Genomic DNA, 72,089 nt, shown 5'->3' on the forward strand with positions numbered 1-72,089 from the left:
TATACAACAAAACTGCATAGAATAGTGCATAAGTGCATGAATTGACTCACCTCTTTGGAATGGTAAAAATACAAGATATTTACAATGTAGAATGTGCAATAAAACAAAATTATAATAATAATAAGATGGAAGAGAAACTAATTTTATGAGTTGTAGAGCAAGAAAACAAGGTAACATTTTACAATAAGGATTGAATTTGTTAACAATATTAGTACATTAACTAACATTAACTAACAATGAGCAAGACATTATTAAAGTATTTATTAATCTTTGTTAACCATTCATTGTTCAGGTAGCTCTGGTCCATGAATAGATAACTTTTGTTAATGTTAATAATGTATTAGTAAATATAAGACTAATAAATACTTTAGAAGAATTTTTCCATGTTCGTTTATGTTAACTAATATAATATTAACAATTGTAACCTTATTGTAAAGTGATGCTCACAAAACGGTCCAAAAACAAATCTTCTTTCGTTTACTGATTATGACCACTGTATTTCACATTGTTCATTTCTGCATGTGCTTTTAGGATGACCTAACAAGTCAAAAAACATGCCATGTATCAAGCGATTCAGCTTCACTCCAAATCCTTTAATAATAATAATGTGTGAGCAAAATTGATGTGAATTGCATATAAAGTTAATAGAGTGTCATATTAAAAGCTCAATTATTAGTTTATGTTAAAATTGCGTATTCCAAATGGATGGAAATTATATATGCAATTCAGAAACACAAATCCTAAATTTAGGTCTAAATATTTTTGGAGTGTAGAACTGAAAGGTCTCTGAATCAGGAGCCTCAGCTGCAGAAGCGCTTTCTCTCAGTAGTAGCTTGTGACCGTGTTCACAGAGCTGTGGATGTTCTCCAGGTTCTGCTGCCTTTGTCTCTTTCTGGCCTGACTCTGAGCTGAGAGAGAGAGAGATGGATGCCATGAAATACAGGACAACATGCATCTGTTTAATTGCAGAAGGTTGTAAATGTACCTTGTCCTCTCTTGAGTGCGATCTTCATGACTATTGCAAACAGCATGAGGAGAGCAGCTGCTGCTCCGACACAAATCAGTAAAACCACCAAAACATTACCAGCTGACAGCAGAAAAGAAACAAGAGGGACATGAGAAATACTATCTATCCATCCATGCATTATATTTTAATGGTTGCATGCAAAATTATGCACAGGTGCATCTAAATTATATAAAGGGAAAAGGTCTTTATTTTTTTTATTTAATTTAAAAAGCAAACTTTCTTATATTCTAGATGCATGGCACACAAACTGAAATATTAGAAGATTTATTTTATTTTTTTTGATGGTTATGACTTACAAATTCAGTATGTAAAAAGAATTTGAATATTATATAATGATTAATTTTGAGTATAAGTACTGATTACTTGTTGGGCGAGTTTAGACCATGCAACGACAATTATAGGAAAGACTACTGACTTCACAGGGAAGATTGTCATGAAGAGCAGATTCAAGAACTTGGGAGAGCTTCACAAGGAGTGGACTGAACCCGGAGTCAGCACATCAAGAGTCACCACACTGCATTTCACCTGGGGTAAGGAGAAACTCTTGCTCAGTGGTCCACGGTCCTCTTTTCAGATGAAAGTAAATTTAGCATTTGATTTAGAAATCAAGGTCTGGAGTCTGGAGGAAGACTGGAGAGGCTCAGAATCCAAAGTCCAGTGTGAAGTTTCTGAAGTCAGTGATGATTTGGGTGCTTTGACGTCTACTGGTGTTGGTTCATCGTGTTTTATCAAGTCCAAAGTCAATGCAGCCATCTTCCAGGAGATTTTGGAGCACTTTATGCTTCCATCTGCTGACAAACTTTATGGAGATGCTAATTTACTTTTCCAGCAGAACTGAGCTGAGCTGAAGGCCACTATCAGAGCAACCTGGGCTTCAATAACGACTCAGCAGTGCCACAAGCTGAATCCCTCCACACTGAAGCAGTAATTCATACAAAAGGAACTCCAACAAAGTATTGAGTTCATTATTAAACCTGCTTTGGAGATCTTGAACATTTACGTTTTGTAAATTTTTTTTTTGATTGATCTTTGAGAAAATATTCAAATTTTATGAGATACCGATTTTTTTATTTTCCTAAGCTGTAAGTCATAACCATCAGAATTAAAACAAAAAACTCTTGAAATATTTCAGTCTGTGTCCAATGAATATAGAATATAAGAACGTTTGCTTTTTTAAATTAGATTACAAAAATAAAGAACTTTTCCACGATATTCTAATTCTTTCACCGAAAGAATCAGTCAGGAATAATGAGCAGTACAGTCACCTTGTACTTCAATTGTTATAGTAGAGTTGTAGTTCCCACAAATGCTTTTAACCTGGCAGCTGATCACTGAGGTTTTTGGAATGTACTTGATTTGGAATATTTCATTATCTTCATTTTCCTGTAATTCATTGTTCTTTAGCCAGCTGATGGAGCCATGGGGAACATCATGAGTGCAGTTAACAGTCACGATGTCACCCTCTTTGACTTTGGTGGAAGAGGTGTTTACGTTCACATTAAAATCTGGGAAGGAGAGCAAAGGGTCAAAGGTCATCATACTACACATTTCATGTGTTTACAAATGATATCTAACAGATGAAGTCATTTTCCTCTTGTGGGTTAATCACTACAACAGGGGCGTAGAGAAGCAGGGGACATGGGGGAAGAAATTCGTCCCCCGCACTTTTTCAGTCAAATGTGTTTGCATAGAGCTTTTCAAGAGGTGGTGTGAATAAATATAGATTTAAATTCAAAGGGACAGGATAGTTGGCGCGTGACCTGATATTTTATTCAGACCCAGAATAAGGCGAGATGGGGGGGGGGGGGGGGGTCGCTCTCGCACATTAAGTCATACCAGGAAACTCCTAATATGGACAAAAAAGTCCAGCTATTGCTGTATGATAACAGTTGCTTACACAGAAAAACTGAAACTTTTGGAAACACAAAGACATTAAACATAAGATTGTGACAATATATGTTTTTTCAAGTCATCTTCAGCAGGTGATAAATAAAGTATGAACAATGCAGTGCTAATTGGCATAGATTTATTACAGTATAGAAACTATTCTGCCTTATTATGTGATAAAAAAAGTGTTTCTAGTATATAAACAAGTCAATATTAGTTGTTATTGTCCAGCAGTTATAGATTTTTAAGCAAATTAAAAGCTAGAAATTAGAGAAAAATTTAAGTTTGTTTTAAATATTGATAATCAGGAAATCAGCATATTAGACTGATTTGATTTCTTAAGGATGTGACACTCAAGACTGGAGTAATAATGCAGAAAATACACCTGTGATAACAGGAATAAATTACATTTTAAAATATATTCAAATAGAAAATAGTTATTTCAAATAGTAAAAATATTTCACAATATTACTGCTTTTGCTGTACTTTGGATCAAATAAATGCAGGCTTGGTGAGCAGAAGAGACTTCTTTAAAAACATAAAAAGTTGACTGGTAGGCTATATACAGAAATGTTATATTATAATGTCTTTTATTATATTATAATGTAATGTTATTTATATATATATATATATATATATATATATTTCTGTCCCTGGGCTACGCCCCTGCACTGCAGTATCTCTGGTAGCATTGATTTGATCAGTGTTTCAGGCAATAATGCACAGTACTTATACCTTTTATCGTGCAATTTGACAGAAAATCTGGGGAAAAGGAGAATGAAAACAGATTTAATACATTCTCAAAAACAATTATTTCAGTCATTATAGATTTTGTATTTTTTATACTATCAGACATTTCTGATTAGTATGGAAGCTTTTTTTCACCACAGGATAAAAATATATAAACACAAATAAAGTGATTACTACTCTTTATCTCACAATTCAGACTTTCCCCCCTTCAATTCTGAGTTTTCACAATATGTTGCTATTCTTTTTTTCTGTGTTTACATCTCAGAAGTGTGAGTAAAAAGTCATAATTTATTTTTGTATTTCATATTATTTGCCATTGATTACACAACTTTTCTTTCTCCTAAACTAGTGAATTTTTCCACTAATGTTTGTACAACAACGATGAAATGAAATGAGCATTTTAATACAGTTTAAATACAGAATCAAAAACCAAAATGTAACTGACCGTCGTTGCAGTTTTTTGATGTGTTCTGGCACAGTGGACATGCTTGAGATAGAACAAAAACATATAATCAGGTTATTTCGAATGTAAAAAGTCAAATGTAAAATAAATTTTTCTCTGCCTAGACTCTACCTTGTGATGTATTTATTCCTATAGGTTGAGAACAGTTAAAACATTCAACTAGTTCACACGGTTTATCTTGTCCAATGCCTGCACCTACTGAGAGAGAAAAAGACAATACAATATATTACTGCAGATAAAATATTAACCTCACACTGTAAAAATGGCAATCACGTTTTCTTTTATTGCATGTAAACATAGGGTTGAACTTCCATTTCTGACCTGAGGAACTGAACATTTATTTCCAGATGTTTCTTGATTATCTTTCCCTGCTTGTATTTTATTCTAAACTAAAAAAAATAACAGTTTCTGACAATATCCTGATTATCCCAAGCCACTTTCATTTGTGATATCATCCTCTAGGTATAGTGACATTATAAAACAAGTGAGTGATTTCTGTGAATGTGCATTACAATTAATCAATTTGTTTCATATTTATTTAATAATGTTCATGGTTCAAACATGGTTAAAAATATTTTAAAAAATAATTTAAACTGACATCCTTTTGTAAGCGAACTGTTAACCCCTCGCAATTGTCATTATTGTTAACCATAACCGAAATTAAAACCATTAAATTCATATTCATTGCTTGAAATAAAATAAACATTAACTGAAATAAAATATTATACAAATAATATACAAAACTGAAGCTTGTTTTAGTACAGTTAGTTGCCAAGGCACTTCTATTTTTTTTTTTTTTTTTTTTTTTTTCAAAACACAACAAAATTACTAAAACTTTCACAAAAATAAAATGAAAACGGTCAATAAATAAATAAATTCATATAAACTCACAGAGACGAAGACAGACGATGATAAACAGCGCTCTGCTAAACATTCTCGTGATCGCGCGTCCTGACGTCAGCGGAAGATGATTCAAAAACACAACATAAAGACACAGAGTTTTATTTTACTTGACATTTGCTCTTAGTTTTTCCCCACTTAAATTATAACATATTTTAACAATTTTAACTCAGGAATTGCTACTAATTTTACAATCAATCAAGGCAAGTACTGAATCAAATGTGATTTTTTTTTTTTTTATAGTAGTATTTAGTATATTAGAATATAGTATTTTCCTGCAAAACATACTCAAATAGTCTTTATTTACTTTTCTTTAAATTGTTTTTAAAACGAAGAATAATTTTATGAATTGAAAGATGATTAATAGGCAGATCAAATATATTTAGAAAGCCTTTTACCTGCTTTTTAAGGCTGTATGTTTCAGATGTGATAGTGTAAGGCGTCAGGAGTGAGTGTCTCTGACAAGAGAGCTCTGTTCATAGACATATTCACACACAGATATATACACTGATAATCATGCAAATCTTCTCTGGAACCTGCGGGCACAGGAATATATTTCTATATACAGCTGACTGCTTTGCTTACAGTGATGCACAGAGGAAACGTGGAAAACTGTTGAATACATGAATTGTATGGATATCTGTGTTTCATTTGACATGTAAATTTAGTTTGTTTCAATACCGTTTGTAATAAAATTAAAGCTATAATAGAATTTATATATGTATATTTACTCCATGGATGAAATGTATGTTGTGTATTCTAATAATAATAATAAAAAAGATATGCTATGCATTTATATTCAGTGTCAACATATTTTCTGGAAATAATACATAAAACATTTTGCTTAAACTTTTTATTATTTTTTTTACTTCTTTTTTAAGAAAACAAACCTGATTCAAAGGGTATAATCAGATGGCATAAGTAAACCATCAAACCACACTTAAGACATTAAACATTGCCATACTATTAACTGCACTGAATAATTTGTTTGTTTGTTTTTATGTAAATCGTTTTATGTTTGTTTTTATGTGCATAATGTAATGAACACATTTTAATCACCACAATATACCCTTAATATGTTAAGCACAAAATAACACCTCATAGAGGAACTTTGTTTTACCAAGTTAAAAACCAAGTTGCATATAAATACCATGATCTGAGCAACTAATTTTAAAAAGAAAAAGCTTTTACAACAAGATTTTTTTTTTAGCAAGCACTGGAAAAATATGCCTATGTAAAGATCCTACATAAAAAAAAAATAATTAAAAAGAAAAAGAAGATAATTAAATCACATTTATTCTGATTTAGCGAGTAACCCCAGAGTGCAGTCTGGACGATGGGGCGGGGCGACACTTCGAGGCGGAGCGACACGTGTCGCCCCGCCCATATTTGTTTTCCCCGCCTTTGACATTTTCCTCCGAGCCAGCAGGGGGCAGTTTGCGTTGAAACAAACAGAACGGTGGCAACTACAGCAGCAGAGTAATAACGCTATTCCGTTGATTGCTTGAGGTGAGTAAAAGTGGTTGTGTAAATATCTTATAATATGAAATGCGATGTTCGATCATTTATTTATCTATGGTACGTTCAATTTGAATAATTATTGTTAATAATTGTTATAAATTGCTCATTTTATTGTTCTTTGTGGATTGTAACAGTACACTCTGTACATAGCTTTAGTTCATAGGTTCGATTTTACAGAGGTATGGCATCACATTTGTCAAGTTATTTGAACAGACATGCATGATTTTTGTGTGTATATTATTATTATTACTATTTTTCAGGATGACATGATCAGGAGGTGGTGGTGTTCTGTTCTCCTGGACAGCTTTACTCCGCAAATGTATGTAGCTGTTTGAATGTTGCTTCATGAAACATTACTCTGTACTATATCTAGCAATATACCTACCTCTTGACATTTGTTCTTTTAGAGCTCAACCACTGAGGGGAGGAACTTCACCATTCACCATGTCTTCAGGCAGAGTCCAGCAAAGCAGGTTATTTGTGCACATACATTCATTAAGAACTAATAATTACATATGTGTGTACATGCAGAGGTATTTTAGTTATTACAGCTACATAGTTGTTCAGATGTGAAATTGGTATTATGTACAAGTACTATATTGGTCAGCACTGTGGATTATTTAATATATAGCTATCAGTTAACATCAGCATCAAAGACATTTAAAAACATTTCAGCTTAATTCATTTTCAGCGAGTTTTTTAAATAACCTGTTTGCGATCTAATGTGGATTTAGTTCACCATATAAGACAGAAATATTTATATTCAATGTAAAAGATCTTCATGTGGATCATGCATACAAATATATACAAATATCTCACTGGATTATTACAATTAATGGCAAAAATGAATGTGTGGAAATGTAAACTAATATATCCTACTGACACACAACAGCAAAAGATATAAATAATTGTCTTAAAACAGACATTTTTTTTTCAATGTGAAAATACTAACATGCCAAATACTTCTGCACAGTACTGTATATATTAACATTTTATTAGTGTTATTATAAAAGAATGAGTATGCAGTTGTGACAACAATCTATAGTTTTTAATGAGAGTTTTAAAGCAAGGTTGTCTGTATTCAGTGTTTATATAATGTTTAATAACTTTTATATACATGTATAAATAAATCTATGTATGTTTTTGATTCAACAGCTTCCACTGGAAATCCTCAGGGAAGTTATTTTGTCGGCGGGTGACTCTGCATATCTGACACTTTCTCTGGTTTGCAGATGGTTTAGGGATGTGCTCCGAAGTTTTTCGGAAAGCGGCACAGTTTGCCTGGCTAGAGAGTAAGATTTCCCCGTTTAATGCTCATTCTCCAATTGAATTTTGTAGTAGAAGGCTGTTAAACTTTTTTTGTATTATTATTATTATCTTTCATGTATTTTGTCTTTACACTATAAGTTGTGGCCAACTGGAAGAATTGTCCTCCTGTCTCCTGACCGGAACGAGTTCAGACGGATATACAGCATCAGGGACTGCTTGCAGTGCAGAGCCCTTTTCAAGTTTAACCCACCAGGGTACAGGGAAGAGCGTGGTGATCTTCTGGGCTTTTGTTTACACAGGATTTTGTTCCAAGGACTGTTTTTTTTTTTTTTTTCGGCATGAAACACATTTGTGTGTTAAATTCATTGAGGGGAAATAGAGAATGAACTGAGATCAACTGGTTTTGATTATTAATTGATGTCATTTAAAGTTAAACTTTGCAGTGTATAATGTTTTAATAAAAAAGCTATGAAAAACACGTGCATGACAACAGGTTTCAGTCATTTACATCAGTCTATCATTCTTTAAGGTTTCTCATATTTGATGATAACATCATTTGCTATGCATTGCTCATAATGGATTCTTAATTTAGTTGTGACAGGATTGTGAGGATTAATGAGGTTTTCAGTAGTGCAGTTCAGAAAACAAATAACAGAAAGTAACAAGTGTTTTTTCCTTGCAAAAAGTAACCATGGATTTATTGTAGTAAAAATATTTGTTGGCATATTAATTACTGTGAGCTGTAATTATAAAAACACCATAGTTTTACTATAGTTACTGTAGCAGAACCATGGTAAATTTTCGTAGGGGCCAAGGGAATGTTCACAATATTATTGGTGACGTTCAGAGACTGGTGACAATTTGTTACACACACACACACACACACACACATATATATGTATATATAATTTGAATATATAAATCAAGGTACTCCATGACTATCTACATAACCATACTTCGCATAATATTGCCGTGTCATTTTCAAACCAGCGAGTAATGCCGAGGTAGCGTCTACACTACAGCCATTGAGGGAGTAGACCATTTATTTCTATTCAGTTCGTCGTAATCCAAAACTCTTTATATTTATACGGGATGTTGTGGAAATGCAACAATAAATGCAAAAACACAACATTTATATTCACTTTTTAATTTATATTAAAAGTTTATTCATCTGAGTGTCTACTTCCGCATTACAATCCTGCTAATAGCGTCATAATTCTCTATACCAATAAGCTGTAAAATCGTCACTCACCAATAAGCTCATCTTAATCATAAATCAATAACCGCTGAGGTGGGCGGGGCGACACGTGTCACTCCGCCCCAACGTGTCGCCCCGCCCCATCGTCCAGACTGCACTCTGGGATACTTGGATTTAGCAACCGAAAGAGCTTTCTGAAGCCAGTAGGGGGAGATGTGAACTTTATAGTTTTGATCCAAAATTTAATTTAATTTAATTTAATTTAATTTAATTTAATTTAATTTAATTTAATTTAATTTAATTTAATTTAATTTAATTTAATTTAATTATGTAGTGCAATTTAATAATAATAATAAAAATGTCCTTAAAGCGGTGCGCGCATGCGCGTCAGCTGATTCTAAGTTCACCTGTTTGAAAATGAAGCGCTTAAACGCACACGAGCGCGTGTCGCGCAGGTTAAACGCACGCGGTCTCTAGTGTTCTTGACTTCAGGCATTATGGTGGCGATTAGAGGTCTAAGCCAAAGCTTCTCTCGGCTGACCAGAGGAGCATCCTTACATATAAAACTCAGCAAGAGTCGCGTGTTCAAGATGCGCTCGAGCCCGTACCAGGTGAGCGGATATGTGGATGAAAATTATTTTATTTTATAGAATGATGAACATCTATATGAATACACATTTGGTTACATGTATCGTTAATATAAAATAATAAAAATAAATCTCTCTCTCTCTATATATATATTATATAATATATTTAGAATTTTTACATTTGTTGTTTCGTCTTTAATTTGTTTTTATTTATTGTCCATGTATATTTTAGCCGCACATTTCTCTAATGTTTTTTTTTTTTTGCTTTTTGTTTCTTATTAGTTGATACGGTTACATTTTTTTAAATTAAGACTGTTAATCCACTGATGAGGGACACAATATAAGCACGTTGGCACAATACATTTAACAAGCTGTTACATAAGTGAAGCAAGATTGTTACAGTTCATATAAAACTTCAGTTTTCTGACAACTTCTGATCTGATCATTTGTACTCCATTATGTTTATAATTGATGATTATTTTTCACAGTAATCTCTGTGCTCTGATTCACTGCACGTGTGACACCACAGTATGACAAATGCTGTGAAAAATGTTGCTTAATTTCTCTCCACATGAACAGACGTGGACGTTTGTTGTGCAAGTCCATTGTGCAAGAAACTGGTTACTTTACTGCCTGTTTGAGTACATTTGTGGCCCCTAATGGTTTTGAGGTCATCCACTGTGGTTGGTTATTTAATAATTTAATTCGTCAGGTTTGTTTGAGTGCATAAGCGCAGGGGCAGGTGGGCCTTCGCACAGGTCTCATACCACACAAAGGGTTGCTTACAGTCGAAAGAGAGGTTTTGTCAGAGTAACCGCAGTTCCTCTTGCGGTGTGTTGCTATGGTAAGACTTCCCTTTGAAACAGGAAGTGACAAGAGCTGTAAGAAAGAGGGCTGGCAGGCAGCGTAGCTGTATAGGGGAACAGTTTGGAGCGACGTCCTCGGTGTCGTACCCTGATGTGGCCATGTCCAAGAAAATGAACACTCTGTCAGTGCCAGCGGGTCAGATGGTAAGTCTGGTTCAGGCCTGCTGGGGGGTTTTCTCCAGCTCAAGGATGAGGCTTCACTGATCGGTTCGGTTTAATGGGTGTGTGGTTGTGTGCATATGTTCAGAGTTGTTTCATGATCATTTAATATTTCATCTCAGCAATCAAAAATTTTTATGAACTTTTACATGAACATCCGATGAACATTTATAATCCAGAAGGTGATGGATTTTGGTTTATGGTGTTTAGTTGAGCATTTCAGCTGTTAGAAATTCCGACTGTGGCACAGGGAGATAATTGAGCGGTTTTCTTTGAGGAGTCGTAAATTTGTTGCTACTGTTTCATGACCGGTGTTTTCTTCTGGCTGGCTTGTTTAACTAGTCTTGGTGCATTTTTCCATCCACAGTCAGTCAGTCAGAGAGGATTTTTCGTCGTGTGTGTTTGATTTGAGGACAAAATTGTCCCCCGAAGTTGAGGTGAATCTGACAAAGCAGCTTTGGAGAAGTCTAGGGATGTCTTCAGGGGCAAAGATGATTCATAATTGGAACTAAGTCACTGGTTCAGTTCCGGGGGAATCTATGAATCAATAAGATGCATAGCTTGAATGCAATGTAAACGGCAACATGTCTGTGTGATGCGTACAAGTAAATATATTGCTAAAAATTCAGCAGTGTTTATTTTTAGGTAAAATTAATAGTTCATCCAAACATTAAAATATGCTGATAATGTACTCATCCTCAGGCCATCCAAGATGTAGATGAGTTTGTTTCTTCAGGGGAACAGATTTGGAGAAATGTAGCATTACGGACTTGCTCACCAATGGATCCTCTGCAGTGAATGGGTGCCGTCAGAATGAGAGTCCAAATAGCTGATAAACACATCACAATGATGCACAAGAAATCCACATCACTCCAGTATATCAATGAACATGTTGTAAAGCAAAAAGCTGTGTGTTTGCAAGAAACAAATCCATCAAGATGTTTAACTTACAAAACAAACAAAAAATAAAAACAATTTTAACCAGTCCATAATCCAAGCTTTCTCCAATCAAAAAAAAAAATGCATTTCTGAGTGAACCATTCCTTTAAATCTGTAGGGTAATAATTAGAATTATATAATATAAAATTATATTTTTATATAACATTCTCCTGAAAATTCTCTGTAAGTCTTACAAAAATCCATTTTGGCAAAAGCTTTCAATTCCTTTTTTGTGATTTTAAAAACAACAACAACAACAACAAAAAAAGTCAATGTTATTGTTTGCAGTTATTGCAATTAGCTTGTATAAAAAAGCAATCCATGGTGTGTCTTCATTTAGATGTCTTGTCAAATTGTGTTTAAGAAGAAATGCGAAAGCATGATGAGCCGCTGAGAAAATAAGCATTTTGCAATCAGGTTTTCACTTTGTTTCCATGGCAGTGCAACTTTCTATCACACAAACATGTTTTTGCCCAGTGGGTCAGTTGAAAGCTAACCTCACTAAATGTGACTGCTGCTTGAGTCGTGTGATGTCTCCTAATGAACTTTTTACTAACATCAAACACACCCATTTCCTGTTTGAGTGTACAGCTCAGGAAAAAAAAACCATGCAGCTGTTAGAATGTGATTTCCTGTGATACATTAATTCATGACTGTGATACAGGCCTCCATTGATTTCATGGTAGACTGATTGTGTTTGTTTGGTGTTGCAGACCCAGGCGGTTTCTGATGGGGGTGAGTGTTGTCTCTACTCTTCTTGTCAGTCTTGTGATCCGATCACAAGTGGGTCACCCACTGCATCATGTCAATCACGTAAACCACTTTTTATGCATGTCTTACTCATCTCTAACTGTCATCTCCGTGCAGAGCTCAACTCCAAGTTACCCAGTCGTGGCAGCAGCTCCAGCCTATCAGAGAGCTCGAGCAGGACCGGTGGTCCTCAAGGGGCTGATGGTCCAGCCAGTCGGGTGGTCAGCTGGGCGGTGTGTTTCGAACACCTGCTTGAAGACCGTGTCGGTGTGCGATACTTCACCGTAAGATTCAGTGCTGCTTTTTATGAAGCCAATGTTGGTTTGATTATCCATCATTATTTTTTTTCTCTGAAAAATCATTGAATATCAAATTTGACTTTGAGGAACGTTTATTTGTTTATCTCTCATTCATCTGTGTATGACATTGCATTTTGTTTTTGATCATCAAACTAAACATTTAAATATCTTCTTACGAAGACACATTATTGGAGATCCAGAGTGACCACTGATATTTCTATCATTTTATGTTTATACTGTTAATAAAGATCTCATTGATTTACTTTACAAGCTATCAGAATTTATCTTACTTTTGCGACCTTTAAATATCAGCATCTGTTCCAAACTGCATAAATTTGATCAGTTTGGGCCTCTGTGGTTATTTTATTTTTTGAGTGGGAGCATTTAGAGATATACCACACCATATGCAAGATTCATATCAGTGTTAGGGATTGTGAGTTAAACAAACCTCTTGTTTCTGCAAATTATATGAATGCTATTAGTTTTCAAGAGATATGGCTTTCGCATCTGATATAAAATTAAACCATTTGTTTTTTTCCCCCATGTTGTTGACAGTAGCATTAGATATAAGCATAATAAAATATGACCTCTTCACATCCAAGCAGTTGATCAGGATTTCAGGTTATTAAAACTAGTTTTATGTGTCAGCATGTAGCAAGCTGATGCACAAATGTCACTGCTCGTGATAAAAAGGAAGCACTCATTCATGGGTAAAAACACATAATTTACACCTAGGGCTTTTGTTAATTAAATGTGTGAATCATTGAAGTGTTGTGCTTTTCTTTCTTTCTTCCTGTCTCACAGGAGTTTCTCAAATCCGAGGTGAGTGCTGAGAATATTCTGTTCTACGAAGCCTGTGAAAAGTTCAAGAAAATCCCAGCCACTAGACTGGAAGAGGTATGCAAAGCACTTGTTTAACTTCTTGTAAACGAAAATCCAATGTAAAAATCTAATTAAAAAGAAGAAAATCTTATTTAAACCCATTTAAACTAAAAATCCCATTTAAATTAGAATTTTGGATTTCCGAAGATACATTATAACTTGAAATCAGCAGATTTTTCTGTATTATTTTTAAGTAAAACAGACGTTTTTTCTTAAAGCTACCGTGGGTTTAATGCCTTTCTCAAGGGCAGGATAGCAGCCCATGTGTCTCCATCAACATTGTAATCAATTGATGAAATGTAACAAAACTAGGATCTTGCACAATTAATGGGTTTTAACCTGAGCTGAGCTGAAAAACCCTTATAACAACATCCCAGTGATCTATTCACTAGAAATTCTAGTTTTGCTCATTGATTTGTGTTTGAGTGTTTGCCATGTGCATCTGCACTTTTTCTTCTCTGTATGATCTAAATCTATGGTCATAACTAGCAGTTATCACCCTAAAACTCTCAAATGTCCCCCATCAGCTGAAGAAAGAGGCGCGTTCCATCTACGACAGTTTTCTTTCTGAGAGCTCTCTGCATGCGGTTAATATCGACGATACGGCCCAGATTGAAGAGAGTGCATTAGAGACGCCTACGCCCGACATGTTCAATAAAGCACAGGGACAGGTATGAGATGTGGGTGGTAAGATAAACTGTCAACGCCAGTACTGTACAGTACTGTATAATACTCATCATGATATACATGTCATGAAATATCATAAATATATATATATATATATAATAATTTTACTTTAATGAGCAAAAGGGATTGGATAATTAAAGTATAATGTAAAGCATTTTTTGTATAATAGGATAAAATTAAAACCAAAAGATCAGGTTATTCATAACAAATGAAGGTTTCATTGCAACCTCAGCTTTATAAGAGTTCTGACTACAAGTACCCAGAGGAAGTCTCATTATTAAAATGATTATTTTCCGTAGATCTTCAAGCTGATGAAAATGGACAGCTACACGAGGTTTGTCCGCTCTCCGCTCTACCAGAACTGCATGCTGTCTTGTGTGGAGGGTCGTCCTCTTCCCAGTGTTGGAACCCCGGAGCCCAGAAGCAAAATGTCTAAAAAGAGTGCAACGCCACCTAATAACAGAAAGGTAACATTTAAAGTCAATTCAAGGCAAGTTTGGAATCAATGTTTTAGAGTCATTCCTGTGACACAAACAATAGTCCTCCTAACCCTATTCCTATCAAGTCAGGCTGTTTTTGCCACTTATTCTGACCAACCTCTGACCGGATGTTAACATCTGAAGTGACCATAAAAATTGAAACGAGGTCACTGTTATACACTAGTTCAGTCTGTCCAAACATAATAAATGATTATCTCAGACATGACTCTGAAATGTACAGTTCGGCTTTTAAAATTGATTTCCACACTTCCGTTCAAAAGTTTGAACCCTCCGCATTTTAAGTCTAAACTCTTTTGGCACTAATATCGCAATTATTTGATAAAAAAAAAAACTATTTAAAAATGTTCTATGTGAATGTATTGTAAAATGTCATTTATTTCTGTGCTTTTTAAAGCTGAATTTTCAGCATCATTACTCCAGTCTTCAGTGTCACATGATCCTTCAGAAATCAGCTTAATATGCTGATTTGCTGCTCAAGAAGGGTTTCTTATCAATGTTGAAAACATTGAATTAGAATTTTTTTGATTGGTACAGCCTGTTTTACGTACCTTGCCAGTAAACTAATAGTGATTAACAACATGAATCACACAAATTTGTAATGCTTAAAGTTACATTAGTTGGAAATAGTTAAAATGGTTAGCAATAAAATGCGATAAACTTGGTCATCAAGAAATCCAGTTAACAGGAGGTGTTAATCTCAATTTGCCAATTAATCTACATGGAGAAGAGACTAAACCCCAAACATGTTCTATAAAATGCTAAATTTGTCTAATTTAGACTGTACTGAATATAAAGTTTTTTTTATGCATTTATTTTTGTCACCTTTGAATAATAAGAGTAGTTTTGGTCCACTGGCTTGTTGCTTCATAATGTCTTTATTGCAAAATATCTGTAGTGCTTTTTAGATCTTCAGTTGAGTTTCAGTTGATCTATTCTGACACTACTTGCATGTGCAGCGTGAATGCTGTTAATATGGGCTCTGAAATGAATCTGTGTAGCATAAAGTGCAAGTGTAAACTGTTTAAAATGGAATAATTGTGTGAGAAAGTGTTACCACTCCACCGTGGGAATTTGATGCTGTGTCAGTGAGCTATCAGTCTATGAACCACAGTGAAAAAAGTGCTTATACGTGTATAATTGTGTTTTTGGAGCAGAGTGTTGAGTTGAAAGTGCCCTCATCCGACAGCAAGACCAACAGGAAGAAGAGGTTAGAGAAGAGAGGCTCATGGGGAGGTACCATCTGACTCAGTGCTTCTTTATCTGTGTGCGGCATCTTTGTGGACGTGTCTGCAGTGCATGCCATCATCTCAAGAGTCGCTCTCATGAACATGCATATTTCATGTGACTAATGGTTAAAAGTTGTCCATAGTTAAAAGGCTTATGCAATGCTTTGCAAACGGTCATAATTTATATACAAATGATAATTTTCTACTGATTTAAACGCTTCATTTTAAGGGGCGTGTCTGCTGTGAGACTTCAATGAAAACGCACACTGCTGTGATTGGCTGATATTTTTGCATACAAAATGAGCATTACTATACATGACGAACTCTCTCTGAAACTTTCACTCTAACAGCCACCTACTGTGACAGTTTTGATCATAGCATTATATTTTGATCTATTCGCATCGCATATGCAACGCTGCGTTGTAGCCGAACATGGTCATGTCCCTATGATGATTGATAATCTCCTTAATGCAACATAATTACTACATAAATACTTTAATCATAACTAGCATAACGTAAATAATGTAAATAAGAGCAGAGTGTGAATTTGATTATAACAGGCGAAAATACAGAAATCAAATCACTGACAGACTTGCGTGCTCCACAGACTATAAAGAGAACAATCTTTAATCGCTTTCTGTATATAAAAATGATTGCAATATAGATAACAGATGGTTTTCATGCAACTAACAGGTATAGCAACAAAGTTAATTGTGTAGTTGCTGGCTTGAATCACTATTGCGTGAATGGCAAAATGTCTGTAAATATACATATTACACCAATCACAGCTCTTGGTGCTCGTGAAATATAGTACCAGATTTTTATATTGTTTCTTGAGTTTAATTTATAGCAATGGTTTTTAGACCAAAAAGAAGGGTGCAATCCAGCTGTTTGTTTTGCACCAGAAAGAAGGGCGTAGGGGGAAACCAGGTGTTTCAGAAGGGTAGAAACTAATGTCTTAAACTAGTTTTTTTTTTGTTCTGAACATCCATGGAAACTTTCAAACTTTTTAATGTCTCTTTTGTTTGCATGCTTTTTCAGCCATAATTACGCTAACAGTGTTTGTTTCTCAGCTGACCAGTCGTATCAGCATGTGATGGTGTCTCGTAAAGAGTCTCAGATCTCAGTGAAGTCTAACAGCAGTCTGGAGTTGGTCTCTGGATTTGGGCGAGCTGAGGTATCTACATCAATCCAAATATTCCTCCAAATTAATGTTTTTGCTTTTCATGAAGGGAATGCAAATCCATGTAGGACCACAAAAATATAGCACCGTATTCAGTATTATGATGACATGTACTGCTGTTAAAATCATTGGGCTAGTAGTGTTAAAAAAAAAAAAAAAGCTTCACAGCCTAAACAAAAGCATGATTTGCTTTTGCTAGCTGTCCTTGTGGGGAAAACGTACGGTTTAACATACAAGAGTATTTAGTATGAAAATAATATACTTTTATCTCTTCTGGAAGCTGCTTCAAACTGGCAAAATAGCTAAGAGTGGATTCCTTTTGTTTTTTGGCCAAAAGCTTGAACACATCTCTGCAAACAAGATAATAGACATGAGCTAGAAGTCTCAGAAGTTAGTTTGATTTCATTTCAGCAGTTGCAAGATATGTTCGAATGAAAAATGGAAAAGCATTATGTTTTTAATAGTTTGTTCTGTCTCTGTCAGAACGGGCGCTGCAATGTGGCCATCTCTGATCCAGAAGCCTTGAGTTGTGGTTCTCCGACAGCCGATAAGTACTGCTGTGTCTACCTGCCGGACGGGACCGCCAGCCTGGCCCCTGCCAAACCCAGCGTGAGCCTCAGAGACATGCTGAGCAGCCTGTGTGAGAAGAGAGGCTTTCCTCTGAAAGATGTCATCATATACCTACAAGGCAAAGATAAGGTCAGTCTGGCAACCTAAATGAGGGCAATGAGGTCTTCACACATTTATCTTACCTGTGACTTCAGCTTTATGGCTCCACAAGATCTTTGACAACGGCAAGCATTGTCAAGTTGCATTTGATCTATACAATACAGATTGTTTTAAACTTTTAGCTTCCCAGTAAAAGCTCTTCAATTATGAATTTCAGCTTTAAATCAGCTGTGAAAAGCCAATAGTATCATTATTCAGCTCAAGTCAGATCAGTGTTTAGTTAGTTCAATAATAGTGCAAAATATTTTGACATTCAATCTCTGCATCATGTCTTTGTATACTATATCTATTATTTTAAATTCCATTACTGCAAAAGCAATGTTTAGTTTTGCAAGATTATTTTCTGCCCTCTCTCGATCTCTGAGAATTCAATTTAGAGTGGCATTAAAACATCCAGTTTATGACTTAATAATGTTCATGAACACCGCTCTGATTGGTTAAATGCTTTGCATGTGAAATTAGATATTTATACATGGGTTGTTTTAGTATCGAGATGCTATTACTGGTTTATTATTATTTCAAGTTAGTTTTTATTTTTAGATTCGGTTTTTAATTGTTTATGCATGTATTTGGCGAATGGCCACAACTGAAACGTAAATTTACACCCCTTTTTGGCTGAAATGGAAAATTTACAAGTTTATTCTATTAAATATTAAATGTTTTACATATATTTGTCTTCTGAGCTTTTTAATGCACCAGTTTTAAGACTATATTATTGGTCTAAGTTTATTTATTTATTTTTTTAACCATGATATTTGTGAGGATAATGAATGTTTGCTTCTCGACAGCCTCTTTCTCTGGATCAGGACAGCGCTCTGTTTGGAGATCAACAGCTCACTTTGGAGCTCAAAGTTACATTTGCGTGAGTCACACATATTGTACGCACACAGACCTTAGATAATCATAAACGCAATAGTTGAAAAAACCTTAAACATTAAAATAATACCCTTAACCTTTTAAGGATACACCAGCATCTTATCTAGCATCAGCTAACTGCAATACCCAAAATCTTCTTTAGACATTTATTTTATTTCTAGCATTTTGTTTTATGGTTCTAGTTTTAGTTACCTGTAACCGCCGTGGGGCTCAGATATGTTGACAGGTTTGTTTGTGTGCAGGCTGTACATTGCGTTTGCAGAAAGAACGATAGGAATCATTGCAAAGTCGAGCAAGAATTTGGGCGATACACTTTCCACTGTCCTACAGAAATACCAAGTGCGACCTCAGGATGTGCAGGTTACTCTGGTGTGTAAACGCTTTATCCCACATGTCAAAAACTGATGTGTGAGGCAGTGAACAATGGGAGTTTTGTGAACACACAGAGCATTTGAAATAAAACTTTTTTTTTTCTTTTCCCTTTCATTCCAGAGTGGCTCAAATGAACCTCTAAACATGAGTACAAACGTGTTTCGTCTTGCCAACAAAACACTGTGTTTGGACAAAGTTAAAGGTGCGTTAACAGTTTTCATTTTAAACTGATAAATTGTTGCACAATTTATATTGATCTACAAAATAAATGTGTTTGGTAATATACTTAAGTAGAAAAACTTATTTTATAAATAAAAATAATACATCTAATTTAAATATTTTATTTATTTTATTAAAAATTATTTAAATTTAAATGATTTATTTATTTTTTTACAAATTTTATTAAAATTCTATAATTCACTCATCTATCATTCTAGTTTGTATATTTGTGTATGTGCATTATTGGGCAAAAGTTTAGACCCAGTACATTTTATTACCTTAAATCTTTTGATCTGCTCAAATGGTTCAAAATACATTGTCTAATTTTACAAATCTCTACAAAACTAACATTGAAGTAAAAACAAATAAGTAGATAAGTTGGACAAGATAATGAAGAGAAAAAAAACTGTAGACTGTGTTAAAAACATAAACTTGAGGTCTGTATTTTTTAGGCTTTAAATTCTGTCAAGCTAACACAATGAACTCGATTTCTTTTCTTTTCCACTTCTAGTATCTTCTTGCAGGATTTAAATCAATGTCTCTGGGTTTAGTTATGCAAACCGCTTGTGATATTCTCTCTGTCTCTCTTGTGTCAGTTTGCGTTAGGCTTATTGTACTTTCCCGTCACAGTGTTTTTGCCCCACTCAAATGAAACCTCCACCTCAGGGGTCATTGCAGGCTTTAAAGCAGCGTTTGAAAGCTCATTTCCTCGCTGTAGCTCTTCAGATGGAGCGGAGAGGGCTGAAGGGACCACCACATTACACCAGACCTTAAAAATAGGATTATGTGGGAGGTGTTAACTGACAGTCTTTCTTGTGATCTCATTTCCTCACTCCTCAGACTGTTTAATGACGTGTATCTCTGTGTTTTAGTTGGTTTGGAGACTCAAGCCGCTTTACCAACAGCCAAAGCAAATCCCAGACCCAGAAGAAACCAGGAAATGGATGGTAATGCAGAAGTCTTACATTTATGGTGTATATTAACATGCTAGTTATGCAACCTTCAACTGAAAGCCAAAGCCAGGAAATGCACATTATGTGATCTCATGTGCAAACTACCCTGTGTTTTCGAAAGAAATGCAGTGCTCATAATTTGTCCATCCATTATGAGGACTGAATCTATTTATTTTTACATTTAATTTGTTTTGAAAACATTATATTCCACTTGCATTTAAGTTATTTAATTTGTTTTATTATTAATTACATATTATTGCATACTGGTCAGTGTACTAATAGTATGCACTAAGCCATAGCTTGTGTTCTATTGAATATGACCGTATTTGTCTGACATATCAAAACTGTTGGGCTGTTTTCTTTCAGGTCTTGTTGAGCTGCTGTCCCGTGCACAGTGCAGTCGTGTGGAGGACCAGCGTGGTTTACTCACCAAAGAGCAGCTGGAGTTACCGCAGTTCCTGCAGCTGCCAGCAGGGAACGAAGAGCAGACTTCCTGCGACCAGACACAGGATTGTGTCCTTTGACCTGAAAACCATTCAAGCACTATTCAAGCAACTTAAGACTCAAATCAGTTAGCTGTATGGGAGACTGGAGGAGAGAAACTCTGAAAAGGTTACGCAAGTGTGTGTGTGTGTGTGTGTGAGAGAGCGAGAGAGAGTGAGTTGAGGTTTCTTAACCTTGAGAGTGATTGAGTAAAGTGTATATTTTGTAAATTACAGACACTGCCATGTAGAGCTCTTAGAAACGCTGCCTGTCAAATAATGCAAAATTATAGAAAGTTGCCTTTAAAAAAAAATCCAACTACATTTGCTTACTAAAACAATTGTATTTATTTTCATATCAGATTGTATGTGCAATATCAAGTGTGCTCTTATTTATCAGAACATATTTGGTATGGGAACTCATCTAGTATGACTTTATATTGAGTGTGTTTTGTTTTTCTTTTGTTCACAGTGAGTTTTAGGGTCTGATTAAAAATGGTTTTGTGTGAGCTGTTGTGTGAAACTGCACTGTGTTGCGTGTGATTTTAGGCACTTTGTTTCATTTGGTGAGACAATCTGATATGAAATGAGATAAGCAAGGTCATATTTAGTTTTGAAATAATTTATTTCAAATGTCCTAAATTAAATGTAATTTCCACTCGATGTTGTTCCAAAACTGTATGACCATGATCATTCATTTAAATTGTTTGTGTATTATTTGTCTAGTACTACTCTTTTGTGTAAAATGAAAGCATATATTGGACATTTACTTTAAATTTATAATTTTTTTCTCCAAATTCTCAGACAAACATCAGAATTATGAAATATAAACTCTGAATTATTAAATTTACATCTTGCTATTCTGAGTTTTTCAACATATTTGCCTGAATTTATTTATTTATTTTATTTTTTTACAATCTCACAATTCAACTTGCAATTGCAAGTTTACATTTCACAGTTTTGCACAGAATTGCGAATGCGAATTGCAAATCTGACTTTATATCTCGCAGTTGTGAGAAAAGTAAATGTTAAGAGTCCAGTTGCCTAAATCGGGAGTAAACCAGTGCCAAACTACAGAATATTCCAGGGATTCTCAAGTCATGCAGGCTTTCATGGTACTGTATGAGCAAAGAGCAGTGTGAACTTTCAAAATGTCTCATTTCCTCCTACAAAACGTTATACAGGTTTAGAACGGTGTGAGGTTGAGTAAAAGATCACATTTCCTTTAAATGAATCTCTTCTCTGATATTGAGTCACGTACTGTCATTTAAACTAGAGCAATGAAGTCACTTATCAGTATTTTGCTGTTTTTCTCTAGTGTGTGTAGAATGTTTCACTTCCTCTCTGATATGGTTGTCTCAGATTCGTTTTGTCTGAAATGCAGGGGAGCATTACTGTGTTGTCATCAACTAAATGTAAAAAAAAAAAAAAAAAAAAAAAAAAAAAATGCCACGAAGTATTTTGTTTTGCTTTAGAACATTGATTTTTAAACCTGTGAATCCATTAGAATATATGAAGAGATTTTTAGGTGCACCTCTAGTTTTTCTCTTCCCCCTTTTCTGAAGCAACGCAGCATGGCCTCGTCCCCTTTGCTGCCTCTTCATGAGGGCGGGGTTTATCTGGGTTTGTGATGTCATGAACCCGGGAAGTAATTTTTGTAAACCACTAAAATGCGTTCAAAAGGTGCATACAATAATGTGTGTGTGTGTGTGTGTGTGTGTTTGTCACTCATTTGCTCCTGTTTATTCGGCAAATATTTGTAAATAATTTTTGCGTCATTACACATTGTTTTAAATATTCTGGAGACTTAATTGTAACGTTTTAATCAGACATTGATTTGATTATTAAAAAGGTTGTTTGATGTCATTAAATATTGCCAAACATGGTCACCTTTTGTATGCATTTGAGTGTTTCCAGCCCTTCATCTCTCTCTGTCTCACCTTCATCATTCTCTTACACTCATCCATAGTGTGTGTTCGTGACTGGACTGGTGGGTGTGTATGCTTGTCTGTGAAATTATGAATGGGATGCGCGCGCGTATGTGTGTGTGTGCATGTGTATGTGTGTGTGAGAGAGAAAGAGAGTGAGAGAAAGGGAGGGATGGAAAGACACTGCATCGTGAAAGGAAGATTCACTCCCTCGCTGCTCACCTTCACAGACAGACAGGAGAAGGGTAAGCCATCATCTATTTCCATTTGATCATCATCCATTATAATCAGACGATTAATAGTATGTTTTTATTGTATTTGTGTAAGTATTGTATGATGTGCCCCGTCTTGAACACCAGGGTGTGTGTGTTATACTGGTGTATTTGTATGCAGCAGTTGTTCCAGAATCACTGAAAGGCGAATGGACTCAAACTGCGTCCTATTCTGATGATTTGTGTTTAGTAACCTGGACTAAAATGGTGTTTGTTTCCGGACATTCAGAGCCTTGGTTCTGATTTCATGATGTTAGACAGCAAATCTTGCTCTTTAGTGTCTATGGAAGAGGATAATGGGTCTATTTCTGTCCTCCCCACTGAATGGTTTCTTTTAAGAATTTATTAGGAACAACAAATGAAGGTGTTGGTGTGGTATTAAATATGTACTGCAGGTCTGACTCACAGAAATATCATGACCGTATGAGAATATGACTGACATGACTGGAACTGATGTCCAAGAGATGCCTCACCCAAAAATGAAAATGTTCATTTACTCAGAGATATTTTGAAGAATGTAGCTAACCAAACATTTGACTGTAGCCATTGACCATCATTTTTTTATACTATGGAAGTCAATGGCTATCATCAGCTGTTCTTCAAAATATCTTATTTTGTGTTCAGTATAGAAAGTTATATCAGATGTTTGATAGTTATATACCATGCTACAGTAAGATGCTTTACTATGGTAATACTACGGTATCTTTTGGTGTTCAAGTTTTGATGAATTCTTTAGACCTTATCTAACATAATACCGAGTCTAATGTGTTTAGGTCTAAATATTAAGTACAGAGATCCAAATTTGCATTATGACATTTTAAAGTTTATAATATAATTTTATTGTAGTATAGAGTATATTGTGTATATATAGAGTTTGAGTAGACATTTAGAATAATTATGAGTTACTATTGCTATAAAATTTGTAATTTGATTTATTTTATTAAATAATTTGTAATGTGTATATAATTGCATACATTAACATATAATAACAATTATATAAATTATAAATCTATATTCTATAGTTTATGCAATATATATAACATGTCAAGTTATGGTTTAAGTATTTCAGATTATTATTAATACAAATTGTTATAGTGTGTGTGTGTATATATATATAGAGAGAGAGAGAGAGAGAGAGAGAGAGAGAGAGAGAGAATATGCAATACAATACAATTAGAGTGAAGACTTTAATCGTTGTTGTTATTATTAATGTTATAGAATTAGTTTATTAATTTAAATGCTTTTGAGGATCTCTTGTACAACCCCCAGCCTGAGAACCAATGCAATAACACTTAAAAATCTGTTGGTTGCTTTAATACAGGCATACACTGTATTTTCTTTGAGCACAAACATGTATAAACAATGCTTACATAGTATTGTTGCCCAGTTTGTGTGGAATACTGTGTAATCAGAATAAGAAACCGAAAAAACACAAAAGTCTGTGCAAGTCAAAACATCTCCAGGGCCCCAAAAAACCCCTCAGACCCCAAGAGGGTTAAAATAACACTTTGGCAACCACCTTGAACACACTACAAACCACAGCAGCCTCTTGAAAAGCTTTCCCACCACACTCTTCTGTCCTAGAGAGCTAAAAGGACAATGTTGTGTATGGCTCACAGAACAATAGAATCATGAAGATCATCGGATATCATTTAGAGATACGCTCATCAGAGCGTGTGTGTGTGTGTGTCACTATATCGTGGTCTCTCTGGCTCAGAAACGTCACCTTTAGTGTCGTTGACTCACTGGTGTGGATGAATCGATAGGAAGTGTGTCTTCCTCCTCTCGAGTCACAGAGCTCTTCACAGTGACACCAGAACATCGAGAGTTTAACCTCTCACACACACTCATTGCTTTCATTTGAACTTCTTGCATGCACACTGTCCTCAGAGGATGCCTGTTCATCACTGCTCAACAGGCGGTGGATTGTCAGGCCTTAATTGAACAGCTAACTCGAAAAAAATTCTATAATTTTAATCTGTATTATTTCAACCCAGGGCTTTCTGGTTACAAATTTCTGGCATGAATTGTAAAAAGTAGATATTTAATTGCATGTCAGAGCTGCTTTTGTACCATGCAGTATTTATACTGTCATGCAAAAGTAGCATAAAAGTAAATGCATATGACTTGTGTAGTAAGTATTTATACATCAACATAATATTCAAGACATGGCTGGTGTGACCAAAGCAATTTTGCTTCTTATTATCAAAACTTTTAAAGTGAACTCCTTCTAAATGCCCTGTTTGCATCCATTTGAATCAGATTACTTTTTTTTTTTTTTTAACAATTGAAGAACAAGTCAAAATTATTTTGTGCTATCACTGACATTTATACCCAAAAAACTGTACAGTATCATATTTGATATGTATAAGGCCTCTTAATTATGAATTTGATAAAAGCTTTGCTTAAAATCCTTCAATTCTCTTTACTGAAGTAAACATAAGAATAATTTGATTGTTGGTAAGATTTGACAACTGTTTTTACTTGATTATCCAGACATCATTTTTTGGAAAAATCATGCTCAAATGTATAATATTAACGTTCCTTTTGAGGAATGTTTATTTGTTCATCTCTCAATATTATAATATTATAATATTATAAAGTCACTGCATTACAAACGTCAGAATTTCCTGGTACTTGTATCAGCATCCGCACCAAAAATGCATATTTTTGCTCCGTTTGGGCCTCTGAATAAAATTGAGTTTTTCTTTTTTTTTCTCATGAGCTCTATATTCTCCGTGTCATACTTCGAGACATAAAAGCCTGATGTATTGTGAATACTCCACAAAAACACATGCACACTTTTCTATATATAAAGTTTTAAAAAACTGTTCTATAAAAAAAAAAAAAAAAATACACAAATTATTTCAGGTATTAGAGGGTTAACTTTTGAGCGTAGATTGTTTCTCTTTAGACACTGGTCAGTGTGCTGTAGTGCCCTCTAGTGTTAGTGAGACGCAACACACTTCCTCTCCACAGGCTGTGTATAACAACCGATGAATGCTTGAATCTGATTGGCTGACGAACGTTCTGAGGTGTGCAATTATTTTCAGGGAAACACACAGCGAACGTAGTTCCAGACATATGGAAGCATATGGGTAGCAATATTCAATTTGGACATTCAATTTACATTTTCCAATACAATTTTGCAACGTTTGGTGCAAAATGAAAATTAAGTTACATAATTTTCATTTGCCATTTCATACACTAGTTTTAATATGTAAAATTAATACCAATTTTAACGCTTTATAAGTTGCAAAATTAAAATAAAAATGTATTACAGAAATGATTAGATATGTATAACATGTTCAAGCAAAAACTGTGGCAAAATGATCATTCAAATGCTATTTTTCTTAATTGCATTAACACTCACAGTCAAGACACTTACGATTGCATTTTCATTCAATGTCCTGCAATGAATGTACGATCACGTATCTGCCCCCTCGCGCCATGTCACAAGGCGGGGCTTGCAGAAGGTCAAGAGACTCAAGACTCAAGAAGAGGATTCAAATGAAAGAACATGGACAGTTGGTCCTTGTACGTTTTGATCATTTTGGTTTATGGCTTCAATATTTAATTCGCACTTGTGGGCGGAGCTGAAACGCTGCTTTCTTCTGATTGGTCGAATCGCTCCAGCTTCAGCTCGGTCTTTTCATTCTTTCAGACAGAATAAGAGTCAGTGCGAGTGCGGTCTGAAGCCACCGTTCACTTTTAATTAGCATAATATTCAAATCAGATGTAGCTATCATTTATTTATAAATATAAATAAATATAAATATAATTCAAAATAAATATAAATATAGCATAACATGATCGGCTCGGAATGAATTTTCAAAGTGCACATTGAATTTTGCTACATCAATTGCGGGAAATTGAATGAAAATGCAATCGGAAGTGTCTTGACTGAGTCTAAATGCATTTAAGAAAAATAGCATTTGAACATGTTATACAAATCTAATCATTTCTGTAATACATTTTCATTTTAATTTTGCAACTTGTAAAGTGTTAAAATTAGTATTCATTTTACATATTAAAACTAGTGTATGAAATGGCAAATTAAAATGATGTAATTTAATTTTCATTTTGCAGCTAACATTGCACAAATTTGACGATTTGATTAGCAAATTAAAGCCTACACATGACATTTATCACTAGCGAGGTAATAACAGTGCTGTTTAGAAATGCACAGAGGTAACCCAATTCACACAATTGCTCTATCTCTCTTTTTTCCTCTCTCTCTCTCTCTCCTTTCCAATTAACTTCATTAATAACTGCATTAGAATGCTATCAACGGCTCCATTACCAGCTTTAAAATTATGTTTTTTTAGAAAAAAGAGGCCTTCGATGAGATGCGGAAGAAATAATCCTACTCACAATAACGATTTAAGTACAAAAATTGGAGGAATCCCTTTAGCTATATCTGTTTGATGTCTTCAGGTGTGGTAACCGTAGTATAAGTGGAATAATTGACGACGGGCCGTTGAATTATTACAAAAATAATGCACACCCGAGGTGGTGATGCAGTCACTATTATTCGTGTATAATAATCGTTCCATTCTCTTTTGTCTGACAGGCGGCTGTGCTGTTGGATCATATAGTGCTTGAGGAGACACTCACGACTAAATCATGGATCAGAAGGTGTGTAAAACTTGCCGAGCTGACAGAAAATGGCTCTTTTGCTGAGTGCTCATTTTACTGTGCTGAACCTCTCTCTCTCTCTGTATGTCTCTCTCTTTCTCTCTCTCTCTCTCTCTCTCTCTCTCTCTCTCTCTCTCTCTCTCTCTCTGTATCTTTGCAGTCCACTTCCCCCCAGAGACATGCGGTGAAAAGCAGGTCGAAATCTACAGAGGAAGTCCAGCAAGCGAAAAAGGTTAATGGATAGTTGTGTCAATATATTGTGTGTGTTTGTGTCATTGGTAACAGTATCTATTGCTTCCTTGAGTTCTGAGGATCATTTACACCTAAGTCCAGAAAGAATGCACAGGACCACTGTACAATGCATTTCCTAAACATTGTTGGGATAACTACTGGTAGAGCTTTGTGTTAGCATGGCAAGGTTGTGGGTTTGATTCTCAAGGAACACATGTTAGGTAAACACTGTTCGCCTGATGCACTGTAAGACGCTTTGGATAATGGCATCTGCTAAATGCATTAATTTAATTTAATTAACTACAGTATCTTTTGATTAATGTTAGGCCTTCCACATCCCTCAGAAATCACTGCCTGGAGGGTCAGAGTTGGAAAAGGTGAAGGTGAGTGTTGAACCTGGTGTTTGTCACTACCAAATATTACTACAATGATAGAAAAACCTGGAGAATAAAAAAAAAACTAAAAAAAAAACTTAATGGATGGAGAAACAAATGCCTCTGACTAGAAAAAAAGCCATTAATTTATTTGAAAAATAAATATTTTACATAGGCATTTGACAAATGTTAATAGATACATTGCAATTTAAATTAAATAAAGAACAATAAATATTAATAAGTAATATTTTCCCCAATATTTCATTTATTTTTTAATGCATTTACTTATATTGTCAGTAAATAAGTAAATACTTCTAAATTACCCATTTACTTCCATTATAAATGCTTGTTTTGCATACAAAGTATAAAGAGTCCTTAAAGAATTAAAATGATTTTCTGTGGTAATTGGTCATTTTTAGTGAAATAGGGATATGAGATCTATTTAATGTGCTTTTTTAGGAAAAAAAAACACATGCATCTGTCAAGTTGGAAAGTTTGGGCTTTTTGGTACTTTGTCTATTTGTGTTAATAGATTCCAGTTACAGGAAACATTTTTAAAGGATGTTCTTCCTCTTACACTGAGCCATAAATCTCCACTTCATTAGTACACACGCCATTTTTGTACTAAATATTTATACAAATTAGTGCATATTTAATTAAATAATGTATCATTTGCATATTTATACCTAACAGTTTAGAAGACTTGTAATACAAAAATGGTTGCAGTTATCAGTGTAATCATTTAACTGGGTAAGTATGGTGATAACTATTATTTATTTTATATATATAGCCTATTCACCTGCAGAGTCCTGCCTTAAAGGCTGTTTCATTAGATTGGTTTCATGATCTATCATGACCTAGCTTTTTTTTTTTTTTTTTTTTAGATTTGATATAGAACAGATTAATTTAATATATCCAACATAATCTAAAACTGTTCATTTATCTCTTGGTTTTGTATGTTTCAGGAGGGACCAGAAGAAAATGTGACTCCAGCATCATCCACAGAAGAGCTAAAGTGATGCTGCCATTAATCTGTGTTTCTCTCACGCACATAAGGTTTTAAAAACAAGGTTTGGTATAGTACAGTTAAAGCATTAGCTCCTTTTTTTTGTTGGATTTTCAGTACAGCTCAACACACGCACAATTATGAAACCTGTCGATCTGCAGCACGTTCAGTCTTCATGTCTGTACACTGACAGTAAAGATATAAACACCTCATTATATTTTCTGCACAGCCAATAAGTGCTGCTGTTAATGTGTACATTATTAATTAACATATTAATGTTTTGGTTGTCTGACATCATAAATCTACAGAGCCCCTAAAGGTTCATTGTGATGGAAAAATTCAATGCTTTTCTTACTGAATGCTTATGCATTTTGCATCAAAGGTTATTGGAAGCAAAGTTAGTGAGAAAACAGTTTCTTGAGGGAATGTAAAAGTTTTACAGTAAATGCACATTTTCCCTCACATCTATTTTTGTTTTCAAGCCATCTTGTCTTTTTCGGGGCTCAGTAGAATCCCTCAGAAATCAAAATGAGTCATTTTTTCAATTTAGTTTATTTTGTGACAGTTTCAGTGTATTGTTTTCTAAGAACGCTTGATGCTGGCTTGTTTCTACAGTCTGATATGTCTGTTGAATGTTTTTCACTCCACACTAGCTCTCTCATGTATTTGGGCTCCTGTAAGTCAAATAGTGTCAGCCGCTCATTCGTTGACTTATTTATTGGCATCAGCTGAACAGAGCTGACATACAGTATGAGTCAGCTGAAGATGTTGTGTAAGTGTTTACAGTATCCATAAGTTAAACAGTTTGTGCTAATAAAGTTTTAACCACTCATCATGCTAAAGTTCAGTGACTGAGTCGTCCTCACAGCATCTCACACCTGTAAACAAGTTACATGAAATCTGTGCAGTCTCTATAGTGCAAACAATTTCTGACTAAAGTAAAATTAAACCACCATCAAGTGTTAAGATAAGATGTGTTTAAGTACACCCCTATACCCCCCCCCCCCCCCCAAAAAAAACTAACAAGAAAACAAATTGCTGAAATGTACTTATCCTCAGGTCATCCAGGATGTATCACTTGCTCACCAATGGATCCTCTGCAGTGAATGGGTGCCATCAGAATGAGAGTCTAGACAGCTGCTAATAATATCATAATAATCTACAAGTAATTCACACCACTCCAGTCCATCAGTTAATGTCTTGTGAATTCGTTAGGATGTTTCATTGGGACCTTTTTACCTTCAGACTGTTTCTTCTGTCTAAAATACCAGTCCTTTATCCATAATATTTCTTTCTTCAGTGAAAAAGTAATCTCGTCTGAATCAGGAGAGAAATAACCACTGCTTACAAGTTATAACGGTCTAAAACTGTTCTAAACCATTAAATATGAGAGTTTTTCGTGGGAGGAAGTGTTATTATTGATTATGGTGTTGTAATGTGAGCAGAAGCAATGTTTTTTTCCATTGAATGATGGATTTGTTCACAAACACACAGCTTTTCATGACACTAGATGTTAATTGATGGACTGGAGTGGTGTAAATTGTAGATTTTTGTGTTTTTATCAGCTGTTTGGACTCTCATTCTGACGGCACCAATTCATGCATACAACACAGATTTAATGATTTTTTTTTTATATATGGTTCCCATTTCAGCAAATAACCAAACTCTATTTTTGTACAGTAAATCTGGCCTAAACAATGCTTAACACTTGCAGTCCCCCAATTTATTTCTTTTTTTTAATGGCTGTCCTCAGATTAAATTTTTTCAGAGGTGAACCGGTGCATCATACTGTCTGACTGCTGACACTGCAGGCCTCTCCACAATAATTAATCTGACCAGACCACACATGACTGACCACTGACCACAGCTCCATGAGCTAATGCTCAAATCATTCATTTTGCTGCAATACTTAGTCCAGTTTTTAATCTTCACTTACTAATGTCAAGTTTAGTTATTGTGTTTTAAGCATCACTATTACTCATAATTTAATAAACCCATAAGTTTAAAGATCAAATTTGAGCAGTACGTTTTGTACAGGCAAACGCCACTCATTTTCTTTAGTAAATAGAAAAACATTTGACATTACAGCTGTCCTGAAGACTTAAACATAGCATGTTTTATTTGTACTTTTCATTTTGAGTATTTAAACCTAACACATGTATATGTCTCTAACACCTAGTACAGTCAAGATCAGCAAAAACATTTGACAAAAGTAGTTCTACATCAAAACTTGCTTTGTTGTCCTAATGCCAGCTGGCAGCGTCTCAGAAGTTTACCTGTGTCGACAAGATCAAGGAAGTCAGATAAACTAGAAAATGCTATTGTTTACCAAGTGACCTTTTCAGGAAGATGAAATTTGATTTTACAGTGAGCTCACCAGAGTTATCATACACTGACAAAAGTTTGGTGTAGGAACAGCCTTCACTCAGAAATGGCTTGTTTGTAAATTTCACATTTAATTACAAAGAAACAGCAGATCACATTGAATAAACATTTTGAAGTAGAAAGATTGAAATATGTTTACAAAAATAAAATTAAAAAAAATGATAAAATGTACTCCAATAGTTTCATTTACAACTTCAAAAAACAAACAAAACATTTACAGAGTTAAACAAAAACCATAAAAAAAAATACTTTCACTGAAATAAAATAAAGTATATGTATTTTAAAACTCATTTCAGCTAAATTTCAAGGCAACATTCATATTTAAATGTAGTTTAATAATGTACTAAAATAACTCAAACTAAATAAACAAATAAATAAATAAACCTTAATAGACATTAAAAAAAATAGAAAAAGGCGACGAACACACAACAAAATTACGAAAGCTTTATAACTGTAATGAATACAGAAAAGAGAAAAAAATTCAGAATATTAATGAAAACTTTATTAGTCTCAGTGACACTAAAAGAACACTTTAGTGTCTACATTGGAACCAACCATGGCGATAAAGAGTTATTTCACACGTATTAAAACATACAAATTAAAAAATAAAGACCGATATCTAATACTTAAAATGACTTGCAGTGTAAAATGACTTTAAAGGAAGGGAAAAAAAGAGAGAAAATATACATTGAGGCATCTCACCACAAGATGTCATGATTTTACAGTAAAGATACACCAAAGTCTGATGAAAGGGGTAGATTTAAAAAAGAAAATGACAGTTTTCTTCTAGAATCTTTAGAATCTTTATCTTTTGAATGTTTAAATGGTTTATTGACACAGCGGTTTATGCATCACCGATCCTGCATTTGGGTCTTCGCTTGTTTAACTGAACTCTGATGGCCCATGAGTTAATTAGTCAGAGAAGGTCATTACTGACACCTCATGACAGGGTTTCCCATATAAACCTCCTTTACAATGCAGACTGTCAATTTAATAGCCTCATCATCCTCTGAAGAATCACACCCGGACCACAAAACGGTATGATTTTTGTAAATATTAGTCAGACACTTTAAGTCTTATTCACTGTTTTTGTACACTGTTTCAGTCTTTCTATTTCATTAATAAAATATGTAATTGTTTAGGTAAGCACTTACCTCAAATTGAAGCCACAAAATATAAATAAAGATAAAAAAATATATATAGATATAGAAATAAAAATATAAAACAAAATAAAGCTAGAGTGTCCAGATATTTACTGCAATCTACTATGGAGATATAGAAACATTTCACAAAATATAAGTTATAACTAAAACCGATTGAAGTATGTTTCACAAGAAAATACTATTTCAGCCTTTCTACTGTGCTTAAAATTATTACATTTAATTAAATATTTTATGTACTGTTTCTTTGTAGTCATGCCATTTATCATACATTTTTGAGTGAAATGTTTTTTTACTTGTTTTTTTCTTCTTTAAGTGTTTATAGTGACCCCAAAACATACTTGAACACTTTGAAATGTCTATATGTCATTGCATTAGATAACAAACAAGTGTCATTCATTTTAAAGAAAGCCCTCTCAGTACTCTTGTTGTTCTGTGCACGTATTTCTAATTGAGTTCATGCAGTGTCGTGGCAGGCCTGCATTCAATAAAACCCAGTTTGGCTCTCAGGGTCAGAATGGAGACCCTGGTCCAGTGCTCAGAGTGGCATTGCACAAGCCGTCTTGTGATTTTGTCGCATGCTGTGCTCTTGTGCTGATAAGGGTGAGATTTTAATGTCAGTGTGGCTCCATTTATACAAAAGCAGGTCAGTGTGAGAGCACGGGCTCCAAATGCAGAGCTCTTTCAGTGGTGCAGCTGAGAATGAAATGGGGTCTTTGAGTTTATCATGTGTTTATCGCAAAGCATATGTTTCACCCCACATTGCTGTTTTGGGCTTGTTAGGATGCTCAAAAGTACAGAGCAATTTGTTCTGAAATTGACACAAAATGTTACTCCTTTCAGGGAAAAAAATGTGCAATAAGAGCTTAAAAACAGACAGTTTAACACTAAATGATGTATTTGCTTACTTCAATTATAAACCATCGCATCTACCAAGAAACCACCATTTTGACTTTGCAGATTAATTATAGTAAATTAAAAGCATCTATGTACAAATATATAAACATTTCAGATTAATTTACTTGAGGTAAGTATTTTGTTAAAAAATAAATAAAAATTAAAACTAAACAAAATAGAAAAAAAAGTTAATAGGGTACTTAACCATATAACAAGAAAAATATCTGCCAATATATTGTAAAATAAATAAATAAATAAATAAATAATGAAATCAATAAAAGTGAAAACGATTATTTTTGTTTCAAGCATCACGTCATGATAAATTCAAAATGTATCTTGATTCAGAAATGTTCCGAAATCTTGAAAGATTGTAACCAAATAGTGTCTGGTCCCCTTTGCCTCCCTAAATAAATAATAAAATAAATAGTAAACGTATGTCTATCGACTGTTTGGTCAGCAATATTATTCTTCCTTCTTTCTTTCTTTATTATTATTATTATTATTATTTTTTTTTTTTTGGAAATTCATACAGCTTTGGAGCTACTTGAGGGTGAGTAAATGAGGACAAAATTATGGGTGATCCCTTCGAAGACGCTTTCCCCCATAGCTGCATTTGTTGCGATGCGCCATTTTCGCGAAATTTACCCGCTCAACAAACAATCTCTCAGAGCAGCGCAGTTAAGAAACCGAATCTATTTAATAAAACTTCCACACAGTTGCTTTAACTAAAACCGAGATTAAATGTGTGTTCCTCCACAGAGAGAGCCACGAAGAAAGCCGCACCTGTGACGATGTCGCGTCCGCTGTGAACAAGAACATAATCTGTCATTCACTTTAATTGCTCTGACATTCAAGAGCTCCTGCGTTCAGAAACGCATTAGTATGTGGTCCTGTGAGAGCCCTTTCCAGACTTACTGCGTGTTCGACAGTAACCTTGACATAAAAAGCACATTTAGTCTACCTGTTATTAAAACCGAGCACCTGTGAAACAAAGCTGATGGCTCTGGAGGCATTCAGATGGGAAACGCGACCGTGAGGGACCACAAATGTGTATCTTGACAAGCACTTACTACTTATTTGGAAGATCGTCAGGAAAAAGGCAATAAGAAATGAATTAAGTAGACAATAATGGATCTGAAATGACAGCAGGTTATTCATTTAGATGTTGTATGAACAAACCCTAGAGCAGTTCACCCAAAACGAACTTTTTTATAATGTGTTCATTCTAGAGTTGTTCAAAATCTGCTGTAGAAGACTATTATCATTTGCATAGGAATTTAAATATGGAAATCATCTGTGTTGTAACTGTAACTTTTAAATGACCGAAAAAAAAAAACTGAATATCTTAGTCAAAGATCACTGTTCAACAAATGGAAATGTTCATGAAATATCTTTTGATCTCTACACAGACTGCAACATGTCATCACGACCAATCAGAATCACCTCTGCAGAGCAAACTATCACCTTCAGTGGTAAGATGGTCAGAAACAATCAGACATTTTATTTTTCGAGTTAAAGGGTCATATGATGCTTTTTTAAAGATCATTATTTTGTGTATTTAATGTAACAGGTATGTTGACGCTTTAATGTTCAAAAAGCGTTTTCAAATACTATACATCATTGTAGGTCCTTTATGCGCAGTCTGCTCTGATTGGCCAACTGACCCAGTGCATTGTGATTGGCCGAACTCTGCAAGCACTTGTTGGAAATGTAACGCCCCTTTCCACAATTGCAAGCTTCATCTTTCAAAATAAATTTAATGACAGTTAATAATGTCCTTAGTTTTGATATCAGTTCAAGCCCGAAAGATGAACAGAGTTGCACAGTACACAAGCCACAGACAGTCGACTCCTGACTCCACTGTGTGCCCCCCCCCCCCCCGTCTCTCTCTCTCTCTCTCTCTCTCTCTCTCTCTCTCTATCTCACACACACACACACACACACACAGACGTGCATGCTCCCATACCCGCACACACACACAATGTGAAAAACTCTGCATTTCAACATTCAATAGCAAATATTTAAACTAATAACGAAACATACTTTCGCTCATTTAGAAGCGCCAGATTGTCGCAGCAAAGTCAGAAGGACTTCCTCTCATAGGTTCACAAAACAGTCATCCATAAAATGCTTTGCTGTTCTGTTGTAAGTAATCCTAAATATTTCTAAATGCACCTACTTTCTGAAGGCCAGATAGAGTGCTTTTGCCTAGATACACCCAGCATCTCCCTGACATGACTGCCTCAACACTAACTGGTTACTGAAACCAGCCTTCTTTCTCTGCATGAACATTTGGCCAGCATTACGCAGATATTTCCACATAGACATGTGGGGTGTGTTTGAATGAGTCATTTTAGGGGGGTGGGGCAAAGTCCTAACTTTGATTAAGATTATCTCTTTGGATTTGAGACTTTAGTCAAGAGCTTGTAACACTCCAAAGAAAAAAAAAAAAAGGAAAAATTGAAATCACATTATATGACCCCTTTAAACTGTCATGTTTTCTACGATAATAATGTTTATTAAGCATCAGATCTGCATTTCAGAATGATTTCTGAAAGATCATGTGACACTGAAGGCTAAAGTAATGATGCTGGAATTTCAGCTTTGCATCACAGTAACAAATGACATCTAATATCATAAAAGTAGAAAAGCATTATTTAAAATTTTGGTTATTAATAGAATATGTGTATACAATTTAAAATACTATGAGGATGTGTTATAAACTTCACTTCATCTACTCAGAGAGTATGCAAAAATTATATATTGCATGATAACATACTGTATATGGCAATATCAATCGAAATATAGACAATTTATTTTAAAGACAGCAAAAGCAGGTGTTTTATGACGAAAGAATAGATGTGTTTGTGTTCAGATTGTATAGAATAAAGCATGATTTCTTAATTTCTCCTTTCTGACCCAGTTGGGGGTCATGACCCCAGAAAATCCAGCACAGTTCTGGACCTGGTGAGCGGCTGCCATGACCAGACCTCCTATACCGATGCTGACCGTCCTTCATCCAAACCCTGGGATGCAGGACAACTTCCCAAAGTCCATTGTGTGTCTAAGTCAGATTTTTTTAAATGACATGGCTTTTGCATTCCTGAATGCTTATTTTTAACTTTACAAAGTGACAATGTTAATAAATCAGCTCACATGCACATTGACAAAATTGAGACAGGCACATTGTGTAGCTGAAAATGTATTAGACTGTATCTAAAGAGCTTTGCTCTTCTCTGTAGTGCCCACAAAGACCAGCGAGGACAGACGTGGAGAAATGTCTTCACGGTTCATTAGCTTACTGAGGATTCCTCTCCTCTTGCTCTTGCTCTATGGGTTTGTGTGCTCACTGGACATCCTAAGCTCTGCTTTCCAACTGGCTGGAGGTAATTATTCATCCTTAACTGACCTTTACTCCACTTTTTGCATCTTTTAACCCAGGGCCATTTCTAGCCAATTTGATGCCCTAGGCGAAATCCCCATTGGCACTCCCCAGATTTTTATACATATACAGTTGGGATCGAAAGTTTGGGCACCCCTTGCAAAATCTGTGAAAATATGAGTAATTTTCAAAAAATAAGAGAGATCATACTAAATGCATGTAATTTTTTATTTAGTACTGTCCTGAGTAAGATATTGTACATAAAATATTTTAAAATTTATTCCACAAGAAAAAAAAAATGCTGAAATTATTAAAATAACCCCACTCAAAAGTTTGGGAACCCTTGGTTCTTAGTACTGTGTTCTGTTACCTGATGATCCTCGACTGTCTTTCTGTTTTGTGATGGTTGTGCATGAGTCCATTGTTTGTTCTGAACAGTTAAACTGAGCAGCGTTCTTCAGAAAAATCTTTAAGGTCCTGCAGATTCTTCAGTTTTCCAGCATCTTTACATATCTGAACCCTTTCCAGCAGTGACTTTATGATTTTGAGATGCATCTTTTCAGACTGAGGACATTTGAGGGACTCAAACACAACTATTAAAAAAGATTCAAACATTCACTGATGCTCCAGAAGGAAACAAGATGCATTAAGAGCTGGGGGGTGAAAACTTTTGGAATTTGAAGATCAAGGTATATTGTACTTAATTTGTGTACCGGGAAACATACAAGTATCTTCTGTTGCTTACGAAGGGCAGAACTAAATGGAAAAAATATATTATATTATATTTAAATATATTATATTTCAACAAAATAAGACAAATTTGGCCATCTTCATTGTGTTCAAAAGTTTTCACCCCCCAGCTCTTAATGCATCTTGTTTCCTTCTGGAGCATCAGTGAATGTTTGTATTTTTTTAAATAGTTATGATTGAGTCCCTCAAATGTCCTCAGTGTGATAAGGTGTATCTCAAAATCATACAGTCACTGCTGGAAAGGGTTCAAATATGCAAAGATGCAAATATGTCACATTCAAATTTGTTGTCATAGCAACAACACTAATTTGTGGAGATTCAGCTGCATGGTAAGTTTCACAAATCTGAATGCATTATTTGTAAATTAACTGTTAAGATAAACATTTTGCACAATTTATTGGCTGTAATATCATTGTGTTGCCACTAGTTGCCTGTATAGCCCTGTGTACTTTAAATCATGTGAAGCTCTGCCCTCTATGTGAATGACAGTGCTCCCTTTAACTGCTGTTAGAAGTGATTAACTGATTCAGCCTTCCGACACCTCCTTAAGGATGCATTAAACTTGACAAAGCGGTTTAATAAAGGATGTACAGATCTTGTGAATTAGCAAATTTTACTGTATCAATATTTTTTAATTGGCTGTCAAACTTTATATGAGAATATTACATGACACACTGATCCTTTAACAATGCATTGGCACAAAAACACACACCTTTTGGAGAAATCTCGCAACATGATTTATTAACTGCCACAAATACTGCTTAAACAAAATACTGATTTGAATACTGTACCAATATTTTAAATTGGCCTATGAACTTTGCATGCAGCATAAAGGAAGCAATTGACAGTGCTCTGATCCAATGGCATCAGTCTCAGACGTCGTCAGTTTGACAGTACTCTAGCCCAATGATGTTGGGGGATCCTGTGGGGGCGGCAGTCATATTTCAGTGTGACAATGCCACTCTTTATCACAACCCTGCAAAAATGTAGCACTCATTGGCGCCCCTTCAGCTGGTGGAGCCCTAGGCGACCGCCTTGCTCATCTATGCCTAGAAACGACACTATTTTAACCACACATTTTCTTCTAGCACATCAGCATTTTACTTGGATAAAAAAATGGCCTTTCATTTCATATAATTGAATATATAATATACAGTATGTATATTTACTTACTTTAAATTCCTATTTTCATCTACGATTTGTCTTGAGGTAAAGTTATAAAATGTTTATTTCATTTTTTATTTTATTTTTGTTTCATTTCTTATCCTATAATGTATATTAACTTGATATTTTCCTTTAACCTTTCAGCCTTTTTACATTCTTTTTCTTTTCAACTGTGGTCAACTGTGATGTGTTTTCATGCAATTCACAATTTTATTTTAGTTATTAAAACTCCTGTGTGATCTTTTAAATATTATGAATTACCTGCTTCTCTGTGAAGAGGGTTGTTTGTCATATTTTACCTTATTAGATATATTAGACCTTAACACTTGTGCATGTGAAGAAAAGCTGTGTTCTCAAGGTTGTGATCATTGGTTAGGCATTAAGATTTAGTTAATCAATTCTAAATGTGTGTTTATGACAAGGAAGAAATGGATTTGCATGATTAACTTCAGCATGCGGCTCTGTGGTGCATGTCATCTGTACAAAATAAACCATAATGTGCTGTTAAAGGCTCAGTTCATCTAAAAACACAATGCTTTTTTTCATCGTTCTATTGTCATTCCTTGTCAAACCTATTTGCATACCTTTTTTTCTTTCTGTGGAACACAAAAGATTTAGTTTTGAAGAACATTCATGTTTTTCTTACCTACAAATTGAAAGTGAACAGGGACAGATGGAAAAATATGTAAGGTTTCGTGTTCCAATGAATCTGTTCATGCTGGTTTAAATTACAGAACATGAGGATGAGTAAATGATGACAGGACGTTAATTTTTGGGCGGACTGGTCCCTTTAAGATTATGACGTCAAACCTTAAATCAAATGTTTCAAATGCTTTGCTCTTTTGTCAGGTAAAGTGGCTGGAGACATTTTCCAGGACAATGTCATCCTGTCCAACCCTGTAGCAGGACTCATGGTGGGGATTCTGGTCACGGTTCTGGTCCAGAGCTCCAGTACTTCCACATCCATTATAGTCAGCTTGGTCTCATCTGGATGTAAGAAACACTCATTTTTAGTACGGTCAGATTTCTAAACTAAACCAATAACCTCAGATTAATATCTTTTCATTATGGCTGTCAACTGATTACATTTAATTAATTGAAGTGCACTACACTATATTTTTTTTGGGGGGGTTGGAACCTTTTTTTTTTTTTTTAAAGAAATTATAACTGTTATTCATCGGGAATGCATTAAATTTATAAAAAAGTGACAGTAAATACATTAATAATGCTAAAAAGGTTTCTATTTTAAAAATGCTGATCTTTTGGACTTTCTATTCATCAAAGAATCATGAAAAATACAGCTTCTACTTATATATATATATATATATAAAGATAATTTAAAGTTATTGTTTTATGTACTTGTGCAGACAGATGTATAATAAAGACGTATGTGTAAAGGTCATTAAACTATCTTGGCACCTTGACTTTGAAACCAGCTTTATTTTAAAAGCCTGATCTGATCCAAAACGTCATGACATCCAAAGTTAATTTTAAGTTACTGTTAATAAAACAGCTGTGACGTGGCTTTATTCACCGCCATCATCTGTAAAACTGTTTTGACTTCAGATAATTTTTTGCGAAACTTGGCCCTGGATGATGCAACCGTTTCCTTTTTATTTCACATTATTTCCGGAAAACCTAATCTCTAGATGTTGTTCCTGCTTTAATCAAGTGGCATCTCTCACGGATGAGCTAATTAGCTTGTGCATATGCAGCGGTGGCCTCAAAGTCTGAGAAGCTTGTGAAGTGTGACTGTCAGAGCTCAATCCAAATAACCATCAGAGTTCAGATGCAATCACAACAGATGCAGCAATTTAACGAGGGAGTTTTGTTTGGGTTAATGAGCTTATGTTTGACACACAAGGATTTTAATATATAGATGCTACTGTGGGTCAAAAAGTCTGAGACCACAAGCAAAAAAAAAAGAAAAGCACATGACATTGCTGTGTGAATTTTCAGTGCAACATTTACTCAAATTGTTGTGCTGACAATATAATTCATGATACAATAAATGCACTAGGAATAGTTCATCCAAAAATTAAAATATAATCACTCTCACGCCAACCATGATGTGTCTTAATAGGAACAGATTTGGAGAAATTTAGCATTACATCACCTGCTCAACAATGGATCTGAATGGGTGCCATCAGAATGAGAGTCCAAACAGCTGATAAAAACATCGCAAAGTAATCCACACAACTCCAGTCCAGTGTCTTGTGAAGCTAAAATCTGCACGTTTGTAAGAAACAAATCCATCAATTTGACATTTTTATCTTCATTGTCAAATCATTGCTTTCTATTAAAAAGTCATCTTGTTTGACTCAGGAGATAAATATTCACAGATCAAGCACTGTTTACAATCAAAAACCGGATTTTGATGTGAGAAGACAACAGGAGATGGAGTTTTTCACTGCAGGAAGCATTATCATAGATTATGAAATCATATTTTTAGTAGAAGCAATGGTTTAAAGACAAAACACGTTAATAATGGATTTGTTTCTAGCAAACACACAGATTTTCACTTCATAAGATGTTAATTGATGGACTGGAGTCGTATCGATTGCTTGTGGGTTATTGTGATTTTATTTTATTTTTTTATCAGCTATTTGAACTCCCATTCTGACGGCACCCATTCACTGCAGAGTATCCTTTGGTGAGAAGGTGATGTAATGCTAAAATTCTCCTTATCTGTTCCAATGAAGAAACAAATTCATCTACGGGTTGGATGGCCTGAGAGTGAGTACGTTCTCAGTACATTTTCATAAAAAAAAGTAAAGTAGATGTAGTGGCCTTGACCTTTGAACCCCGCCGTATGAGTGTGAATGTAGTAAATAGGGCAAAGGTATGTGTAGTTTAATTTGTTAGAGCAGGTGTGTTTCTGAGCCCACAGCAATCAAATCTTGATCTTTTGAAATGGTTTGAAGAGATCAACCTTGAGTGACAAAGCTCTTTGAATGTGACTTGGCTGTTCTCTGAGTAAATGAACTGAAGCTAATGGATGTCAGCAGTGGGTGTGTGTCCATTCACACAATACTCTGTGGGCCTTCAGCTGAAATACAAGCCGTGTTTCACTCCAGCTGCAAACCTCAGCAGTGTAAGGGGCAGTAATTACTGCAATTACTGATGCTAAACTACCCATTCATAATATCTAAATGGAAATTTGACTTGACTCTAATGCTTGCCTGATTTAAGAGTCAGTGGACACAAATGAAAAAGAAATGATGAGGTACAGTATCTGCCGTTGGTGAACAGAAGTGGTATTTACTGAAGCATGCATCACTACTGCTATTGCTTATGCTTTATGATCTTCATTATGTGATTTGTGTGTGTGTGTGTGTGTGTGTGTGTGTGTGTAGTGCTTGAAGTGAAATCTGCTGTCCCCATCATCATGGGCTCCAACATCGGCACGTCTGTCACCAACACCATCGTCGCCCTGATGCAAGCAGGAGAGAGGAATGAGTTTAAACGGTACCTACTGATTTTCACCATCGCCTTTATCATCACTATTTAATCAAACATGCAACCTTGCTGTTCACTTAAAGTATCCATGAGTTCATTTCAAAATGCACTCTTAATTTTGGCAGAATTGATTTCTGTAAGTGACCATGAAATCGAAATTATGCCCATTTAGATTGTGAATGCATGTTCTAGGTCTTACTGTGAATAATTTATCAGTGCACGTTATTCCAGCCTGATCTCATGGCAGTTTGTACATTTTTAAGAGGTGGCTAATTTGTACGACCTAATTCATACAAATTCATATGATCTTTGCTACATCGTACGTATTTTATATACGTAAGAATTTGTACGAATTACCTACTCTTGACCCTAAACTTACCTGTCACTGGGGTCTAGACAAATCAGACAAAATTGTATGAGTGAGGTCCTACCAATTCATACGAATTAGCAACCTCGTAAAATACGAATTGGATACGAAAAAAAATAAAAATAAATAAATAATTGTTATACATAAAACAAGAAAAATTCCCTGGATTTTCCCTGGTTTTTCTAAAAACAAGTCTTTATATATTGTGTACTTTTGCTTCTGATTTAATGCATTTTGATTTATTTTCTGTTTATTTATTTTTATTTAATAATTTTTTATTTATTTTTTAATTTTCTATTTATTAATTATTATTATTATTATTATTATTAAAATTAAAAAAATATTTTTATCCACTGACCTTCTGAATTCTTGTTCCCTCATGGTGTCTTATTTTTTTTTATATCATTCTTTATTTTTACTTTCTTATTTATTTATTTATCTATTTATTTTCGGTTTATTTACTTTTTTATTATTTCTATTTGTTTTTATTTATTTAACTAGTCTAATTTTAATTATTTTATTTAAAATGTTATTTGTTATTCATTGATTGATGTGTGATGTGTATTATTGTGTTTATATTTTTCTTTCTTTTTTATGTATTTATTTTTATATAATTTTATTCATTTAATTTTCATAATTTAATAATATTTTATAATAATTTAATATAAAATTTATTTTATAGTAAAATTTTATAATTTTATAAATTTATATTATTTTGTTATAATTATTTTCCATTTATCATGTGTATTTGTAATGTTTTGACCTCTTGTTGATCACCTGTGCTCTCGTTCTCAAGGGCGTTTGCTGGGGCGACGATCCATGACTGTTTTAACTGGCTGTCGGTGCTGGTTTTGCTGCCGGTGGAGGTGGCGTCTGGTCTGGTGAGTTACCTGGCCAAAGTCACTGTCGGCAGCTTTCAGCTGCACAGCGGACAAGAAGCACCCGAACTACTGAAGACGATCACTGAGCCCTTCACCAGACTCATCATACAGGTGTGTGTGTGTGTGTGTGTGTGTGTGTGCGCATGCAATGTGTTTTTAGACTTACTCATGTTTCTTTGAGTGATGAGATCCAGAATATTGACAGTGGCGTCTCACTCGTCTAGCTGGATAAATCAGTGATAACGGGCATCGCTCTGGGCGACGAGTCCATGAGGAATCACAGCCTCGTGAAAGTCTGGTGCAAGTCCAGCAGCTTTGTGGTAACTTTCTCCTGACACAAACATTTTTCATCCTCCAAATCTGCATATCTCATGAATTTACCCGAACTTTTACCTATTAATTCCCTTATTAACCTGAATTTTTTTTTTTTTTTTTTAGGTGATGCAATTTAGTTTTATTTTAACTTGCATATATTAATTAATGAATGGATAAATGATTGAACAAACAAACAAACAAACAAATATTATAATATAAACAGAAGTGCAAAATCAAAGTGAAAAAAATAAATGTTTAAATAATAAATATCATGATACTAATATAAGTTATACATAAAGTACACATTGAAAAAGATGTGAAATGTTTTAATAATAAATATAAAACAATACATAACATAAATTATAGACAAATAAAACAAAATAAATACTGTAATATTATGAATTATTAATAAAATACTAAATTAAATGTTTTAATTAATAAATTCTATAATAATATTATATAAATACAGTACAGACCAAATTCACCTCATTCAAAGAGTTTTCTTTATTTTCATGAATATGAAAATTGTAGATTCACACTGAATGCATCAAAACTATGAATTAACACATGTGGAATTATATATGGAATTATATACATAACAAAAAAGTGTGAAACAACTGAAAATATGTCATATTGTAGGTTCCTTTTGCTTTGATTACTGCTTTGCACACTCTTGGCTTTCTCTTGATGAGCTTCAAGAGGTAGTCACCTGAAATGGTCTTCCAACAGTCTTGAAGGAGTTCCCCGAGAGATGCTTAGCACTTGTTGGCCCTTTTGCCGTCTGTCTGCGGTCCAGCTCACCCCTAAACCATCTGGATTGGGTTCAGGTCCGGTGACTGTGGAGGCCAGGTCATCTGGCGCAGCACCCCATCACTCTCCTTCTTGCTCAAATAGCCCTTGATGCCTTCAGTGTGACTCTACAATTTTCATAGTCAGGAAAATAAAGAAAACTCTTTGAATGAGAAGATGTGTCCAAACTTTTGGTCTGAACTCTATATATTCAAATTCTAATCACTGTAATGCACCAAAATGGTTTATTTTATTTTATCCAATTATTAGAATACAGCAGTCATTTTGTGTTTAATAAAAATAACATGATGTTGAAATGCTTCACAATTCACAATTTTTCTCGATTAACAATGGGAATTTGGGTGGATAATTTGTTGAACTAACTGTAATGAAATGTCCGGATAAAGAAAAATAAGTTTTATTTATTTTAATAAAGTAATTCAGATTTTTCCCCCTCTGGTTTTGGGGTGAAATGAGACTAGGACAGGCTTTGTGAGTTTCACCCTCCTGCATTAACTTTCGTATTCAGTACAATGCTTCATGAGTAAAGTAAAGTTTTCCTGGTCAGGTTGTGTTTGGATTTGATCTTCAGGCTCTTACAGACTATTGAGAAAACACATCTGGTCTCCAGATGATCTGCTGTCAGTCATTCTGTCACTTGTCATCCGCTCCACACTATTCTGTCAAAGTCTCATCTCTGTTCACTCCACCTGACCATATTTCACAAGAAATACTTAATCTTTTCTGCTCTGCAGTATAGTTTTCATGGAAATATTCCTCTTTCTCCCTCTCCAGTCCTCAGTGAACGTGACAGCAGCTGCCGCCCAGAACTGCTCCACTGAACTGCATTGTGGGAAGGATAGTGATCTCACCTGGATCACACAGAACATCAGCTCACAGATCAACACAGAGAAATGTGAGTGTTGAAAATATGCCAGTAGTTTAATGTGAGGTGTAGGTTTAAGGGTAGGGTTAGAGTAAGAGGATAGAAAAATAAAAAATACAGTTTGTACAGTATAGAAACCGTTACGCCTGAGTCCCCATAAATCACAAACACAAGTGTGTATTTTATTTTTGTGTGTGTGTCTATACTGTATATGTATTTAGTAGCGATTTATTTTTTAAATTAAAATGTATTTTATTATTTTCTATGTGTTTATTCATTTTTGTATTTTATGTGATTTCAAATTTATTTTTCTTTCTTTCTTTCTTTTTCCCTGTCTATTTGTATTTATTAGTTTTGTTTATTTGTATTTCATGTACTTTCTATTTGTATTCATTTATTTATAGACAGAGTATTTGCTATTGAGTCATTTATCATGAACAACCTGACCTTCTGGTTACCGTTAACTTTGCTTTTGTTTGAATCTGTGTCCATTAATGCCTATACAGTATGTAGTCTTGATCTTTCCATCTTGTTCTCCGTCTGGTTTCCACAGGCCGGCATCTGTTTGTGGACTCGGGTTTGTCAGACCTGGCGGTGGGGCTCATTCTGTTAGCCAGCTCTCTGATGGTGCTGTGCACCTGCCTGCTGCTCATCGTCAAAGTGCTGAACTCTGTCCTCAAAGGTCAAGTTGCAAAGGTCATCGAAGGGGTCATCAACACGGGTGAGCAGCCATGGGCAGGAGGAGGGAGACCCGGAGAACGACAAGTCTTTCTGTAGTATTTACAATAGGGGTTACTGAAGATTTGAGATTATTTTTAATCCTTAAAAATGTCTGTTCAAAATCTTTTGACTGGTAGTGTACATATCAAATGGTAATTTCTGTGTACTGTCATTTTTGTTTTGTATAGGCACACAGCCTTATGCTCTTACTATACATCAACAGCTGTCTCTTTTGTGTCTATTTTTAACTCCCTGTAGATTTCCCGTACCCTCTCGGCTGGCTGTCGGGATATCTGGCCATGCTGATGGGAGCAGGAATGACCTTTATCATCCAGAGCAGCTCTGTTTTCACCTCGGCTATGACTCCACTCATAGGTAAATCTCTAATGAATGACTTCTTCAACAGATCATCGTATTAGAAGTGACCCTGCCAACAAAAGCTCATTGTTAACATCGCACGAATGAGACGACCAGCAGGCAGCAGCACAAGATTGCTCTGAAACACATTAATAATGCATCCAGCCGAGTCCAAACAGGCTATTCATGTGTTCATACTGTAGGCCAGGAATGTAAACAACGAGAGTGCAACAGTCAAGTAAACAAAAAACAGCAGAATAAATGCCATTTTTCAGGTAAAACTATAGACATCACTGAAATGAAGTTTGAGGCAGCTGTGAAAATCTGTATTGTGTTTTCATGGTTGGATGTGCAAACACATAAAAAGAAGATTTTTGCAATAAGTCCCAGGTTCAAAAGTTATTCTTTTTTACATGATGCATTACATTTTACATGGTTATAAAACCATGTGTCAATTCAGCGGTTTTTGTTTTTTTTTGGCTGTAAATTAATGAACAGTAATAATCAGCAGACTGACTGAACTTTAATTTTTGATGCACACCCTGGTGTTTTCTTCAAATGTAGAGCAAATGTGAGCATGAACTAGTCGCTAATAGTGCTTTTGGCTCAAATTAAATATTAACTGCACCCCTGTGAAATCAGGCAAAGTGATGGTACTTTCCCGTTCAAGTATTTCATCATTAATTTGCACCCATTACCTGGAAATTATTCATCAGCCGCCGCATGATTATGATAATTATTAACTTTTCAGCCAATGGGGATCCCTCTGTGTCTTTGAGATTACAGTTACTATGGAGATCATCTTTTATTAAACCCCCTGAAGAGTTGAAGTGTCACTGGACGTATTATTAATAGCAGAAAGAGGGTTAAAAGATCATCAGCGCTGACTAAGGCTGACCTCACAGCTCGTTCCTGGAGAACATTTACATGTCCCTATAGTTTGTTTTTTTGACATTTTCCTGCTGCATAGAAATGTTATAATTATGTGTGTGTATATATATTACAGTAGTTAAAATTGTTATACTTTTATTCAATGACAAAAGTGACAGTAAAGACATTCTATTTGTCGTTTCTACAAAATACAAAGGTGCACAACTGTTTTGAACCTTGAGTAGCAAATTAGCATATTAAGACTGAGATGAAAAATTCAGGTTGCATCACAGAAATAAATGACATTTTAAAATATATTCATATAGAAAACAGTTCTTTTAAATTGTAAAAATATATCACATTTGTTTTGTAAGTTGGTTTCAGATATCTGGATCTCAAACCAAAAGACTCATGCTTCATATCATTTCTTGGACAAAAGCCCTTTTGATTGCTGTATGTTCGTCTCTGACTCCTGCAGGGATTGGCGTGATCAGTCTCAATAGAGCGTATCCTTTGACCTTGGGCTCCAACATTGGCACTACCACCACGGCCATCCTCGCAGCTCTCGCCAGCCCCAGAGAGAAGCTTCCTGCTGCATGCCAGGTACCACAATAACACACAGCTATTGGCTACTGACAAATTTCAGTTATCTAAAATTGTCACACCTATTGCGCCTTATCAAAAATTCTGGGCAAATCTGCTTTCTTTTCCAACTAGATGATGATGAAATTTTATCTTCTGGACACATGCCACTTTTCTTCATTAATGCATTTGTTTACGCATATTTTAGTGTTGCTTGCTTAGTCATACTGAAGATTTGGGGTTTGTTTCGATCCCTAAACACAAGTATTGAACTCAGAGCTTAACATGTTCTGCTTCATTTGTTTATGAATCATGTCATGAATAACTAAAGCTTTTCAGTATGTTGAAGAGAGGTGTACTGTACTGGTAAAAATCTCATAGACTTACATTGGGTACATGCACTAATTATCCTAAATCAGAATGAATCCAATCCCACTTCAGATGTTTATATGAACCTCAAATGCAGTGTGATTCACATTTGTTTAAACGTGCATTACATGTATTACAGTCGTCAAGGAATTATTTTTGTCTTGATGCCCAAAAAGAAAGTTAACAGATGTCAGAAGAGATTTATTTATATATATATATATATATATATATATATATACACACACACACACACACACACACACACACACACACACACACACACACACACACACACATACAGATATTGAATAAATGTTCATTCACATCCACTGACTGACATATGGACATTTGTAAACCAGTTTGGTTAAAAAGCTATTTTCTTATTTGCTATTTTTGTCTTGTTTTCCATCTAAACATCCTTAAGTCAAGATACTTTAACTTGAAAAGCAAAATGACATAAGATATTAACTCGTGTTTTCTGAAAATAAGTTGATTAAAACAAGTTTTTGATTTAAAAAATATATATTTGCTAATGGGGCTAAAAATAACAACCAAAACAAGCAAAAAAAAAAAAAAAAAAATTTAATTTTTCATTTAGATTATTTTTTTTCCCCTCCATTGGCAGATTTGGTTGTTGTTTTAAGTTTAAACTCACTTAATCTTAATAGATTTGTCAGAAAACAAGACTTGATGTCTTGAATAATCTAGTTTCTTAAATGAATGTGTCTTGATCTAATAATGTTTAGATGTTTGTGAAAAATTTAAATTTGCAGTGTACAGAAGACAATAGTTTCATCATCCTGGTGAATTTAGTTCAAGCTTTGTTCTTATCCAGTCAGCGCAGTCAAATGGATAATACGAAATATTAATATTTAAACAAATTTCAAGTACTGAATATTTAAAAACATCTACAGCCCGCACTCACACAAGTGAAAAATCTTGTTTGCTTTATTCTTTTACTCTCATATTCCCTCTAGATTGCCTTGTGCCATTTTTACTTCAATATTTTTGGGATTTTACTGTGGTACCCGGTCCCGTTCACGCGTCTGCCCATCCGTATGGCGTCTGCGCTGGGTGAACGCACTGCCAAGTACCGCTGGTTTGCTGTGCTTTACCTTCTGGTGTGTTTTCTGCTGCTGCCTTGCCTCGTGTTCGGCATCTCTCTGGCCGGATGGCAGGCCATGGTCGGCATGGGTGCGCCGTTCGCTGCACTTACCATCTTCGTCCTCCTGGTCAACCTGATGCAGTCCCACAGCCCCACGCACCTCCCGAAGACCCTGCGCAGCTGGGACTTTCTCCCGCAGTGGATGCACTCTCTCAAACCGCTCGACAAGCTCATTACCAAAACAACGGCGCTGTGCTGCAGCCCGGCTCGACTTAATGACCCAGATGTGGTTGTAGTGACTCCAGACACAACAAACATCAAGCCAGAGTCAAAGAAACAAAGCCAACAGTGGTATGACAACCCTGCCCTGTCCTTACCTGAGGAGATTTCCTCAGAGCCAAGAGTGTTTAGACTTAAAGGGCTAGAAAGATGCAACAGCACGCCATTGTAGATGTGTAGTCTTTCCAAAATAAACCATCATGGTCTAAATGGCCAGTCGCAGATTTATTCTCTAGTCCAAAACCTAGTGAGCTGCTTATGTAGACAGCATTTTAAGACGGCATATGCATGAATGCACCACCTAAGATATTGTTTTGCCCAAATTCTAAGATAGAATCTCATAATGCACTGCAACAAGCTCAAATCTATCCAAGATGGCAGCCAAATGTAATTAAAAATGGACCACTATATCTGTTTTTCTTCTATGCTTATTAGAGTTTATATGCAAATTTAAATGCTGCATTTATTTGATCAAAATATGGTGAAATATTATTACAATTTAAAATATCTGTGTTCTGTTTGAATACATTTCAAAGTATAATTTTTTCCTGTGATGCAAAGCTGAATTTTCAGACACATTACTCCAGTCTCCAGTGTCACATGATCCTTCAGAAGTCATTCTGCGGATTTGCTTCTTTATAGCAGGTTCACTAGGTTTTGGAACAGATGCTTAGTTTTACATCTGGTGCTCATTCAAATTCTAAATGCACTTTTTGAACAAATCAGTCTAATTGTATTCACAATAATATTTCCACAATAGGTTCAGAGAATTATATGAAGCTTCATCTCGAGGCCATTGTGTCTCTGAGGAATCTGGGTGAACATCTTTTGCTGTTTTGTCCTGCAGTCATGCACGAATGTTTATTATCTGCAGCGCTATGTAAATCTCGCTGAATAAGAGGTTTGAAAGTCTGCATTGACAGACGGGATCTGCATGGCACAAACATAATAACTCAGGGCCATCCCATCATGCCTTGTGCTATTAAATATGCAGATATTAAAATGCAAATAGTTTGCTTTTCATTTCCTTGCATAATGTCAATGAAAGAATGGACCACATGGAGTATAATTGGAAAATAGTTTTTTTTTTTTAAGTATTAAACCTTCTCCAGTGTTTTGCATGCAAGTTCATTTTAAAGCAAATATTTGCTCTATTTTCCCAATGTAAAAATTGCAAGAAAAGTGTTTTGATTTGGAGTAGTCTCCAACAAGAAACAAAAAAAATTAATTAAGGATTTGTTCATACAGTGAAAAACACATCATTATGGATAAATAATAAGAAACATACAAGCATACTTGTTATTTTGTGGTGTAATGTTCTTCTACCCCAGCAGGGTACTGTTTGACACATTTGTTGTATGATGCACTCTGTTTCTCATGCTATTTTTTTTTAAAAAAGGTATATGTACATTATGCAGTATTCAGGAAGTTCCCGTGTGTAAATTCCCAGGTAGCGCCTCATGCTAGGGTCGGTGTGACAGGCTGAGCGCTAATTATCTGTATACTGCGGAGATGACATTTCAGGTGTTTTTATAGGTACATTGACTCACAGAAGCGAACACAAACACACACATAGTCTGCCATTGAGATAAATGGGAATGCTAATGGATAGCGCTCTCCGGGTGTTATGGACTTCCTTTGCTGATACTGTAGTTAATAGTTGGGGGTGTGTAAAAAATCTCATTTAATAGCAGTGCCAGAAGGTATGGAACATGCAGACCACATAAGGAAGTTTGAGGGCTGAGGGCAAGTATTTTTAATTTAAATGACGGGCATTGCCATAATATACAATTTAAAACAAATTATATGGTCTTATACACTTTTCTGGTGCTGGATAACCATAACCTTCATTTCACTTTCAGACGTAAAAGAGAAGTCAGTTAAATAACTTACTAAATTAGAAAATATTATACTGCATGTCCAAACAGCTGATAAAAACATCACAATAATCCAAAAGTAATCCACACGACTCCAGCCCATCAATTAATGTATTGTGAAGTGAAAACTCTTTGTAAAAAAAAAACTTTAACTTTAAACTGTCACTTCCATCTAAAATATGTCTATAATCCATAATATTGTGTCCTCCAATGAAAAAGAGCATCTAAATATCCTCTCACCCACATATTTGTTTAGAACAGATTTTCCTTGTTCACAGAGCTTGATCTGTGCATATTTCTCTCCTGATTCAGACAAGATGACTTATAATTATTCAACGGTTTAAAGTTAAAACACCTTAATGATGATGGATTTGTTTCATATTGTAAAATCTTTTTTCCAACTGTTCGACCTCTCATCCTGACGGCACCCATTTACTGCAAAGGATCAATTGGTGAGCAAGTGATGTAATGCTGTAGAAACAAACCTATCTACATCTTGGATGGACTGGAACATTTTCAGCAAATTTTCATTTTTTGGGTGAATTATTCCTTTTAATATCCATGGATCAGTTCTTAGGACGCAAATCCAACTCAAACATTTTCGATGAAAAATTGCAGTTGAATCCACATCCAGGCTTAATCTGTGATCATAAATAGGGTCTGAACAAAGGCTCTTTTATGTTTTAGGTCAGGGAGTCAAAGATCGTATCGTAACCAAATGTTAGAGGGTTTTTCTTGGTAAAAACACATAGAAACATGACATGTTGAGGCAGCACTGTATCATGTGTTCATAGATGGAAGATTAAGTAGTGTGTGTGAAGGATGTAACATCATTTTAATTAACTGTCTGCTTGTCCAGGGCTTATAATGTGACTTCTAGGTACGCGAATGAAAGCTCAAGATAGGCTTCAGTCAAATGAAATGGAAGCAATCAAGGTGAGAATGTATTAAATGATAGAAGTCTTTTCTGAGAGGAGGAAATTGTGGGATTTTTTACATTTCTAAATAAATCTGTCACTGATCTTTGCTTATTAGATTATCATCTTTCCAAGTGAATAGCAAACAGCGATAAGTCCTTGAACAGGCTGTAGGAGTCTCGAGCATCTTTTGGTGTCTGACTTTGCGATTTGCAGCCTTTTCATGGAAAGATAAATTCCTGAGAGTGTTTCTGCTCGCCGCAACAGCTCTGATGATAAAAGCTAGGAAGCTGCAATAGAAAAACAAGTTTATGATGAATCTTCTACGTTTCTGAAGAAAAACACAGCTGTTATCTTAAGATTACCTAAATGTATAAATGGGCAGAAAAGCCATTACTAATATTTCACATACTGGAGACATTGTACATGTTGAAGATGCATTTTCAGAGCTCACAAGAGAATTATATGCATGACATTTTCTTCATGAATAATGCATAATGTCATAAGAAAAGAAGATACATGCACGGTATGTTTTTGGCAGATGCTTTCATCCAAAGTGATTTGCAGTGCATTCAGACTATATTATTTGATCAGTGTGTGACCTTGACCTTAGCTATAGCCAGACCAAAAGCTTTCACCTTCAATTACACTGTAATGGATGGCTGTGGACAAGCACTTTATTTGAGAGATAGTGATGTTTAATGCAGCATTTTTAAAAGGGACGCCATAAAACACACTCACATCTCTTCGCTAATGAGTGCTACTTTTACCTCATAAATGTTAAGAGGGTTATGTAATCAGTGTTGCGCTGAAATCATCTTTCCATACATCTAGTAAGAGAGGACAGGTGTTGTCTAACTACACACACATGCTGCAGTGTTCAGGATCTGTTCCAAAACGAAGAAGCTGTCTGCATTACTGCCATGGCTCGAAAGGTCATCTTTATTCCAGTGTACTCCTACTGTAAATGTTCACAAGCTTTTAACTCATTTATATCTTTGATGACTCATCTTGCACTACACCGATTTTTGACCAATTAGATGATCCCTAGAATAAAATCTCCCTCCAACAAATACAACCTGCACCCAACTGGCAAATGGCAAATCATGTTACTTAATGAATTTGATTTGTCCTTCTCAAAATTCCTGTTTCAAAAGGAAACAAGAAAAATAGGAAAAAGCTTCAGCATCAGATAATTCACCGACGATGCCAAAAAAAAAAAAAAAAAAAAGATACCAAAAAGCAATTATTATAATAGTTCAGTGTAGATAAAAAGCCCCTTCCATCTGATATTTAGCTGCTGAGCATGGACTTACTTTAAAATATATTAGAAAAAGTACTGTATATATATATATATATATATATATATATATATATATATATATATATATATATATATATATATATATATATATATAAGTACTGTGTGTATGAGTGTGTCTCGTATGCTCATTAAACCCACATTTATTTGATAAGATAAAAAATATGTTGAATCACACTAATAAAAAAAAAGAAATAAAAACATTGCATTTAGATTCAAACATATTTTACACAAACTTTCATTATTGAAAATTCAATCATCCATATTCACCTTCCAGACTTCACTTCCAAAATATTTAAAAATACAGCCTATAATATTCATCAGACGCAGACAAAGTTTTTAAATATTCACTTCCACAAATTCAGTGGTTCAATTTGGGCAGAGAATTCAACATTGCACATCCAGGAACTGCAGGAATAGCAATTAATAATTTCTTTCAAAAACAAACAAAAACCAGTAGTAGAAACAATATGTTTGTATGACGTGCTGAAATTCTTCTCACAGAGCGTTCAGAATTGGTCGTTTTCAAGGTTCTATTTCTGTTAGAATGCTGCTTAAGAAGACAGCTGCCTATTTAGACAACAGACAGACTGCTTGCTAGGTTTTGGTTCAGAGCCTATACAGCAACTCTTGAGTTACATAACAGAGTGAAATGAGGCAAAGTTGCATGCAGTCCTTTAAATGAGGCAACGTTCTCAGTTCCTCGCAAACACGCTGCTTGTGAACACACACAACTCCAAGCAAAAGCATATGTGCATACTAATCAGTCCTCACTGTGAAGTAGTAAATTTGATTACACGTTTGATGAGCACCTGGAGGAACAAATTCGAAAGCCCTTTATTGATTGTTTATGAAACCAATATTTCATTAAATGTAAAACTAATATTTATCAGCATCTGGGATAAATGTCATGGAAGAGTGTGCATGTGCAGCATGTGACATTTTTTTCAGAGAATAAACCACCATATTCATTTGATATTTTTTGTAAGGTTAATAGGATAAGGCAATCTGAATTCTGATCATTTTTATGGGCATTCAGAATGATATTGCGCTGCTTTCAGTCGTACAAAAGCAAGTTTATACCTGTCGTCATGCCATACGCTCTCTCTGTCTTTTAGATTCAGTTTGTAAGTGCTGCTACTGCGTGTTATGGTCTGTTTTATACTTCTAGGCCTGTCCATGTCGTGACAGTAGGTCACGGCTGAGTGTGTGTCTCTGTCATTTCAGCCTCATTTGCACTGTCACTAAACACACAACACTGTTTTTATTTGTCTGCTGTAAATGGCCCAGGCAGTTGAAACAGCTCTGCTGGATACCAGCCTGTGTTTTTCTCCAAAACCACTAAAATAGAGACCGTTTAGAAGATAGAGACCAAGTTAGGTAAATTTTGACTTATTTTGATTGTTTTCTTGCATAGACGTAGTAAAACAAAAAAACAGTTACTAAGGGAATTATTTAAAAGAATAGTTCAAGCAAAAATGAAACAAATTCTGAAAATGTACTCACCCTCAGTTGATCGAAGATGTAGATGAGTTTTGAGAAATTTAGCATTACATGACTTGCTCACCAATGGATCATCTGCAGTGAATGGGTGCCGTCAGAATGAGAGTCCAAACAGCTGATAAACACATCACAATAATCCACAAGAAACCCACACCAATCCAGTCCATCAATGGACATCATATGAAGCAAAAATAATTAAAGTTTGAAAGAAATAAATGCTTGTTTTATTTTATTTAAAATCATTTTAAGTCTAGGTCAAGTTTGCTGAATCTGCTTTATTGAGCTAAACATTAAACCAACTTTGGAAGTAGCTTCTTCCCTACATAACTTACCCAAAATACATGTTCTTGGCAGGATTTTTAAATAATTGATGTGCTTCAGGGGCAATTAAATACACCCCAACAGGCTAATCAGAGATCATTTTTGTGGTTTAGCTAATCCCAGTTGAGGTTTGGTTCTGTTTAAAGGTTTTTTCTTTTTTTGACCCATTAAATTGTGCCATTCTCATCCAATATAACTGAACCAAAAAATTGGTGCATGCCAATAAACTTGTATAGGGATGTTGCGCAAGCGCTCATGAATCAGCTCACAGTCTCAGACTTGATCAACTCAGGACTCAAATAAATACATATTGATTTAATTATTACATAATTAGTTGGTAAATTAATTAATAAATTATTAATAAAGTTATTTTAGGAGAATTTTGCTCTCTTTTGCATGTGAACTTGACCAGTTTGACACAATTTGTGAATGTAAGTGATGTTAACATGCATTAATTTGTTTATGATATCAGTGGCTTTAAACACATTTGGAATATGATATCACGGTGTAATAATAACCATGTGCTGTGGTTTCAGACTTAGTTTTGACATGTCCTTCACATCTTAATTCCTCAGTTTGTTATTTTTTGGAGTGAAAAGTTTTTCAGCTCAGAGCCAAATAAACATTCTGGACAGCCTGAACAGTTTGTTCTTGAGATGTTCTTGGTCTTGTGCCTAACCTTTTGCATTTTGAACAACTGTTCAAAATAAGGCACACGATTATATGACTATTGTACGATTGTATTGTTGCTCTGTGTTTGCAAACACAAGCTTGTGTGTTTGTATATGCCTGGATTCAGCACTGATGCATTGGAAGCGTCAGAGTCATTAATCAAAACAAAGTAAATTATTTGCATGAAGCAAAATCACTTCTGCATTTTGTGATGTGCACTGGTTGACTGTGTCACTCACCACCAGTGCTAGGCTGTTGTGGTTAGTTGCCAGAATGTTGCTATGCAAGGTGTTCAGTGTTTTTTTTAATGTTGCTAGGTTGTTCTGGGTAGTTGCTAGGAAGTCTCTAATATCTCTAAATTGTGAAGACAACAATACTGCATCCTATTATTGAATAACGACATACTATTACTTTAAATACTTTACATCTCACAATTACAAGTTTGTGTAAATTCCAATCTAACTATTCCAAGTTTAACATCTAAATCCCAAGTTTAAAACTCAGAATCTCACAATTCTGAGTTTACACCTTAATCCCATTTTCAGAATTGCAAATTCACATTTCACACTTCCGAGTTTACCTTTGACAATTCTGAGTTTGTCTAAATCACAATCTCACAATTCCAATATCACAATTCCGTGTTTACTTTTCACAATTCTGAGTTTATGTATCAATCCTTATCTCACAATTCCTAACTGACATTGGATAATTCTGAGGTTACATCTCTCAAATCTGAGTTTATGCCTTAATCCCATTTTCACAATTGAAAATTTACATTTCATTCTTCTGAGTTTGCATCTCACAATTTTGAGTTTGTCTAAATCCCAATTTTACAATTTCCAGTTTACATTTCACACTTCCAAGTTTACATCTAAATCCCAATTACACAATTGCAAGTTTACGTCTCACAATTCCGATCTCACAATTCTGAGTTTACATATCAATATACTCACAAATACAGTACTGTATTTTTGTTTCTACAACAGAATACGAACAAAGAACAAAATCACTATGTTGTATTTCACAATTCAGATTTTATTTCAGACAAGTATGAACTTATATTTTGCAATTCTGATTAGTTTTTTCTTCTTCTCAGAACTGCCAAAAAATGTGAGATTAAAATGTTGCAATTTCTAAAATTATTTTATTTCCTTTGTCCTGTAGCAGAAACAGGCCTCCATTTTTCTGAAGAACAGTGAGACAAACAAGAGAAACATGACCGACTATATATATATATATATATTACATACATACTCCTGTTTCTTTCTTTTTCAGTGTCTTTTTCTTTTCTTTCTTCGTTGCATTTTCTTTGAATCAAACTCTTCTCTAGCTCTTGTTTTCAGCTCTTCTCGAATGTGCAGGGTCTCCTGATGCCAAACAGGGTAAGAACATTGTGTTGAGCAGTGGGATCGTTTCACAGCCGCAGTGCTTCTTATTTACACTCTATCTAGCACTGCTGTGAGTGCAACCGAGCACAGAAACAAAGCAGAGCTCTACCAGCCCTGCAGTTTATGTCTGCAAGAACAAACAGAAATTAAAGTATCCCACGTCTCCATATCCTTTGCCCTTGTTTGTGTTGGGCAGATGCCAACGCAGGGAGGCAGAATAATACAGTGAAGAATTTCTTTACAGTGTCGAGTGTTAACCTTTACCGTCTCTTTTAACCGTCTCTGGCACACGAGGGATCCTAAATGCTGGAAATAAAGAGGTTTTGTTCTTTGCTTCAGGGAAAATTGAACTTTTTCGATATAAGGTTATCATCAAAGTTTAATATTTAGTGGGTTTTTAAATATCTTACGCAGTTGTGTTTCATTGGTCCGAAACCCTTCAGCATTTTACTATTCGATAGGTTCTGATTGGCTGTGAATGTGGCACTTTTGTTTTCAGTATGTTTTCTTGATGGAAACTCGCTTGTGGATTATTGGGATGTTTTTATGAGCTGTTTGGACTCTCATTATGATGGCACCCATTCACTGCAGAGGATCTTGGTGAGCAAGTGATGTAAGGCTAAATTTCACCAAATCTGATAAAGAAACAAGCTCATCTACATCTTAGATGGCCCGAGGGTTGAGTAATAATTTTGGGTGAACTATTGCTTTAAATACTACAGTACTATATTAAAGTTGAAATCCTGCTATTAGTCTTTATCTTTCTTTGGCTCTCACGGATGTGCCGTCTATGACATACAGTATGAACAATCAGTTTTAATCGACAACTTAATTTTTTGGCTCAAACATAGAGGGGTGTGTTATGCATTAGCATCCTGCACATTGATTCCCAATGAGCCAATCACACATGCTTATGCACTCAGATGAATGCATCACACTCTTAATTGTTCATTGGTTGACAGTAACAAATGAAGCTTGGCTAAAGGCCACGGCGAGGGTCCAAGATAACAGCTAATAGCTGGAATTGCAGCAGGGGATTGTCAGATGTTTAGTCTTCTGTTTCATTTACTGTTTTTATTAATTTATTCTACCAATGATGATTACAGATGGAACTTAGTATATAGTGTCAACCCAAAACATTTAATGCAATGTGGTTTATTTTTGAACAGGTGCATCTAAAAAAATAGAATATCATGGAAAAGGTCTTTATTTTTTTTAATTGAATTAAACAATCCAAACTTTCTTATATTGTAGATTCATTGCACACAAACTGAAATATTTCAAGAGTTTTTTTTTTTTTTTTTTTTTTTTTTATTCTGATGGTTACGACATACAACGTAAAAATACATACAAAAACATCTAAAAAAAAATGAATATTCCATTTTGAGCTTGATTAGTTTGCTTAATTTTTAGTATAATACTGGGTTAGTTTAGAACATGCAAACACAATTATGGGAAAGACTACTGACTTGACAGTAGTCTTCAACACCCAATCATCAACACCCTGCACAAGGAGGGTAAGCCACAGAAGGTCATTGCTGTATCAAAATGTATTCATAGAAAGTTGATTGGAAATAAAAATGTGATAGGAAAAGGTGCCCAAGCATCAGGAATGATCACAGCCTTGGAAAGAATTTCAATAAAAGCAGATTCAAGAACTTTGGAGAGCTTCACAAGGAGTGGACTGAAGTCGGAGTCAATGCATCAAGAGTCACCACACTCAGACATCTTCAGGAAAAGAGCTACAGCTGTCACAATCCTAGAACCAAGCCACTTCTGAACCAGAAAAAAATGTCAAAGGCATTTCACCAGAAACAGAAACTGTTGCTCAGTGGTCCACAGTCCTCTTTTCAGATGAAAGTAAATTTAGCATTTGATTTAGAAATCAAGGTCTGGAGTCTGGAGGAAGACTGGAGAGGGGCAGAATCCAAAGTCCAGTGTGAAGTTTCTGAAGTCAGTGATGATTTGGGTGCTGTGACGTCTACTGGTGTTGGTTCATCGTGTTTTATTAAAGGTCCCGTTCTTTGTGATCCCATGTTTTAAACTTTAGTTAGTGTGTAATGTTGTTGTTAGAGTATAAATAATATCTGTAAAATTATAAAGCTCAAAGTTCAATACCAAGCGAGATAATTTATTTAACAGAATTTGCCTAAAACAAACGCCCAGTTTGGACTACATCCCTCTAGTTCCTGCAGTAATGATGTCACTAAAACCGTTTTTTTGACTAATCTCCGCCCACATGAATACACAAACAGGGGGCGTGGTCTTGTTGTGCTCCAAAGGAGGAGAGGAAGAGTTGCGTTTGTGTTTGTCGCCATGTCATCGAAACGCTGTTATTTTCATCTCGGAGTCCAATCATCTTTGTTTGGGCTTCCCAGGGATGCTGTACTTGGAGTTTAATGGTTACAATTTATGTTTAACTCGGTTCCCGAAATTATAATACACATGTAAAACTAGGGGTGCTCCGATCATGATCGGCCGATCGTTATGCGCATCTCGTCAGTAAAGCCGGTTCTCTAATCAGCGTTTAATTCCATCAGGTGCGTGATTTCACATAAAGCAGCTGTTACTACAGAGAGCCGTTGTTAATAGAGAAGATGCGCAAATCCACTTCATTTTCAGCGTTTATTGGCGCATCTTCTCAGTTAACAACGGCTCTGTGTAGTAACAGCTGCTCTATACAGATGAGTGAATTGTGTGAAAAATACTGGGGTTTTTTTACACGCGAAACATGAACACATGTTGTATTACACACTGTAAACACAATCAAAGCTTAAAAAAAAGCCCTGAAAAACTTGACCTTTAAGTCCAAAGTCAATGCAGCCATCTTCCAAGAGAATTTGGAGCACTTTATGCTTCCATCTGCTGACAAAGTTTATGGAGATGCTGATTTCATTTTCCAGCAGGACTTTAACACCTGCCCACAGTGACAAAACCACTTTTTACAATTAAATTATAAAAAATAAAAATAAAAACTTTTCCATGATATTCACATTTTTTGAGATGCACCTGTACATAACCATAACAGTAAAGTGCTGTCACGGTAGACTTTGAATAAACCTCTATTCACATCTATTCATATGCATGCAAAGTGGACAACTTTTCAATAAATACATTGTACATCTTAATAAATAAATTATGCATTAATTCAGATAAAAAAAAAAAAAGTCTATTGCATTGCCACAAAATATAGTGATCTCTTAAGCACGGCATCATCTAGCAAAACGTATAAATTGAATTCTAAATTAATATTATGTGGCTTATTGGTACTATACCAGCTGGTTCACATTAAATTATGTTATTTCCCAAACCTAAAGGTGAATCTCATCTAGAAGGTTCCCTCAGGGTCATAAAAATAATGAATTCCTCAATAAACATGCTTAAAATTCCAAACTGCAAGTTCTTTTCTAAAAACATGCCAGTGACAGGTTTAATATTAATGCACATATGGATGTGCGGAACATTCCAGGAGGGCAGATGGGATGTGTAGAGATTTCATGCTGGATTTCCTTGAAAATGTAAATTCCATGAGGAAGAGCATGCACCTTTGTGAGACATAAAGGTCAGTGAATGTCTTTAACTATGAGCAATGAGCACGTGTGAGAGTGTGACAAGCTGTTCGCTGCATAAAAAATTTGGAGAAATATATTACATCACGTGATCATCAGTGGTTCCTCTGCACTGAATGGGTGCCGTCAGAACCTCAGAGAGTTTTATTTTAACACTGATTGTAGTGAATTGTAGTTCACTATGAATTGAGTCTCTTTAAATCTCATTCTTTCTTCAGCGTATTCAAATTCGTGTGCCTTATTTTGTTACAACATGTCAGAATCAATAACATATGCCATCAATAACATAAAATCTGAATGTGAATGATATTTTGGCGTTTCAGTGGAGAGGAAGATTTACATTTCATTCTGTTCCTTACATAAAGGTATCACATGACTTCATAATATAGTCATGTGGGAGTTTGTGTTGTTTTGACCTTTATAGAGCTTGATAGCTGCGATTACTAATTGTCCTTGTATAGAAAAGAACAGCTCAGAATTTCTTAAAGGGGTGGTTGATAGCTTTTTTTTTTTCTAGACGTGATTGTTTTTTATTGGGTGCAGTCTAAAATGTGTTACTGCTTCGTAAAAAATAAACTTAAAAAAAAACTTATTTTCACATAATTTACCTTTATTCTACATCGCTTTGTCTCCTGTCCTTTGAACACTGCCTTGATTTCCTGTTTTTATGAAGCCACTCCCTCAGAAATACATGAAGGGCTCAGATTGGTTAGCTAGCCACTAAACCACCTGGTGTGCATCTAAACATCAGGCCCCTCAGCTCAGTGGCGTCATCAATATTGCTTATCAGTTTGGGCATGATTGAGACCCAGAGAATATTAGTGATGAGGATTGCGCAGAACCTGTGAAAGCACATGGCCCTTAATGGTATGTTTTTTGTTTTTTGTTGTCTCATATTTTTAGACACGCTGTTATTTGTAAATGTTACTGCTTATGTTAGCTTTTAATATATGGTTTTATCCTAATTAAAGTTGTAATACAGCACAGCAGCCGCATATATAAGTCCATGCGCAATGTAATGCAGTGCAGAGCGTGTGCAGAGCAGGGGGATGCTAGGAACATGATTTAGAACCGCTGCTTTAGAACATTTATAAAAAAAATTGTGAATCCATTAAAATCATTAGAAGACATAATCGCGATTCATATAGGAATAGATATTTTTGTACACCTCTAGTTTTGAGGGCATGGCAACAACTCTTCCTCTTCTCTATAGCAGCACAACAACGCCCCTTTGTGGCATGTTCCCGAGGGGCGGGGTTTATCAGGGTTTTTGACATCACAAACCCAGGAAGTTACTTGTTGTAGTCCTTATTTTTGTAGGCATTACATTGGCATAATTTTAAAAGTCATATCTTCGTTTACGTTGAACTTTCAGCGTCGTTACTTTGCAGCTATTGTTTATGCTCAAACAGCAACATTATACCCTAACCAATGTTAAAAAAGTGAAATTGCAATCAACCGCCCCCTTAAACATGTGATCCTCACAAGAAAAAAGTCACAGAGCATGATACAGGATGAAGAGATGTAGGGGCTGCAAATTAAGTAAAATCACATTTGCGGAAACTATCCGCAATTACTAAAAACTATTCGAGAGAGTATGCAAAGTATGTTGTTTGTATTCCTGTAGGGCATTAAACACTGTGATTTACAGAGGTTGATGTAAGCAGATGTCTTATATATATATATATATATATATATATATATATATATATATAAAACTTTATATTTCAACGCTTTGATTTCCCTGGAGCCATTTCTATGATTGAGATATTGAAATGAATGGGCTGATGGAGATGTGGGTGTCTCTAAACATCCTGTTCCCGGGACACGGCTGCCCTTTGCGCATGCAGCAATTCTCTGACCCTGAAATGCATCTAGTCTGATGTGTGACGGTCTTTATCAAACCGTATAAATGATGCACACATCCCTGTTGGACAGCCTAACCCGCAGCAGCTATTGGCATAACAACATGCTGATGAAATCTGCAGAGAGAGAAGTTTTAGAAGCAAGACCTTTAAAGACATACATAATTTATGCTCGCTGTGTTTACATCTAGAACACATCCGAGTGCAACGTGTGTGTTTCTGACCTTGAGAGCAGCTGTCAGGGGATTGAAGTGAAGTTCATAGTGTGTAGTTTCATGGGAAAGACAGTGAAACTTATTTGAATTGAATTACTCAATCATTAAATGTTACTGCATTTTCTACAGTTAAGTACATTGTATTTTGCCCGCATGCACAAAGTATACTCATGTATAAAGCAATGTATAAAAACGATAACAAATCTTGTTTATATTGTCTCAAATCTCATGCATTCTCATATATATCTTTATCTTCATACATACTGCATATACACATAATTTGATATATAGCAAATCTTAATTGCCTGTTTTCTTTATTTTGCAAAATGTTGCTATATTATTAGCCAGCTATATAATGTTTAATAGAAAAGTACGTCCAATTTTATTCTCATAAATTGTTTGGAATGACATGAGGTATAACTAAGGTACAAGCTGTAAAGGCACAGCCCTATTCTGGAAAAAAGGGCGGGGAAAGCAGCTCATTTGCATTTAAAGAGACATGCACGGAAACGGCGCGTTACTGCTTCCACTCAAAATAGGTATTTTCAAAAAGATATAATACATATCTGTGGGGTATTTTGAGCTGAAACTTCACAGACAAATTCTGGGAACTCCTGAGACTTATATTCCATATCGTAAAAGGGACATAATAGGTGCCCTATATTAGAAACATTAACCACACAATTCCTGTATTATTCTGTATTACTATATTATTAACCATACAAATTTTCTGTAAAGCTCATTTGAAACAGCCTGTAAAAATGTATACATTTGACTTGCCTTGAACACCTTGGGTGATTGCCAGGGTTTTGCTATGGGCTTGCTAAGGTTAATGAAAAGTCCTAATTTATGCACCAACATTTATAAAAAGTTAAGTGTTATGGATTTGATGATTAATCCAGCATTTGAGAAGGAGTAATTATGCTTGCCTTTGCCAATAGGAACTACTAATAGGATCTGGCATATGGATGAAGACAGCATGAATTATTGAAGCCACTCTCTCTCCATGTCTCTGTACTCTTTCAAAAGATACTAATATATAATGTGTATAATATTGTCACGGGAGGAGCACAAGACAGACACAGTGGGCGTGGCGTCAGGCCTCGGAGAGGCTTTTATTAACAGAAATCATAAAATAACAGGGAATAAAAGTGGCCAAAGGGGGAAAGTGTCCAAAATAACAGGGGATCTGGTGTCTAGAGTTGTGACGTTCGCGAACGAACAGATTCTTTTGAACGGCTCATAAACATGAACGATGGGAGCCGAGTCGCGACTGGAGAGGAGCCGTTCTTTCTATCGTTCTTTTTTCCTATGCGTGTTCATACAAATGAGCTCCTCCAGGAGACAGAACAGTTATAGGGGGAGGGGCGCACCCAGCGCAGGCCAACCCTTTATAGCGTGATGATATTAGTTATTAGTTTGTGCATGCATTTACATTGCATTTTGTGTTCATTTAAAACTTATTTTAAAATCATTAAAAATGTTCTTTTGTGATACTGTACTTGTATAGAAATGTTTCACTAAAAGCTGTTTTCCACAGACATTCATTGCAGCCACTTTGTTATTGTTCATTGACTTGAAGGGGCTGATGTCCTATTTGCAAAGTTTACAGTAGTAATAGTATGTAGTATGTAGACATTTCCATTTTATTTATTCTAATTTTATCTACTTAAAAAAAAAAATAGTTTTCTATCAAAATGTTCTTGTGTGATAACAATGTTCTTGTGTGGAAGTGTTTGTAGTAAAAGCTGTTTTGCACAGAAATTCATTGCAGCCGGCTTTGTTTTTTATGTTTATTTGTGAGTAGGTATTGTATGAATAACATAAGTCAACGTAGTTTTACACACACACACACACACACACACACACACTTTGTACTAAAGGTAAATCAAAATAATGATGTCACTGTCTAAGCAGAGGGATTTGTGCAACCCTATGGAATATAGTCGACACATGAGAAATGAGGTAATAATCAATATTTCAGAATAATTCAAACTCAGATATTGGTGTGATATCTGAGCTTTAATTATTTGACTACAAATCTCACCTCATAATACCTCCCAGTGATTATTTCCAGGATAAACTGAGATGCTCCCAAGCTGGCTTCTTAAAACTGACTAAATATTTAAAAAGAGCCAAAAGAGCCATTCTTTTGAACGGCTCTTTGAAAGGAACGGATCGCGAAGATCCGGATCCCCTCAAAGAGCCATAAATCCCATCACTACTGGTGTCCTCGTTGTGCTGCGCGGTTCGTGTGGGTCGGGCAGTGTTTATGGAGGAAGGGTCCAGGTAAGGGGCGGAGTCCGGCGGCCGCACGCGCTCCCCTCCTCGGTCCGGGGCGCGAGGGGCGGCGGCTTCTCCTAGCGGCCGCGTCTCTCTCGTTGGCCGCGGCGCTGGTAGGGGATGGACGGCCTGGCATCCTGGCCCGTCGGCCGTGTATACGGGTGCGGTTCCCATCCGGATCGCGGGTCCGGCAGCTCACGTCTTGGTGGCGCGGGAGTCCCTCAACGCACCCTTCCTGGACCCACGAGGACACCAGTGTGCATGCACGGGGAAGGGACCGGTCTCCCGAGGAGAGGCGCGTTGGGCTTTTAAACAGCGGCGGGGATGAGGCTCCATTCACATCAGGTGTGCCCCATCACACGCCGCCAGCCCTGACTCGTCCAGCGCCCCTCCTCTCACACACCCACTCCAGTCGGGAGCCTGGTGAAGGGCGGCGATTTAGGACGGGGTGCCGGTGACAATCAGGGAGGAGGCAGCTGACTCGTCACAATATATAATATAATGTGTACCGCTTAGTGGTAAATAAAGTAGATAAATGTAGTTTTTAGCTTTGGTATACCTTGTGATACTGCCCCACAGTGTTTGATAGTAAACTCAGTGGATTTTCCTGAATTGAAATTATTTTTATCAAGAGTCTGAATACAGAGGGATACAGACTTTATGTTCTAAAACCTTTTCTCCACTTAAAGGAGAATATCGATCAGGCCTGATCCGCATCGAATGAACTGGACTTTAAGAGCAAAGCTGATGTTGATCAGAGGTTGAATACAGCTTCAGGTCACTGAACGAGATTGTGTTTGTCCTTCGCATTTCTCTCCCAGTTAACATTTTCCAGGTTTAATTTGTTGTCTTGATCTTGCTTGGTCTAAGCGGAGTTACAGACCCGAAACCACAATAATTGACACAATACTGAAATGTTTTCTGCAAAGCAAGCGCCATACTGAAAAGAGTTTTAATGCTTGTTTTATGCTGTGTAAACCTCAGTATGCAGTATTGGCATCTTTCTTGCTAGTTAGTGCTGCTGGATGAGGCAAGTATCACTACCACTACTGCATACTAAGCAACACAAGGCTTATGAATATATTAGGACCAGATCAGGAAGTTCTGGGACAATAAGCAACCAAGCTCTAGATGAAGCTGTAAGTCGTTCAACAGGAGGATTTTAACTCTGGAACATTTGGTGCTTTCAGTTGTAACGGCCACACTTGCTTGATCTAAACGTTTTAAAAAGGCAAAACAAAAGGCTGATTTGCATTTTGACAGAGATGTTAATGGACACTCTTAAATTATGTTTATTTTACACTGGTATCCTTGGAGACTCCAGGGGAAGATAAAATATTTGATAGGTCTCTGTACGCTTCACACACAGAACGAATAAATAATAAAAATTAACAGCAAAGATTTATAATAATTATGTATATATATATATATATATATATATATATATATATATATATATATATATGTATATATATATATATATATATATATATATATATATATATAATTACAAAAGATTTAAATTTTAAAGAAATGTGGTTCATTTGAACTTTCTTTTCATCAAAACATTTTTCAACACTGATAATAATCAGAAATGTTTTATGAGCAGTAAATCAGCAAATAAGAATGATTTCTGAAGGATCATGTGACACTGAAGACTGGAGTAATGATGCTGAAAATTCATTTCTGCATCACAGGTATAAATTGCATTTTTCACATTTCACCTGGCCCAAACTTTAAAAAGCATATGCATTCATTTGGTTATTTAACGAGATATAAAACTAGTCTTAAGAGTAAATAATTAACATTAATTAAAGATATTAATATATTTTAAAAAAATTACATACAGTTTTATTATTGAATTTAATAATAGTATTGGATGAGAGCAAAAAATAAACTAAATTGAGATGCAGTAAGAAGGCAAGGATCCTAACATGATCAAAGTTCAGAAACATAGTAAGGATATTGTTAAAATAATCCATTTGACATAATCAATTGTGGTTCAACCGCAATTTTATGAAGCTATGAGAATACACTTTGTGTACAAATAATTTTTTTTTACAGATTTTCAAAAAGTGGTATCTCAGTCAAATATTGTCCTATAGAAATGGAGGCTTTTTTATTCAGCTTCCAGGTGATGTATGAATTTCTATTTAAAAAAATCACCTTTTATATCTGGTTTTGTTGTCCAGGGTAACTTATAGCATGATCTTCAGAACTAAATGTCAATAGTAAAAATATATATATTCTTGCTGCTTGTATGGACAAAGTGTACCATGTGTGTTGGGTTAAGTATTTTGTCCTAATTGGCTGCGTTCCAAAGTTATTTTTGACCATTATTTGTTGAAGAATTTTTCTTTGTTCAAAATAAATTGCTCTGAAGAGGTTTTGAAGCCAGATAGACCTTTATTAACAAGTTAACATAAGGCCAAGGAAGTCCAGAGACTTATCTCAAACACACACACACACATTACAGTATATCCTAAAGTTGTTCACAGTATTCTATATATTGTATGCACCGTTTTATTTTTGGACGGGTATCTTTTACCATATGTGACCCTGGACCACAAAACCGCTTGGGTATATTTGTAGCAATAGTCCAAAATACATTGTATGGGTCAAAATTATAGATTTTTCTTTATGCCAAAATTCATAAAGAAATTAATTAAAGATTTAAGATCATGTTCCATTAAGATATTTTGTACATTTCCTACTGTAAATATATTACAAAATAAGTTTTGATTAGTAAAATGTATTGCTAAGACCTTCATTTGGACAACTTTAAAGAAACTTTCTCAATATTTAGACTGTTTTGCACCCTCAGATTCCAGATGTTCAGTATCTCAGCCAAATATTGTCCTAACCATACATCAATAGAGAGCTTATTTATTCAGCTTTCGGATGATGTATAAATCTCAATTTTGACTGGTTTTGTGGTCCAGGGTCACAGATATGAGTTCTTGAAGGATGATCAATAGCTAGTATTTCTTGGTCCTGTACAGATTCTTTCCATATATGAGTGTTTTTCAAGCTTTAAAGAGTTCTCTCTGTTTTAAGCTCACTGTACACAGGGACTAAACACAGTCAGGTGATAACAGTAGTAGATCTGTTGTAGATAGCTCAATATATTACACTGAATCAGGAATGATGAAAACTTTCTACATGGTTTGAGTTGATGGATTTGTTGTTCTGAGCAATTACAGTTGCCCAGAATCAGAGAAGACACGTATAAATATAGGTACATGTAATTGCATTGTGAAAATATGTGAACGGCAAACACATTTTAGCTGTAGTCAGCAGTCTGACACTAGTGTGGGATCAACAAACTGTGGGTTACATCCGTCCCACATACATGTCCTCTGATGGAGTCACTACTGGAATGTGTAAGCTACATTTATTAAAAAAGGAGTGCAGTGAACTGGAGTCCCACTGGTGTACATTGCAGGGGTCAAATCCGCTGCATTTTGTAGCATTTTATGTCTTATATAAGCCATTCAAAGGTTAGTCAAGGTTTCTTGCACTACAAACTTGCTTTCACATGACCTCTGCATCCTCTTTCTGAACTGAAGCATTGAACAGGCTCCTTTTTCTACATTTGCAAGACTTATATATGTAAATGATGTGCGTTATGACTTGCAAACCTCTTTGCATGTGAAATGAGTAATGTTTACAGATTGTAGGCTTTGCAGTTTTATCTGCTCCATCAACTTTTTTGCAAAGCTGCATCCTATTATGACAGATTTATAAAACTATCCGATTAATAACACACTAGTGCTTGTACAGTTAAGATCAGCCTGAAATGATCAGGGATCTTATTCTAAATTAAGACTATATGATTCTATTACATATTTAAAGTTATGTATTTTGTTGGTTGTATACGAACTTTGTTAGTATTTTCTTTCTTTTGTTGTTCAGGAATCATAGCATTTTATGTCTGTTATGTGTTTCACGTAAAGCAAAAACATGACAATCCATTAAATCATTCCAGCTTATTTATTTATTTTTATAATTCTAGTTCTGTCTTTTTTTTTGTATTTATTTTATTATTTTATATATTAATTAATATATACATATTAATGTATTATCTGCTGTAATTTCTATCATTTTATTTATTGAAATGTATTTATTTGATTAAGATGTTTTGATTCATTTTATTTAAAATTATTTAAATGTATTTATTTAAATGTATTATTTTACATATAAAAAAGTGAGGTCATAAACCTATTCAGTATGTATGTACAGTATACTTGTTTTATTTAGTTCATTATTTTATTATTTATTATATTAATTGTTATTATTAAATTATTAAATATGTTTTGCATTAATTCATAATGAAATGCTTATTTATTTATATTTTTATTATTAATGTTTGATTTATTTACATTTTTATCTTTATTTATTTATTTAGTAGCTATGTTTAATAAGCAGGAAAATGTAAGTTCCAGTTTGAGACAATACCTCCATTATCTCCACAAAATATAAATTAAAATTCACATTAGATGTATGTAGATTAAGTATATTAAGCTGTCTATTTGCGATTTACCAGAGGTAGTTAAATGGTACATATAGTTTGTGTTTTTTATTGTGAGCATTTGTTTGGTTTTAGAGTGAGAGTCACTGACTGCTTCCACTAAAATATGAGCCTTTTATTTGGTGCAGCTCTAAACCCCATTCAAAGCACAATTGACTCTTTTTAATTAAAGCTCAGGCCTTCAGAGGGAGTCAGAGCCCGATGAAGTGTTGTCTTTTCTCAACAGAGCCCTTAAATCTTGCTGTGAGACTTCACTCAGTTGGCCCCTGGTTCAAATGAATCTGGCCTTCCCCGCAGAACTCATTTTGGAGATGAATGCTAATTAAAACAGGAACAGTAGTATTAGACTCTATTTAGCAGAGCATGCTTATTGTTGCCAGCTGACTTCATGTGTAGTCTATCAAATCAGGCTGTTTTATGGGGGAATTCAGGTGAAGTTTGGTGGCACAAAGCAACACCTCTGACCATTTTTGACCCTTTTCTGATGCAAATAAATCTACAGGCCATTTCCAGAGGAAAATCTTTTATTGCTCGGAGATTGCTCTTTCATAGTTTACGACATCTACTGCTGAGCTGCAATGTGCCATGCACTGATGAACATATAAGAAGGCAATTACAAATGTTTATTGCATATTTATTTTCATATATTTATCTTTATTGTATTTGTATGTAGATGTGATGTGACATACAGCTGTGACCCATACATAGAATCTGTGCTCTGCATTTAACCCATCCAAAGTGTGTGTGCACACAAACACACGGAGCAGTGGGCAGCCATATATGCTGCAGCACCCAGGGAGCAGTTGGAGTTCAGTGCCTTGCTCAAGGGCACCTCGGTCGTAGTATTGAAGATGGAGAGAGACTCCCCCCCACCTACATTTCCTGCCAGCCCGAGACTCGAACTCGCAACCTTTTGCATTATAAGGCTGACTCTCTAACCATTAGGGCCACGACTTCCCCTGTATGTATGTATGTATGTATGTATGTATGTATGTATGTATGTATGTATGTATGTATGTATGTATGTATGTATGATGTATATATATATATATATATATTATATATATATATATGTATGCATGCTGTATGTATGTATGTATTTATTAATTTATAAATTTATCATCTACAATTTGTATTAATGTATTAAAATGTTTATTTATTTATTAAATGTATGGTGGCCAAGTACACAATTTCATTGTGTTGTGACTTGTTTACATTGTGTAGCGGCTTGTTTCTGTTATTTTGTGCTAATTTGTGTTGTGGCTTGTGTTAATGTCATTGTGTTGTGAGTTGTTTCCATTGTGTTGTGCTAATTTTGTTGTGTTGTGGCTCGTGTTGTGCTAATTTTGTTGTGTTGTGAGTTGTTTTCATTGTGTTGTGCTAACTTTGTTGTGTTGTGGCTTATTGTGTTGTGGATTTGTTTCCGTTGTGTTGTGGCTTGTTTCTATTGTGTTGTGCTAATTTCGTGGTGTTGTGGCTTGTTTCCATTGTGTTGTGCTAACTTTGTTGTGTTGTGGCTTATTGTGTTGTGATTTTGTTCCGTTGTGTTGTGGCTTGTTTCTATTGTGTTGTGGTAATTTCGTGGTGTTGTGGCTTGTTTCCATTGCGTTGTGCTAATTTTGTTGTGTTTGGTTTGTTTCTGTTGTGTTGTGCTAATTTTGTTGAATTGTTGCTTGTTTCTATTATGTGTTGTGGAGATTTTGTTGTGCACTACAAGGCCACCATATAAATGGCCTT

At 35.2% G+C, this 72,089-nt stretch overlaps 2 protein-coding genes and 1 pseudogene across 2 annotated transcripts in view; 2 read left to right on the forward strand and 1 right to left on the reverse strand.

The window, feature by feature from the left end:
- Nucleotides 1–5,088, reverse strand: part of LOC113114479 (uncharacterized) — a 5,202-nt gene extending 114 nt beyond the window's left edge. The window contains exons 1-7 of the mRNA XM_026281402.1: nucleotides 5,019–5,088; nucleotides 4,239–4,325; nucleotides 4,110–4,151; nucleotides 3,650–3,676; nucleotides 2,293–2,532; nucleotides 986–1,087; nucleotides 1–908 (exon numbers count right to left, since the gene is read on the reverse strand). The exon at nucleotides 1–908 is cut by the window's left edge and continues 114 nt beyond it. Coding sequence (XP_026137187.1) covers nucleotides 823–908; nucleotides 986–1,087; nucleotides 2,293–2,532; nucleotides 3,650–3,676; nucleotides 4,110–4,151; nucleotides 4,239–4,325; nucleotides 5,019–5,061 — 627 coding nt within the window. The 5' untranslated portion in view covers nucleotides 5,062–5,088 and the 3' untranslated portion in view covers nucleotides 1–822. The remainder of the gene's footprint in view (nucleotides 909–985; nucleotides 1,088–2,292; nucleotides 2,533–3,649; nucleotides 3,677–4,109; nucleotides 4,152–4,238; nucleotides 4,326–5,018) is intronic.
- Nucleotides 5,089–10,428: 5,340 nt separating this feature from the next.
- Nucleotides 10,429–22,171, forward strand: LOC113113792 (regulator of G-protein signaling 14-like; annotated as a pseudogene).
- Nucleotides 22,172–32,515: 10,344 nt separating this feature from the next.
- Nucleotides 32,516–50,298, forward strand: LOC113113793 (sodium-dependent phosphate transport protein 2A-like). The gene is made up of 13 exons (XM_026280277.1): nucleotides 32,516–32,596; nucleotides 35,025–35,087; nucleotides 36,539–36,673; nucleotides 36,858–37,001; nucleotides 39,761–39,904; nucleotides 42,268–42,379; nucleotides 43,534–43,729; nucleotides 43,843–43,938; nucleotides 45,518–45,638; nucleotides 46,162–46,329; nucleotides 46,587–46,703; nucleotides 48,034–48,158; nucleotides 49,484–50,298. Exons 2-13 carry the CDS (start codon nucleotides 35,033–35,035, stop codon nucleotides 50,060–50,062), a joined length of 1,992 nt encoding a protein of 663 aa, XP_026136062.1. The 5' UTR covers nucleotides 32,516–32,596; nucleotides 35,025–35,032; the 3' UTR covers nucleotides 50,063–50,298.
- The last annotated feature ends 21,791 nt before the right edge of the window (nucleotides 50,299–72,089 follow it).

Source organism: Carassius auratus, chromosome 14 (assembly GCF_003368295.1).
Source record: "Carassius auratus strain Wakin chromosome 14, ASM336829v1, whole genome shotgun sequence".
NCBI classification, from domain to species: domain Eukaryota; kingdom Metazoa; phylum Chordata; class Actinopteri; order Cypriniformes; family Cyprinidae; genus Carassius; species Carassius auratus.

Bases quoted from the DNA above. Each gene is read 5' to 3' on its own strand.
- LOC113113793 (XM_026280277.1), top strand. From the start codon at position 35,033: ATGTCATCACGACCAATCAGAATCACCTCTGCAGAGCAAACTATCACC. The intron at 37,002-39,760 runs GTAATTATTCAT...CTCTTTTGTCAG, and splicing joins TGCTTTCCAACTGGCTGGAG to GTAAAGTGGCTGGAGACATT. The intron at 42,380-43,533 runs GTACCTACTGAT...CTCGTTCTCAAG, and splicing joins GAGAGGAATGAGTTTAAACG to GGCGTTTGCTGGGGCGACGA.